The sequence below is a fragment of the Saimiri boliviensis genome, chromosome 8 (genome assembly GCF_048565385.1).
Source record: "Saimiri boliviensis isolate mSaiBol1 chromosome 8, mSaiBol1.pri, whole genome shotgun sequence".
Classification (NCBI taxonomy): Eukaryota; Metazoa; Chordata; class Mammalia; order Primates; family Cebidae; genus Saimiri; species Saimiri boliviensis.
The window spans coordinates 53,319,096-53,380,043 of record NC_133456.1 but is presented as its reverse complement, the minus strand read 5'-3'; the positions used below and the strand labels follow the sequence as shown (position 1 = coordinate 53,380,043).

General features: G+C 39.1%; 1 long non-coding RNA gene and 2 pseudogenes across 1 annotated transcript; 2 read left to right on the top strand and 1 right to left on the bottom strand.

Annotated features, from left to right (window-relative positions):
- Window positions 1-4,784: 4,784 nt before the first annotated feature.
- Window positions 4,785-25,138, bottom strand: LOC141585255 (uncharacterized). The gene is made up of 7 exons (XR_012518651.1): window positions 25,019-25,138; window positions 17,817-17,977; window positions 15,944-15,975; window positions 10,761-11,005; window positions 7,550-7,613; window positions 6,436-6,550; window positions 4,785-5,761 (listed from the first exon to the last, which is right to left on the bottom strand). It is a non-coding gene; the product is annotated as an uncharacterized LOC141585255 (long non-coding RNA).
- On the top strand, window positions 16,046-16,993 carry LOC101035740 (protein SET pseudogene; annotated as a pseudogene).
- A 10,291-nt stretch (window positions 25,139-35,429) lies between the features above and the next one.
- LOC101039762 (keratin, type II cytoskeletal 8-like) lies at window positions 35,430-36,955 on the top strand (annotated as a pseudogene).
- The last annotated feature ends 23,993 nt before the right edge of the window (window positions 36,956-60,948 follow it).

Sequence of the window (60,948 nt, the reverse complement as noted above, 5' to 3'; positions counted from 1 at the left end):
TCTGTCACCCAGGCTGGAGTGGCCTCTGCTTCCTGAGTTCAAGTGATTCTTCTGCCTCAGCCTTCTGAGTAGCAGGGACTATGGCACGTGCCACCATGCCTGGCTAATTTTTTATTTTTAGTAGTGACAGGGTTTCACCATATTCACCAGGCTGGTCTAGAACTCCTGACCTCAAGTGATCTGCCCATCTCTGCCTCCCAAAGTGCTGGAATTACAGGGATGAGCCACCATGCCCAGCTAGATTTTACCAAAATTTACTTCAAAGAGGTCTTCCTGACCCCTGACTCCCTGTGGATCACAGTAGCCTAGAAGAGATGCTGGAGATGCATCCATCAAGCACCATTCCTTCAGTTCTTTAACAGCTCACTCCCAGGCTGCCCAGAAAAGCATAAGTAAATACTCCATCTCCCAATGAGTGATTGTTTTACCTCCCAAGACAATTCAACATATATTTCTTGTGGATTATTTTGATTAGAGAGTGTATTAGTTTTCTGTAGCTGCTATCACAAATCATTACAAAGTTGGTGACTAAAAATGACTCAAACTTATTATACTACATTTCTGGAGTTCAGAAGGCTGCAACAGGTCTCAGTGAGCTAAAATTAAGGTGTCACCAGAGCTTTGTTTCTTCTGTAGCCTGTAGAGGAGATTCCACTTCTTAGCCTTTTCCAGTTCTAGAGACTGCCTGTGTTCCTTGGCTCTGACCCCTTCCTCCACCATCAAAGCCAACAATGGCCAGTCACATCTTTTCATGCCACATCACTCTGACACTGACTTTTTCACCTGCCTCTTTTATGTTAAAGGACCCTTGTCAGCTAATTACCAACTTTAACTCTGTCTGCAACTTTAATTCTCCTTTGCCAAGTCACCTAACATAATCACAGGTTTTAGGGATAAGGACATGGAGATTTGTGAGGGATAATATTCTTCCTACCATACAGAGTTATTTGTAAGTTTGCAGTCTATGTTTGGAATCCTTCAAAAGTGTGCATAATTAAAAATACATAAATAAAAACAACGGCTATAGAGGTATTGATTTCAAAGAGATATGCTTTTTAAAGTTGATCATTAGCAGAATCCATTGTATTCAGAAACATTACAGCATTTAAAACATCACTGCATGTTCACTCATTAATCTGCACTACAAAACTCTAAGGGGCTCATTATCCAATCTGTTTTAAGAATGAAGGGAACCAAGGCTGAGAGGTGACACAGCAGTTAGTGACAGAGCTGGGTGCAAACCTAAGACTTCTGGCTCTGTGATCTGCACCCTGTCTATCACCTACAGCTACTGTAAAGTTCCCACTTCACAAGGTTCATGTACTGACAAAGGCCACCACCTGCTGGGACATAAAGTGCTGATTAACTAAAGCATGTCTTCTAGGTTCAGGAAATATGGGAACAGATGTTCAGGGTATCTTCATCCCTGGAGCATCCCCAGGTTCAATCTTTTAAGCTCATCCTGTAGATGAGCTATTAAGGCAGCCAGGCTTGTCCTGGTTTCTTGCCTTTCCCAAATCCTAAAAGGAGATCTGTTCTCTTGTGATTAGGTGGGAAGCAGTCTCTGGGCCCTACTTCTCTTTTTAAAATATCTACCAACAACGGACAAATGTCGTGGTCCTTCCATTTGCCACTACCTGTGGGAGGTACAGTGAACAGCCTACCTTTCAGTTTTAAAACTGGGAAAGTCCTGGGAAAATCGAGATAAGCTGGTTATCCTAACAGAAAGGAAATATTTTAAAAACCCATTCTGAACTATATCCTGATATTCCTTTCGAAATAACCATGTACTCTATTAGTTGAATCATGACTGGAATTCAAGGAAATGTATGTGGACTCTTGTCAGATATGTCTGGGTCAAAACCCAAGTTTGCCACTTACTACTGTAACGATAACCTTGGAGCAGCTGCCTAACTATTTTGACCCTCGGTTTCTTTATCTATGAAATGAACATGGTAGTATTTCCATTTTAAAGTCAACGTGAGGATTGAATGTAACAATGCCTATAAATTTAGCAGAAGACCAGGGTCTGAGTAATTGGTAGTCATCTCTACTCTTACCTAAATAATTGGATCAGCATGTTTTTGAAAATTCCCCAGTAAATATGGGAAAGGCAGCACAGTGATGAGTGTGGCCGCCTAACCACACAAGGCTTGGTTCTATTTCCAACTTACCTATTCCTTAGAAGGATAATTGATGACAAGTTTCTCACCCTCTCTGAACCTCATGTCTAAAAAAGAATAATAGTATCTCTCTTAAAATTGTATTATTTTAAGAAATAAATAAAATGATATTAAGGTCTTAGCATGTGTCCAATTATGTAATAAATACTCAATAAGAGGTAGATATTATTACTTATAGTAGTATATTAGAATTTTTGATTGCCACTAAAATAATCAAAGTAGGAACGTTATTGGCTTGTGGCCTAAAAACTCTGGCAATAGAGCATGCCTGCCTCATGTTAGATTTTCTAGCTGTGATGAGCGATACCACCAAGATACACACACTCTTTCTCTGTCTCTCTCTTGGTCTTTTTCTGTCTTTCTCTCTCCCTTTCTTCATTTCTTGGTGCCATTTGTTTTCTGTGCTGACATAATTCTCAGGAAAGCCCTCCTGATATGATAGAAGGAACACAAGAAACCCTACAGAAAGAAAACTGCTCCCAACAGTTTCAACAAAATTTGGACTCTGATTGAACTCGTGTGGTTTCTATGCCTGTCCCAGTATTAACCCCTATGGCCAGGGTAATGGAATATATGCTCTTTGGTCAGGCCTGGGTCACATGTCTGAGGAACTGAACGAAGTGGATTCAAATTATCAGTTCGATATGGCCTAAGAGAAGTGAATGGAGATTCCCCAAGGTAAAATTAGAAGAAAGAGGAATGGATCGCAAAAAGGCAAGAACGGCACGTGTCATCTACCCTTGCATTATTTTTATGGCAATTTCTGAATTTTTTAAGAAGTCAAGAAATAAAGAGACCCGTAAACTGCTATCTAATGTGACACCTGCATAAACTTCTTATGCAATAAAATTTTTCTAGCCTGGTTCACTCTTCTGGCTTGAATTTCCTGGGCGGGGGGGTGGGGAGCACTTCCCACCCTTAATATGAAAATTTTAAGCCACCCGAAGAGCAGAGCTGTGATCGCTTTGACATAGTTCAGAAAATTTTTGATATTATTCCTTTCAAGATTTGGAACTTTATTCTATTCTTCTTGAATATGTGTTGGACTTAGCAAATCATTACTAATGAATAGAATACAGAGGAAGTGCTGATGTGTGATTCTGAGCCAGGTCATAAAGGGCACTGCAGCTTTCTTCTCTCTCTTCCTCTTGAATTGCTCATTTTTGGAGAGATCAATTGCCATATTGAGCAGTCCTATGGAGATTTCTCTGGACAGGGACAAATAAAGTCCTTCAGTCAACAACCAGGAGAGTGTGCCATGTTGGAACAGGATCCTTCAGTTCTAGGCAAACATTCACAGCTGCAGCCCCAGACAATATCCTGCTTATAACTTCATGAGACACCTGAAGTCAGAACCACCCAGGTAAGCCTCTCCCTGTTCCCCCAGAAGATGTGTGAAATTTGCAAATACTGGTTATTGTAAGCAACTAGGTTTTATGGTAATTTGTTATATAGTAACAGATTACAATACAAGAACATCAGGCTAAAAGGAATCCATGTAGTAGTATAGGAAAAGCACTAGAAGAGATGTGAGGAAATCCAAGTCTGTGTCCTGGATCTTATATTAAGGGGCAATATTTTCACACTAATAAATTGATTTCTCTGAGCCTTGGTTTCTCCAAATGTAAATTGAGGAAACAGTACATCCTTGCATATTTCACAGGGGACTAAAGATAATCCAACTATGCAATGTAGGTGTACCTTAAGATAATAAAACTAATCTTGCAATTACCTTATTCATGTCATATCATGATGTCATAATTAATATGGAAAAAAATCAATTCTATAAAAAATTTGGAATCTTAAAACTGGAAGGCACTTCAACATTTAGTTCATTTCCTTGCTTGTTTGGCATCTTTTGGTCACAAGGTCCAAAAAGTTAAATAAATATCTCAAGGTCACACAGAAGCAAGGTGGATCCTACAATGCAGCTTGTCTGAGCCTCAGTTTCTTTACCTATAAAATGAGAATAATAACATGTGATGTGAAGGTTGTTATAATTGTAATCCTTTTACAGTCATGGCTCATATAGCCTGGGTTAAGAATAGTGTCATGTCCCAAGAACATAGTCCAGCAATTGAAAAGTAATTTTAAAACAAGAGATAGCCTGGGGAGAAATGCCAGATATAGGTGACGGGGAGGAAGGCAGCAAATCACACTGCCATGTGTGTACCTATGCAACAATCTTGCATGTTCTTCACATGTACCCCAAAACCTAAAATGCAACAAAAAAAAAATAAAAAACATTGATTAAAATACTAAAAAATATTAAAAAGAAGACAAGTCATCTGCTTGTTAAGTCACTATAACAATACAATACATGCTTCCTGTACCCTCCAGATATTCTTCAATCACCTAGCACTAGGCCTGGAGTGTCCCAAATGCTTTCACCCCCTCTTCTCCCAAATGCTTCTTTTTTGTGTCTGTGGTAGTGGTGGGACCATCTCCAGAGAGTGGAGAAAGAGAAGAAACTGAGTGGGCAAGTCCAAGATTCTTTTTAGTGATGGGGAAAAGTAAGGCAGAGAAAAGTGATGTCCTTTGTTTTTATGTATTATCACTGTCAAATGTTAGGTTCTCCTTGAAGCAGACATTGAGACAGAGTTTAACCTGTAACACGTTTATTAAGGCAAGTGCTTGGAACAGACACCTGTGGAAGGGAAGGGAAGGAAGAAAGTACTGGGTAGAAGGAGAAGTTGAGCTGCACGTAGGTCCAAGGCTCAACAAAACTGTCCTAAATTGGACTGAAATGATATTGCCTTTAAAGATTCTCCTGGATCAGCCATTGGTTGTGAGCCCCCAGGGAAGGACGTGATCTTGGAGAAGGCAGCTCTCTGCAACTGAGGCAATTCCTGAAGGGGCTGATGAGAGAAGGCTGTCTGCCAACAGGACTTCCAGCAGCTGCAGCAACAGCTTGAAGGGGACCCGGGTGGCTCACTGCAATCACATATGGTCTAATATGTGAGCCTGGCACCTGCCAGGCAATCAATAAATAATAACCACTACCTAGCTCTGACTTCAGGCCTCTTTCCTTAGCATTCTTAGGATCTCTCTCCCTGTAACCATGAGAGAACTTCACTCTTTGCATCCTCGAAGTTCAGAGAATTCAGACTGAAACCAGTGGACACAGACTGAGTGAGCCTCAGGAAACCCAGATGATCAGATGAGTCCCTGCTCTTTTAATGTTCTAATGTTTTCTTGGAAGTGAGTTTTGCCCTTAATGGGCTATTTTCAGGAGCCCTAGATCATGCAGAGATACTGCTGCAGTGCCTGGGATCTGGCCCAGGGCAGGAAGCAGCTACGGAACGATGTGCTGCCTGGCACTCTGCTTCCTCACCCAGCTGTTCTTCCTTGTTCACAGCTACTGCAGAGCTCTGGTACTGGCTGCATCTGACTTTGCCAATGACAAGGCAACTCTCTGCACTCTGAGTCAATAAACTGGGTTAGTGTTCATGCTGGAAGTAGGGCTCTTTATAAGGAAAGTCTCAGCCATCCCCTCAATGCAGGCAAGGGCAAGTCTGCTACTGGTCAATTGCAACACTGTGCAGGAGAAATCAGGTCAGATGAGTATCACAGGCAGCCTTGAAGAAAAAGAGAAATGACCAGAGCTGAGCCTCAGGGACACACAAAGGAAGAAAGAACAGCTTGCTTTTTTTCCCCTAGGAATGAAGAGTTTACGGGCTGATGATGCTTATAAGCTCATTATTTCTCTATTTTCTCTGCCTTTCTCAGGCGCTGCTAGGAATGTATGGATAAAGTTGGAGCCATCATCACTTCACGACAACCAACAGGCAGATTTCGTTCGGTACACCCCATTGCAATAACATTCATTCATTTATTCATTCATGCACCAAATATTTGTTACAGTGTCAGATGCTCTCACCATTGTTCTTGGCCTGGGTATACAACAGTAAAGAAACAAGAGCCCCTATTCTTAGTTGCCAGACTACAATTTTATTGGTCATATGTCTAGAAGTTGGAATTTGGACCCCAAGTTAAGAGCATTCACCTAAAGTCTGTGACCTTAACAGGACTTAAGGTATGATGGCATGATGATACCACATCATCTATCCCTCCCTATCTCCATCATACATCTGTCCTCTCATCATTGTATTTATTTTTTATTGTTTGTAACATTTAAAGCCCCAAGGTTTAATGACTATATAATTCACTGTAGGAAGAGAGGTGACTTTAAAATCTCGAAGAAATTAAAATGGCTTCATTTGATATTTGTTGGAATAATGGAATTATAGACCTTTAGCACTGACACACCATGTGCTTGTCTTCCTTCTCTCCTTCCACCCTATTTTATGCTTCATTTCTTGAATGAATGATCTTTTCAAGGGTCATTCAGCTTCTACTTACACAACCTTGGCCATCAGACGCCAAATCAATTTTGGGGCAGATGTGTATGACAGAATTGTATTATTCACACTCAGCTAAAATTGATTTGCTCTAGCATGTCCTACCTCCATGGTCTGGCTCCTGCTTCATTCCAACCTCTTCTGTAAGTGTTCCCCATGCTGCTTAATCTACATACTGCTTCCTTCCAGGTCTTGGAATGTGCCCAGTTCTTTCCCATCTTTCCTGTTTTCTCTGCTTGGAATGCTTGTCTTCTCTTTTCATCTGGCTAAAGACAGAAGCCAGCCTTCAGGTCTCAGTTTAAACGTCACTTCCACAGGAAAGCCTTTCATGAACCCCCAAATCATATTAAACTATTGATTATTCTAATTGCTTACTTTTATTTTAGAATTCGTTGAGTAGATAGGTAGATAGGTAGGTGGATGGCATGGGTAAAATGATTTCTACTCATTGCTTTTGATTCTACTTTTCAGGCTTCACCAAACAGGTTTAGTTCTACTTTTCATGAGATCCCGTTCATTATTTGTGTAATGAATTTATACCACATCTGATTCTTTTGTAATCCCCACAGTCTCGGTTCTTTTTGTGTTCCATGAGCATGACCTCTGTATTGTCCAAAAGGCACCTCTTAGAGTTATATTTGATTCAAGTTGATTCTGAATGGAATAGAAACTAATGCATAGAAGGAAGAGAAGCCCTGACAGAGGCCAGCTGTGAATGGAAGGAGCAATGAATGAAAACAATGACGGGAAATCAATACAGTAATGTTGCCAGAAGCAGCTAAATACAGAAAAGACCCACATTCATGTTACTTGTACCATTCTTGCAAATACCTATGACATGTTACCAGCCAGCCCATTTCCCAGGAGGGCCAAAGTTCATCTTGATATGGAGGTGAATCTACACGTCACGTTAACTTATTCCCCAAAAAAGTGGCTTAGAGCCATTTTCATCTTCTTTACTATCTGTATTTGTAAAAGTGTTTAAATTCTAATGCCCTGCCCTACCTTTCTTAGGTCTTGAATCTTGCTTGGATGAGTCATTTTCTCTCTCCAAGAGTCAGCTTCTTGTCTATTAAAAATAGGATGATGATAATAGCACCTGTCTTACTTGCCCTTCAGAATCAAATGATATATAGCAAGAGTGTTTGACAAGCTGTGAAGCACTATACAAATACAAGGTGTGTTTAGCGAGATGACTTTACTTAGGGAATAAGATGGAGTGTGTTTTAAATGACATGAAATATATCTCTGGGATGAGTTTATTGTAAACTCAAAGCAGGTCATATTTTACCAATGGGATATTAAGAGAGATTTCAAGGAATATTGAGATTCATTTTCTTGTCGTAAAAAAGGACTCTATGGTTCATTTTTCAGGAGACAACCTGTCTGAGGGTAAGATCAGCAAGAAAGAACTGTAGATGGTGAATTTCAGTTTATGGAGGTAGGCATTTATACTGGAAATACGGCTTTTCCCAATGCATACAGAACCAGATTTGGCAGAGGAATGCTTTTAAAGGTTATTCTTTGTCCATGTTGACATGAAAAGCTCTCTTTTCTATAGTTCAATAAGAAACAGAGGTGAAAAATTATCTTTGGGCAAGGTTCAAAACAAGCTTGTTATCAAATAAGGGTTTGAATCTGCAATTTGTATAAATGGAAGAATCTTAGGCATGTTTTCAATTACATAAGCCTAATTTTTCTTATCCAGAAAAGGATATCCTCTCTCTCTCTCTCTCTCTCTCTCTCTCTCTCTCTCTCTCTCAGATATCTATGTATCTATATCTATCCATGGCTATCTCACATAGTGCCTGGTATATAGTAGAAGCTCACTAAATCACAGTGGTTTTAGTGCATTTGAAGCATAGAGTTAAGAAAATTTAATCAGCAGTTACAAATATTGAAATGTAAAGTGGTATTTAAATAACTGAAATTTTTTAAATTAAAAATATAACAATGGGAAGCATTTTAAATCTGTAATATGAACTCATAAGTCTTATTTATTAAAACTGCCCTCAAAGACATCTGAAAAAGGTGCCTTATTAGATCTTAACACTAGAGCAACCCTAGCTGTTGCTCTTGAAGCCACCGAATTCTACTAAAAAAATATTAGAACTATTTCATGTCCTCTCCTTCTCTCTGGGCTGCCTGCCCAATACCAGATCTCAGGACTCAGCCTGCTAACTGGTCTCTCCACTTCTCCTCTTCTTTCCCCCCAGGTCCATCCCAAATACAGTAGCCAAGTGGTATCAGGAAACCATAGTTGAGCTTATGTCACCTCCACCCTCTCGAGTGTCATCATACTGCTTATTATCCTGCCATGCCTTTTCCTTTCATTTCAAATAGAATTCAGGCTCCTTGCCATGGCCCACAGGATCTCCACGACCTTTCCACCTCTCCAAAATTATTCTATGCTTGGGTTCCTCTCACTCCATGTGTGCCAGCATAGCAGGTACTTAGAAAACACTGAAGACACCTAGAAAAAAGTTAGAAAAATCTGAGGACTTCCCTCCACCTGGGATACTTCTTTTTCTCCTTCCTATCTTACTCCAATCCCTAAAATTCAGGTCTCTATTTAAATACCCTGCATTTTAATGAGGCATTCCCTGACAACCCTACCTAAAATAGTACCCGATCCCATTACTCTCTATCATAGTACTTTGTGTCCTTCTTAAACATTTGTGACAAGCTGTTATGATTCTATTTATTTATACATTCACTGGCTTTTGGTCTATCACACCTCGTTAAAATTCAAGCTCCATGAGAACAAGAACCAGGTTTTGTATCCTGAAAACTGGGCATTGCATAGTGCCTGGCTCACAGAAAAGCACTTAAACAAAATCGTTGTAAAACTAACAAAATGAGTAAACCCAAATTTCACCTGTTTTTCTAAATGGTAGGTCCCTGAAGACAACAGGCTGGCAGATTGATGACAGCCTTGGTGGTGTTTATTCACTCAGTGTTTATTCACTTGAGAGAAAACACTCTCACATCACAGCCAAGCTTACCCAGTGAATTTTAAAAGGAAAGAAAATGGTGTGCATGTATCCCATGAATCGTTACTGAAAATTCTCAAAGTTAATCCTGGTGGTGGTCAGATTAATACCTTCTCTCCCCATCACAGCCATGAATTCAAAAGAATGAATGGATCCAGTTTTGGGGTATGAACTTAATATATGAATGAGGGGTGTGGTGGCCACAGAGGTGTGCCACTCAGATCTCTTCTTGAGAGAAACTGGCATGGGATCTGGGGTGGATTAACAACCTCCAGTGACAGCACCTCACCCCCCCTCCACCCACCACCCACCACCCACCCCCTACTCCCCACCCCCCACACTGAGCAGTGGTGCTTCCTCTGGTTATTTTAGCCACTGACTGAGCACAGGGAAGGTTTCAAAGCTATATCATTTGGTCTTTTTTTTTTTTTTTTTTTTTTTGAGACAGGGTGTCATTCTGTCAACCAGACTAGAGTTCAGTTGCATGACCTTAGCTCACTACAGCCTCAGCCTCCCTGGGCCTAAGTTACCCTCCCATCTCAACCTCCAGGGTAGCTGGGACCACAGGTGCATGCCATCATGCCTGGCTACTTTTAAAAAAATTTTTGTAGAAACAAGATTTCACCATATTGTTCAGGCTGGCCTTAAACTCCTAGACTCAAGCAATCCTCCTGCCTTGGCCTCCCAAAGTGCCGGGATTACAGGTGTGAGCCAAAACATCTGGCTTATCACTTGTTCTTCATACAGCACTCCTATGGTGACTACCCTTGTTCAGGGACTCCCCTTTGGCCAGGCCAAGACCTTCTAAAAACTTCTCTGGCATCTGAGGCTCTTTCTACCCAACACTGACTCCTATTCCTTCTTTCTTTCTTTTCACAGAAGGCAGACTGGCACCATTATCTAAATGCTCTGCTTACTCCTGCTGTCTCTCTCCTTCATTCTTCCTTCAATGAACCTGTTAAATCTCTAATTTCATCTTGCTGTCTACTTCTCAGAGAACCCCAACTGACACAAGGAGCCTGGTTTGAGAAAAATAAATCACAATCCTGGCTATGAATTTAAATCTTGGTCCTTGTAAGTAACCCATGCAATATGAGGATCCCTGAGGCTGAAGCTTCATTAGCATCACAGTAAATCTACCTCTGGCAGAAATACTACTTCCTTGGATTCCCACCTTTGGCTGCACATGGGGAGATTTACAAAGTACTCATGCTTGTTTCCACCTGAGTCTGGAGTGTGACTTGCACATCAGGACTTTTGAAAGCTCCCAGGATGGTTCTGATGTTAGCCAGGATTGAGAACCATAGCTCTTCATGGATAGCTGGAGAGGGAGCTGACCTTCAGGAGAATTTCTGACTCCTGTTCTTCACTTGTTTTGAAGATATTACAAGTTCTGCTTCAGTGTTTCTGCCAGCAACCAGCTATGTGATGCCCATCAAGCACTATCTCCAAGGTTTTCTAACCAGGTCTGGAAAACAGGGGTTTCATGACCTATCTGAAACTGTTTGAGATTGCTTTTGGGTTATTAACAACGGTTATGCAATGCGAACCTTGTCAGATACAAAAGTTTTTACAAGCATGGTGTGGAAGTAAGGATCTTTATTAGAGCTATGTAAAACTTCCTGATCACTTAAGTCATTGAGAATATAACCTCTTAGAAGGCAGGGACCATCTTACCTTGTCTGTATGTTTGGCACTATTGGCTAGTAACAGGCAATGACTTACATTATAGGAAGGCAATTCATTTTTGCCCAAATGAGCTAAACTCTTATTTCTCTATTCTCATGGATATTTCAACTGCATCATACTCTCTTGGAGGTACTGATTAAAAATGCAGTTGTCTTAGTTCCAAGTAAGCCCAGTAAAGATGAGGTAAGGTAAGGGATAGGCAAAGTGTCTGCATTTTAAAAATAATGATTCCAGACAATTATGCAAACCAAGGTGCCTCCTCATCTCTGGTGTGCTACACAGAGCACAGTTTGTCTCTGAGCACAGTTTGGAGCAACAATTTGTCCACAGTTAAAATTGTAATGCTCCACTTCCTTGTGAAGACTTTCTTTCATCATAAACCTGTCTTAGTACTGAATCCAGCCCACTTGAAACTACCACTTGATTGCAAATTATTTGATCAAGAGTAGATTTTGCAGGTCAAAATGAAAATAATTTTAAAGGGCTTTAACAATGCAGTAGATATAAAAGTAAACACTCAGGAAACAGATTGTGCTACTAAAGAAGATAATTTTTAAAGTTCTCCATTATTCTGCAGCACAAATCCAGACAGAAGCAGGAAAGAAGGAACACTTCCTACTGTTCCCTAGCACTACACCCTCAAGTTGACATAGTGAGTCTAATTCCTGCCTTTATCAGTTCTCATGAGGATCTTGAAATATCTTTCTAACTGGTCTTTTGCCTTAATGCTTCCTCACATCCTATGCCTCATACAGCCATCCCACTACATTGGGGAATAATTCTGCAATACCATGTTATTCCCTGCTTAATAGCCTGCAGTGCCCCACTGCTTAAAGCCTTGTTACTCAATGTGTGGTGGTCTCAGTACCAGCAGCCTTGGCACTACGACTGAGCTTGTTAGAAATGGAAAGTGCAAGTTCTATTCTGGACCTACTGAATCAGAATCAGTGTGTTAGCAAGTCCCCAAGATGCTTCAAATATCATGTCAACTAAAGAATTGCCAGATTCATAAATTTGGAAAGGAGAGCTTTATTTCTCCTAAAGGGTTGCGGCATGCAGGCTTGGAAATGTACTCTTCAACAAAAGTCAAGAGCAAGCATTTCTAGGAAAGGAAAAATAAAACAGGAATTTATGCTGAATGGGTGGCCAGGTATACATATTTAGTAAGTGATAGGAGTAATGAATATTTATGGAAAGAGAAGCATGCACATGTGCAATTGAGCTTTATGCCTCTTCATGGGTGGCATGTTCAAGAAGAACAACATCAGCATGATCCGAGGGTGAAGTTCTTGACTGTCTGACATCAAAAAGTGAAGCAGAGGACCTGAAAACTGCCACTGTACATCTTTCAGGAGTTGGCCAAAACTGGCCCAGAGATGGAGGCCAGTATTTAGGAAGGGATGCATTGTGAAGCTGGTGAGCTGTCACCTGGAAACTGTGAAGATGGAGGGAGAATCTGGTCAGACCCTAAGATGATTGGCTAATCATGACAAAGGAATAAGTCATCTGTCTCTTGTTTTCTAGAGCTGGTTTCTGTGCACTCCTTAGGAAAGAATTCTGGTTAAAGGTTAATAAGGTTAATAAAGGTTAATAAGGAGGAGAGATATGGTTTTGTTCTGTATCTCCACCCAAATCTTACCTTGTAGCTCCCATAATTCCCACATGTTGTGGGAGGGATTGAAACATGGGGGCAGGTCTTTCCCATGCTGTTCCCATGGTGGTGAATAAGCCTCAAATGATCTGATGGTTTTAAAAATGGGAGTTCCTCTGCACAAGTTCTCTTCTCTCTTTGACGGCCACCTTCCACGTAAGACATGACTTACTCCTCCTTGCCCTCTGCCATGATTCTGAGGCCCCCCAGCCATGTGGAACTGTAAGTCCATTAAACCTATTTTTCTGCCAATTCTCGGGTATGTCTTTATCAGCAGTGTGAAAATGGACTAACACAAGGGGCATACTAAGGTGTGTCCTACCTCCTATCCAGTCGTTACTGGGAACTCAATTTTTAACGTTTCTCTGAGGTCCCCTTGACCAAAAGGGGGTTTGTTCAGCTGGATGTGGAGCTTAGGATTTTGTTTTTGTCACTCAGTTGTAACAATGTAAAAAGTTTTAGTTTACTGCATAATGTACAAGCCCTTTAGCCTGATATGCAAACCTTCTTGTGATTTGGCCCCTGTTCCTTCATTCATTACTCTCTTTCCACCTTCTACAACTGCAAACCATCTGCAGTTCTGCAAACATACTATACTATTCCACTTACTCACACTTTTTTTTTTTTTTTTGTTATGGGGTCTCACTCTATCACCCAGATTGGAGTACAGTGGCATGATCTTGGCTCATTGCAACCTTCACCTCCCGGGTTCAAGTGATTATCCTGCCTCAGTCTCCCTAGTAGCTGGGACTACAGGTGCGTGCCACCACATGACTAATTTCTTTGTATTTTCAGTAGAAATGGGGTTTTATTCACTCTGTTGGCCAGGCTGGTCTTGAACTCCTGATTTCAGGTGCTCCACCTGCCTCAGCCTTCCACACTTACTCATACTTTTATACATGCTGCTCCTACTACTTGGAATTTGCTTAGGCATTTCTTCTCTGTGAAGCCTCCCCTGACACTTCCTGAGGAAGTTATTCTTTATGTTCCCCTCTGAAATTCTTCTTTATCATCTATATCACATTATGTTTTAATTGTGTTTTGTTGGTCTGCTTTCCTAGACTGTGACCATGTGGAGAGTAGGGACTGTTTTTATTTTTAATCTTTGTATTCTATAATCTAGTACAATCTCTGGAATAGAATTGGTTAAGTAGAATAGGTTCTCAATCAATATTTGATGAATTGAGTTAAATACTCAGGAAATATATTGCTCAAAAACTCAATGACCATAAAATTCAGGACACTGCATATGGTTATATAATGCAATCAATAATGTGACTGGCACTCCCCAGTGTTATGCAGTGTACAACTGTACATGACAACTCTGGTAAAGATTGTTTGGTTTATGTGTCACTTAAGTGTCAGTGATGACAAGTAACAAAAGCCAATTCAGGCTAGCTTATGCCAAGAATGGGAATTTATTATAAGAATAAAGGAATGGCTTGGGGAATGACTTGTAACCAGAATTTATGAAACCAGACTAGAACCAGAAATCCAAATATTTGTATGACTTTCTCTTCATTTCTCATGGCTGTTTCCCTTTACACAGCAGTATTTGTCTTTCTAGATACAGACAAGCTTTCTTTGCTCTTTGGCATATACACACTAATGGCTATCCCATTGCCCCCAAGTTTAGGTATTACTGGTTTGACCACTTGCAAGAACAGAGGTAGAACATCTGAGAATCCCAGGAAAATAATCTAGTTGGCTTGGCTTGGGTAGTCTTAACCTATTGACTACCAGCCTTGGCCCACTGGGCTATGCAATTCAAACGTGACTTCTGGGGCATATTTCTGTGGATATGAAGACAACAGTGTCCTCCAAAAGACACAGTTTATCAGCTGGTGACTGGAATCACACCCCAGATAAATGGCGATCATTATAGTTAGGTATCAGGCTGGCTTTGCCTACTTAATACTAACATTAATGATGAGATAGAGGCCATAGGTTTTATCCCTATGTTGGTCAGGAAAACTTGCTTGGTATTTTGCCAAATAGCAAAGTAACTGAGTTCTAAATAGTTACATCAATAATTCTTTAGATAATAATCTTTTTCCATTGCTCTCCTAGTCCAACTTCCATAAACTATAGTGAAGAAACAAAGAATAGAGTCATCGACTCAAAGAAAATAAAGACTAACATAGCCTAATAGACTGTGACTTCGTTGAGGGCAGAAAATGCATCTTTTTATTTTTGTCTTCTTTTCCCTCTCTAGAAACTAAAACATTTCATGAGCCATATAAATCTTCTAGTGGATTGAATTAAAATGGACTGGATGATTTTTAATTCCAGGCACAGAGGCTGATTAGAACAGTGTCAGAGGCAATGTATAAACAAGATGTTGTGAGTTGCTGAAAATGAAACAATTACATTATAAACTTTTAGTGGCTTCCAGATGATTGGCATCTTACTTGCCATCATGTGATGAAGGTAATGGTGTTACAGAGCTATATGTCTCTAAGGTAAATTATTTAACCCACCTTCGTTTTTCCTATTGGCAAAAGGGAAATGATGATAATGTCTACCTTACAGAATACTTGTATGGCTTAAATAGGAAAATGTATATTAAATATTTGGCACACTGCTTAGCATATAGTGAGCACTCAGTAAGTGTTAACTATTATTATTATTTATGGATTTATTTCAAACACTGGCCAACTAGCTAACGGGGGACTTTGCCAAGACTCTAGGCACCCACATGTGGGAGTTAATATTTCTGGGTTACATCATAATCCCAAAACATACATGGTAGTTTGGATGCCATAACAACTTCTTAGACCTAGCTAATTTGCCACTAGGGAGCTTAGAAAGATAATGGTTAATGAGAAAATGTACAACCAATCTGTATATGTTTTTTCTAGAGCCTGTCCAATTCCCAGGGAATGAAAAACTCAACTCAATATTAAAGTGTTTTGGGGAGATTAAAAATTGCCAAGTAAAAGCTAATGGCAGAATAACCCATTTTCTGCCTTCAATATGGCCCAAGAATCCACCTCTCTTACTAAGCTCCTCTAAATCACCGTGACTAAAACGTTGCCACCGTTTGGGTCAATAGGAAATAAAGGCCATTTTTGTTGTTGTAATTAGAAACTCAGGAACTGGAGTGTTCTGCCTGCTTCCGGACGAGCTAGAAGACTTGTGCTCCGGCTCTCGGACTTCCCCAGCAGCATGACCCCCAAACGCCAGTCTCCACTCCCGCCTCAAAAGTAGAAACCAAGACCACCTCCTGCTCAGGGACTGGAGGAGACATCGGCCTCTGCAGGCTTGCCGAAGAAGGGAGAAAAAGAACAGCAAGAAGCAATTGAACACGTTGATGAAGTACAAAATGAAATAGACTTAATGAACAAGCCAGTGAGGAGATTTTGAAAGTAGAACAGAAATATAACAAACCTCGCCAACCATTTTTTCAGAAGAGGTCAGAATTGATTGCCAAAATCCCAAATTTTTGGGTAACAACATTTGTCAACCATCCACAAGTGTCTGCACTGCGTGGGGAGGAGGACGAAGAGGCACTGCATTATTTGACCAGCGTTGAAGTGACTGAATTTGAAGATATTAAATCAGGTTACAGAATAGATTTTTATTTTGATGAAAATCCTTACTTTGAAAGTAAAGTTCTCTCCAAAGAATTTCATCTGAATGAGAGTGGGGATCCATTTTCAAAGTCCACCGAAATCAAATGGAAATCTGGAAAGGATTTGATGAAACGTTCAAGTCAAACGCAGAATAAAGCCAGCAGGAAGAGGCAGCATGAGGAACCAGAGAGCTTCTTTACCTGGTTTACTGACCATTCTGATGCAGGTGCTAATGAATTAGGAGAGGTCATCAAAGATGATATTTGGCCAAACCCATTACATTACTACTTGGTTCCTGATATGGATGATGAAGAAGGAGAAGGAGAAGAAGATGATGATGATGATGAAGAGGAGGAAGGATTAGAAGATATTGATGAAGAAGGGGATGAGGATGAAGGTGAAGAAGATGAAGATGATGATGAAGGGGAGGAAGGAGAGGAAGATGAAGGAGAAGATGACTAATAGAACACTGATGGATTCCAACCTTCCTTTTTTAAAATTTTCTCCAGTCCCTGGGAGCAAGTTGCAAAGTTGCAGTCTTTTTTTTTTTTTCCTTCCCTCTTGTGCTCAGTCACCCTGTTTTGGAGGTCTCTTTTCTCTACACCATGGTTCTCAACTTATTTTGGGGGAAATATCTTGAGCAGGATACAATGGGAAAAGAGTCTCTACCCCTTTCTGTTTGAAATTCATTTTATCCCTTCCTGTCTTAACAAAAACTGTATGGAATCAACACCACTGAGCTCTGTGGGAAAAAAGAAAAACCTGCTCCCTTCGCTCTGCTGGAAGCTGGAGGGTGTAGGCCCCTGTGTAGCAGTGCATAGAACTCTAGCTTTTTTTCCTTTCTCTGTATATTGGGCTCAGAGAGTACACTGTGTCTCTATGTGAATATGGACAGTTAGCATTTGCCAACATATATCTGTCTACTTTCTCTTGTTTAAAAAAAGAAAAAAAAACTTAAAAAAATGGGGTTATAGAAGTTCAGCAAAGGGTGGGTTTGAGATGTTTGGGTGGGGTAAGTGGGCATTTTGGCAACATGGCTTCTCCTTTGGCATGTTTAATTGTGACATTTGACAGACATCCTTGCAGTTTAAGATGACACTTTTAAAATAAATTCTCTCCTAATGATGACTTGAGCCCTGCCACTCAATGGCAGAATCAGCAGAACCTGTAGGATCTTATTTGGAATTGACATTCTCCATTGTAATTTTGTTCCTGTTGATTTTTAAATTTTCTTTTTGTTTCACTGGAAAGAAAAGATGATGCTCAGTTTTAAACATTAAAAGTGTACAAGTTGCTTTGTTACAATAAAACTAAATATGTACACACACACACACACACACACACACACAAAGAAACTCAGGAACTGCAGAAACCTTGACCAAACTATCTTGGCTTCTTTTTCAGCATCTATTAGCCAGAAGGTCCTCAGTGCATTCTTCAGTCTTTTCAATTACATCTCCAAAATAGATGTCCCAGTTGCCAGTGGGGATGTCTAAAACCAGCAAGCTACAGTCTGAATAATTTTCTTAATAAAGAATGAGGAGGCAAAAGAGAAAATTCATTGAACTGAAAGAAATCCCAGTGACAACTGGCTGTCCAATATTCTACAAGCAAATTCTGTCAAAAGATCCAGAGTAAAATTGCTTGGGTCGATTTACTGAAGGTATACAAAATACCAGCTGGTCAACCACAACGTTGATACACTAGAGAGCTTCCAGTTCATTCACTCATCCACCTTAATTCATTTGCCTGTGACTTGTCAGTTTCTTTCAAAGGAATGTAAGCTCCACAGGGCTGAAACCACAGGTGTATCACCTTACTGTAGTAACCCCACTACCTAGTACAGTGTCTGGCATAGAGTAAACACTCAAAAATGTAATGAATAAGCATGGATTATTTTATGTAATAGGAACATAAATCTCTGTTTTGTTTTTTGTTTTTTTTTTTTAAATTGCATTTTAGGTTTTGGGGTACATGTGATGAACATGCAAGATTGTTGCATAGGTACACACATGGCAGTGTGCTTTGCTGCCTTCCGTCCCCTCACCTGTATCTGTCATTTCTCCCCATGCTATCTCTTCCCACCTCCCCATCCCCCCGCCCCTCCCCCATTTCCCCCCAACGGACCCCAGTGTGTAGTGCTCCCCTCCCTGTGTCCATGTGTTCTCATTGTTCAACACCCGCCTATGAGCGAGAATATACGGTGTTTGATTTTCTGCTCTTGTGTCAGTTTGCTGAGAATGATGGTTTCCAGGTTCATCCATGTCCCTACAAAGGACGTGAACTCATCGTTTTTGATGGCTGCATAATATTCCATGGTGTATATGTACCACATTTTCCCTATCCAGTCTATCATCTGTTACAGACTATGTGCTCCAGAAGCAGATGCTGAGTAAGATTTGAGGTGCAGACCCTACACAGCCTTGGATAACCTGACGGGGAATCCTTAGAGCAAGTTTCAACTTTCAAAAGTCAAAATGTTTTATTAAACCAAAATAGTTGTCCTTTTATGTCTCCACTTTTCTCAGTACAATACAATGTATACAGGCTTTTTCAGGAAAGGCATGACTTTGGGCAGGGAGGCTCTGTGGCTGCTGCCAACCTTAAAGGAGCTGACACTTAAAGCCTGTCTGCTGAGCTTGTTCTCACACAGCTGGGCAGCACATCCTTTCTTGAAAGGGTAACAGAGTGGTGTATTTTAGGGAATTACATTACTTTGCTCCCTGGTAGAGATGAGGCAAAGGGTAAGACCTAGAGAAGAAGGCTCTCTGTTGGCTGAGCACAGTGATGAATCTCTGAATGTGCAAAGAGACCCCCCAACTGAGTTTAGAGATGATCGAGAGAGAGATGAACTGCCTTCATAATACAATAGGAGAGGTTCTTTTGCTTGTTTTTAATTTGATAGAGGACAGTGGTGAGGGCCAAGAAATTGAGTGACAGACTGATACCTGAGGCCTAATTACCACACATTATAAGACTTTTTAAGCCCTGAGAGACAAATATTTAATTTATATTTTTACCCCCACTTCTAGTATGCCCAGGGGATATTAACCAATGTAATAGTCTCACCTGAACCAAATCAGCTAACCAAGATGCATACCTAACAGTGATGGAATACACGTAAGTACACATACCTTGTTTTTACCCTTTATTAACCAATTCTCAGCCTTTTGGCTAAGATCAAATGTCTACCCTTTATTGACTATTCCTGTTGGGTTATTCTCCATGCCTGTGGTGCCCCCAAAAATGATTTCATGGAAATCAGAAAATGAGAATGGGATGTCATGTGGGTTACACAGAACATAGAGAAAGACACACATCAAAGTTAAACTCCATTGAGAATGGGAACTTTGAGCCCAAGCCCATAAGAAACAATGCCCAGAAAGTTCTGGGGCTAACATGGAATGTGGGTTCTGAGATGGCATTTTGTGATGATATTCTTCAAAGCAAGAATCCAGAGTCTATTCACTTAAAGAGCAATATCTCCAGGATAATCTCCTTGAATATGGACACTCATTTCTAAGAGAAACCTTTTGAATTTATTAATCTTAGTATATATACCAGTGCTTCAAGAAGTACAGGATCCATTAAGTATTTATAATGCTGTGTCCAAAAACACAGGTCAAGCCAGTTGAAACTCTAGAGCAGTTGTTGTTAACTATGGGTGATTTTTTTTCTCCCAGGGGACATTTGGCAAAATCGAAGACACTTTTGGTTGCCACAGGTAAGGGGCTGGGCTGATTGACATCTAGAAGGTAGAGGCCTGGGATGTGGTTGGGGCCTACAAGACAGGATAATCCTCTACAACAAAAAAATTATCTGGCCCCAAATATCAACAGTCCTTAAGCTGAAAAACAGCTCTCTAGAGTGAATTTATTGGGATGTGTATCTGACAAGTTCTGAGGCAGGTGAGCTTGATCCAGCAGCTCCAAGGAAGCCACCAGGCCCTGAGTTCTGCCTGCCTTTTTTTCTGGCTTGCTGTGGTCAGATCCTTAGTCCTTAGGATCTTGCCTCTCACCTGCCAGCTTCAGACACCCCCGCTGTGGTAGCAAAACAGCTGCAGAACTTCCATCTTCACACCACACTACAGAGGAGAAGAGAATTCTGTTCTGCCAGCTCCCACACAAATCCTGAATTACTGTTTGGCATTTGTACGATAGGTTAAGGACCAACACCATGGTCAGTGGAATAGCTACTCTCAATCCAGTGGTTCTCAACTTTAGTTCTCATCAGAATCACCAGGAGTGCTTATTAAAATACAGATTGCTAGTGTATACTTCAGTAGGTGGGACTTTTTTTCTGTGAAGGACCAGACGGTATGATTTTAGGCATTGCAGGCCAAATAAGGTCTGTTTTTCCTTCTAGTCTTCCTCTTTCTTTTCTTCTCTTTTGTGTCCCCCTCCTCTTCCTCCTCCTCTTCCTCCTTCTCCTCATTCTTTAAGCAATCCTTTACAGATATAAAAACACAGTCTTAGAATGTAGGCTGCACAAAAACAAGCCACTGGCTGCATCTGTTCCTAGCCTGTGTCTTTGAGGACTCTAAGCTTCCCCTGCTTAACTTACTGTGTTGTTTACAGGAAAAGTTTGCAGAATTCTATGGAAAAAAAATAATTATAAGAGAACTCTAAATAGTTCTCTCTCCCACAGAGCTGAGGGAGAATATGCAAAACAGTACAAACTTGGAAGGGGGCTACCTTACCAAGGCTGGGATTCAGACCTCACTGGAGAAGGCTGCAACTCACTAGGTGGTAGAGAAATTTGCTGTTTTGCTAGGTCAGAGCTGGTCTACAGTTGCTGGACAAGCAGGAAGTAAACCTTGGGGCTTAAGTGTGATATGGCTGATAACTGGACATGCAGGCTTGCAGAGGCTGCTGGAGAGGTGTGGGCAGAAAGCTTCAATGTGGAGTGCCCTGTTGAAAAGACTATGGACAGGTGAGACTAACTGGGGCTGCTGAGTCATGGAGGGACTTATGCTCTGGGTTCATGATAAAAGCAGAGCCCTACCACATGTCTTCCCACCCACACCAATGACTGTCAATGCAACTCCAGGAACGCACAAGAGAGCCCCTTTTCTCCTCTGATGTACCTCCAGTGCCTGCTACTAAGAAAGCTTAACATTGTGTTTACAGTAAAGGAGAAATGCTTAAAGGATGTCCACCCATTATCACAGAGCAGGTATCGAAGGGTAAATTTGGAGATGAAAAGCAAAAAAATGATAACTGCTACACATATAATTTTTATAATCCTTATAATAACCCTATGAGGAAGGAATTAAAGTTACTCACATTTTATAGCTGAGGAAGCTGAGATTCAGATAGGCTAAATGATTTTTCCTAAGTTCCATACATAGCAATTGGGAGAGCCAGAATTAAATCCCAAGGAGACTGATTGCAAAATGCTGCAAGTGCCGTGTTCACCCAGCCAACCAGGTTAGCACTGGGTTCTGTTACCCAATGACTCCTCTCCCTTCCTTAGGTGTTTGATATAGTCAGAAATAGTGAAATTTCAGGAAACAGTGAGAGACCAGAATGGAAGATCACATCGTCATTCCTTTTTCTTCTTTGCTATTCAAGAAGATTTAATGGTTTCTTTCATCAAAAACATTGAGATGCTTAACATAAAATGTATAAGCTTTTTGAAAAGATTTATCCTACTAGAGTTTCGAGGGGAAATAATGAAAGAATGCATTACAAATTCCTGCCACAAACACATCTATATTTTTATTCAATTTTTGTCACTGTCACAAATATTAAAAGTATTGCAGAACACTAAACGGTTTTTCTGTAGTTTTCAGTATCTCTGAGCTTTGGTAAAAAATCTCACTTATTATCACTTGGACATTTGTATCCTGTGTTGCAAACCTCACAAAAGGATCATATCCTTGCTTACTAAGTGGCTTTTCCTCATGAATCTTGCTTTATAAATACCGATAGAACCTGAAAGAGGTCCTTGGGAAATACCATTTACGTGGGATAACGTGACTGTCAAGGTCCCACAATTCCCACGGCCACTTTTTTTGTTCTGATACTTGTATTAGATGGATATTTGCAGAAGGTTTCTGTTTCTGAATTTGGTGGGTTTGGGTCCTCTTGTTTATGTTTACTTTAACAAAATCAATGTTTTAAATAAAAACTAAATATGTTAAGATATATTAATAAATGTAATGTATGCACATTGCAGAAAATTTATACAATACAGAAAAGCCCCAAAAGTAAATCCAGCCACATTTCCACCACCCAGGGACAGTCATGGTTTGGAAAGTTTCCTTTCAGCCTTGATCTTTCTACACGTCAAAGGATAGCACATTTGCAATAAGTTTGTCAGTACAGTCCATATACTGCTTTCCTACAAATGACTTGTTTTTTAAACACATCTGAATCTTTTGTACTGGCTATAACAATATACACAGAAAAGTGCTCAGTTCATACATATACACGCTCATAAATTTCCACAAACTGAACATGCCCATGCAGCTAGCCTCCAGGTCAGAAACAACATCACCAGCTCCCGGGAGTGCACCTCCTCAACCACACCCCTGTGCCTTACAGTCACTATCCTGCCCCAACAGCAACCAAGATCTGGTCTTATCGTCCATCCCCATAGATCTTGATTGCTTAAAAATTTATATACATGGAAGCTTGAAGTATGTACTCTTTGGTGCTTGGTTTTTCTCACGCAACACTGGATGGGTGAGATTCATCTCTGTGTTTAGTAGTAGTTTGTTCATTTTCCTTGCTGACTACGAAACTTAAAAACTATATGGGATTAGAAGAGTGAAGTTCATATATATCCTAGTTCAGGAAACTGATCTCCGCCATCTTCTAGTGAGGCAATGTTATTCAGAATCACTCCTCTGATGAGCACTGCAGTGATTTTTTAAAATCTCGGTGGTGGGTTAGGGGAAAAAAGTATTTAAGTGACTTCTATAATGGCCTCCAAAATTATGTATGTATCCACTACAGAAAGTCCCTCTAAATGTAAGTGTCCCAAGTTAGAAAGGGTTTTCTTTCTTAGGAAGTTGTGTTAAAAACAGAACGAGCAAAATATTGGGATTAGACAAGGCAAGTAAATGAGCTCACAGGAACTTCTTTTGTTCTGATTATTTATAGGGTATAGCTACAATTCAAAGGGATTTCTTAATTCATGAGTAAGTTAACTTCTTGATTTTTTACAGCAGTGCTATTCAAAGTAGCAAGGACCAAGTAGCTTTGAAATCAGAAAGGCAAACAAAAAGTAGCAGTACTACTCAAAGTAGCAAGGACCAAAACAGTATTAGCTTCACAAAGGAGCTTGTTAGAAATGCAAATTCTCCAGCCTCATCCCTAGGCCTACAGAATCAGTATTTTGGAATATAGGGTTCAGATAAGTTGGTTTCAATGAGCTCTACAAGTGATTCCGATGCTGACTGAAATTTGAGAAACCTTGTTTTAGTGCAAGAGATGGTGATGGTAAAAAGCTTGCTGGGGAAGGTGCAGGAGCTAAGAGCAGTGGCTCACACCTGTAATCCCAGTGCTTTGGGAGGCCAAAGTGAGAGGATCACTTGAGGCCAGGAGTTCAAGACCAGCCTGAGCAATACAGCAAGATACCATCTCTACAGAAAATTAAAATAGTGAAGCCAAAACTTGTTGTGTGACAAGCACCTGTAGTCGTAGCTACTCAGGAGGTTGAGGCTGGAAGATCATTTGAGCATAAGAGTTTGAGACTGCAGTGAGCTATGATTGCACCACTGCACTCCAGCCTGAGTCACAGAGTGAGACCCTGTCTCTAAAAAAAAAAAAAATGGATTTTTTAGAAATATTGTCCACTGTATGATCCTGGACAAATTACTTAACTGTTTTGAGACTTTTGCTTTGTTACATATAAAATGAGACTGTAATAGCAACCTCATAGGATTTCTGTAAACTTTAGACAAAGGCAATGCCCATAAAGGGCTCACCACAATGCTAAGTAGAGAATTCTTTTTTCTTGGGGATCCGTGTTTGGCCTTTCGGATTTCCGCGAAATTCCTGATTGAACCATAGATAGATAAAATGGGCCCAACTGGGCTAATCAGAGACTTTCCTAGAAGCTTGAAGAAAAAGATATGAGGGTTTTAGTCTTCACCCACAGCTTGACAGGTGAATGTCAAGGGCATGTGAATAAGGAAGCCAGGGGCAGCTGTCTTCTGCCATATGGGCAGAGAAGGAGATTCAGCAGGAGTGTCGAAAAAAGAGAAGAATGAAGCGGAGGTGCAAAAATAAATGAAAATGAGAGACCATATGGCCTCAGAGAGAGAGAGAGAGAGAGAGAGAGAGAGAGAGAGAGAGAGAAGGAGATATAGAGAATAGATACTCAGTTTTTCAATCCAGACTCTTCAGAGGTCAGACTATAATTAACACCCTGCAAAATGCTCCTGTATCCTTATACTATAGCCCCTTAATATTTCAGCTTATTTGAGGAGACACATGATAATTGCAACAAAAAATAAACTATGACTAAGACACAGTACAGTTTCAACATTGTCGCACCAAAAGTCTCATAGCTACCACCATCTAAACCAGGACCCTGGCAGCCAGGACAATCTTGCTCAATGCACCGTTTCTGATGCTTTTATCTTCCTGCATCTGCATCTTTAAAATAGAGCATCTTTGGCCAGCTGCACTAATACTCACAGCAGGGAGAATATTTACATGTTCAACATAACCACCTGGAGGAAAGAAAATGAAGATAAGATTGTCTTCTAGGTCATGGAGAAAAAGCCCATAATTCCTTCTTTATCATAATGAGAAACATTTACTCCCTGGAGTCTAATAACAGCAAAGTGGCAGAAAAGTCTCATCAGCAGGTTATCTTTTGATGAATTCATTTTGGTAGTGTCAGGAAAAACCTTTCTTAAGGTTGCAGATCATGTATAAGAGCTACAAGTATTCTTCATGAATCTATCTCCTATGTCTTTTTCATGCCTTCCCTACTCTGATTAAGAGCTGGGTGAACGGAACACTTGAGCTCCTGGCTGGGCTTTGAAGAAGCTGGTTTTTAACCAACCTTACAGGTAGATATTCATTGCACTATTTATCATGCATTGAAGGGATAATTAAGAGGACTCCCTCTCCATACCCCACCACCTATGGGTTCCTTGAGAACAAGGCTTAAAGCTCTATCCTTAGAATTCAGAAGAATGTCTGGGTTATTCAAAAAGACCCGCTGACACCCAATGCCATTTCCTATCTCTTTGCAGTGATGGAAATAAAATATAACTAATAAACTCTATGGGGGCCACCAAAGAAGTTTAATTTTACATATAAAAAGAAAGAATATATATGATATTTGCAGAATCTCTCCAATCATGTTCTTTGTTTATGCTTATATGCTGTTTAACATTTATATTCAGAGGGGAGCTTGCCCAAGTGCCTCAAATGAGATCCAAGAGTTATGATTGAATACCAACATTGTCTAACATTTCTGCTCCTAAGAAAGTCATTAAAAAGAGGCGGGGTGGGTCATTAACCCTCTGTGCCCACCAGTTTATCCAAGTTACTCGTAACTTGGGGAAGTAGTAGTGAGGAGAGGGTGCATCTCAAACAACCACTTCAGCAGAGGGCAGAAGGTAGTGGACATAATATCTTACTGATGATTTACATTGTCAGGGAGCCAGGATAGATATGCAATTTAAATAATTTTTTAAAACTTTGATTGCTGTCTATCTTGTCTGTTTCTATACGTCTCAAATTGTTTTTAAAAAGATGAAAGTAAGGCTCATCTATAAAGTGATATTTAGTTTTATTAAGTTTTAAGGCATTTATTTATCTTCACATTCACTTGTTATACTATTTCAATGAAAAGTGTGTAATTCAGTGCATGTTAAACACAAGTTGGTTTTGTTAATTCCTAAACCTATTAATTCAAGTTTACTCCTTACTTTAATAAAAGTAATCTAGTTAAACAAACAAACAAAAAAGTGTGTAATTCAACATCTTCATTAATAATATAGATTAACAAATTGAGGTCAAGGAAAGTAAAGCAGCCTTGTCCAAACTAGCAAATGACAGAGTACAGACCCAAACTCAGTCCTCTTTGTCCTCAGGCTAACATACTTTCTCCCTGGGTCAGAGTTTTACTTCAGAAAGCCCTGGTTTTATCCAAGATATGAGTAACACTGTTTTTAAAAATCCTGCAAATAGGATTTTTCAAGGGATTGAAGTGCTCAGCAAAGGCTAAGATACTATATACCAGGTGCTTTCTTCATTATGTGTGAGTCATTCTCTAGATACAGGTTAAGCCCTGGAATAGTGAGTTTCCTTACTTCCAACACAGAAATGGGGCCATGCAACAGGAAATAAAGCTGGAGGTATCCCCAAGGACCTTGATCATTAGCCATCAGTCTGAAGCTACTTTCATTAAAGGAATCATTTTATGTCAAGCAGGTGCCTATTGCTAAACTTTTTAGACAGCTAAATTGCATATATTTTAAAGTTAAATTTTTGCCCTTGGGAAAGGATTTGTCCTGCTTTAAACATGCAGTGTACATTCTTTTCATAACACTTTTTGTTTGCCTTTCTGGTTTCTTGGCATCCTTTGATAGTTTGACCCTGACTCTGACCCTATGTGTTCTAGAGGGATGTCATTCATGGTGTCCAGAGTCCCTGACCACAGCTTAGGTAGAAGACTGAAGATTTGACTTGATGACAATCAGAATCTTCTTCCAGGATTTTGAATCTTGGGCAGTCACATACATGAGGTGGCTGAGGATGGAAGACCTGATGGCAGAATCATGGATAGACTACCTGTGATTTCCTGCCATCAAGACCCCTGAGGATGCTTATTCAGGTCTTTCACAAAAATCTAAACCTTCAGCTCTCCCTTCAATTCCACGGGCTGTCTAGTATCTTCTTACTTGTCTGTCAGTTTATCTGCCTATTGCCTAAGTTACTGCAATGGATAGCTGTTGCTTACAATCAAAGAACTCTAGCATTGCTCAACTACTTAGTAAGGATGTGATCCTGAGCAAGTTCCTGCCTCTCTCTGAACCTCAATATTCCCATCTACATAATAAGCATGATAAATTGGATTGGATGTCTCTACATGAATAGACGAGGGAGTATAAGTGAGATGATCAACAATTTTTTTTTGAAAAGGATCAGTATGTTAAGTTTTGTGCTAAGCCTAGGAGACCACAAAGATAAATGAGACAGCATGTTATGAGTCCACTCTGTTGTTCTGGGCATCTAATTTTTTATGTAATTAGCATGGTAGCCAGTATTTGAAAACTTTCTCTATTGAAATAACATATTTTACTCTATAGTTGGACAGAAATGGTGGGAGACCACAAAAGGGCTCATAAAGGGAGATGTCTTGAGTTGTGAGTATTTGCTGCAGCAAGCCCCTAAGTACCTATGAGCGCTTCTGACATCCCCGATGAAAGAATGGGAACATTGTTCCTGGCTTGCTGCCTCTATAGCCAGTTATTCTTTTACCCCAGAACAGCGCCTAGAACTTCTCTCAAAACCTTGAATCCTCACTGATCAATGCTTGGCTAAGCCAGGGCAGTCATTGGTGGTTTGGCACAGTTTTATTCTTGGTACTGACACCAATGATACCTTGCAGATTTCGAAGCTCTTACCCACAGTAGGTACTTAGCCTGAGTTTAGAAAATAAAGAAAGAAAGGCCTCCTCATCATCTTTTCTATTCTTCTTTGCAGACCCCAGGTAATAACCACTGTGAGTGTATAGTTGAAAGCAGGAAAACGAATGAAGCCTTCTGTGAAAATGTGGTTTATGGCCCAGAATCACCTCACCTGACATCCAGTTCTTCATGCACTGTCAGCCTTAAGAAGGGGAATATGTAAGACTGAGCTTCTTTTCTGAATTAAAAAAGAAATGTTAGGCTATATTGAGCATCATGTTTTACATACCTTATCTTCTTTTAACTCACAAGAACCCAGTAACGTAAGCATTGTTACTAGAGTGTTTCAGTTGGGGAAGCTGAGGTCTAGCGTCTATAAAGAGGTAATACAAAGATTCAAACCCAGACGACCCGATTCCAATCTGTTGGCTTATCTTAACCACTATACACTTCTGCCTCTTGCCTCCCTTCTTGGTAATGGGAAGGGGGTCAGGAAATAGCTAAATAATCAGATACAATATTAATAACGATTCTTTTGGGCTCTGTTTGGCATCTTTACGCGGGACCTGTAACTCATGATCCTGACAACGTTCTTAAGAATTTAGGCATAGAAATAATGGCCACCTTGGCCTTCCGTTTCCTATACCTTCCTATGTTTAGCTGTCAGTGACCTACAACAACATTTTGAATTCCACATGGTCTCACTCTAACATTCAGGGAATTTCAGAGCTGAATTTCTCTCTTCCTCTTTTCACACTAGGGTAGAAATTGTATTTAATATTGAACTGTGCAGGACCTAAATAGAATATCAAACAAGATACTCAGGCTAAATCTTATCATGCATTATAAAGTTGAACATATTTTGAGCAACTCATTCTCTGCTAGTTAATTGTACTGGCAGAAGATGTCCAATAGCACCTCCAGGCTAGAATAAATAAGTGTACAACTGAAGAAAGTCGATGAGAGTTATTACTATACTAGCTACTGGGTTTTCTTGAAGGCTTCTAATTTCCTCCTATTATAATAATTACCACTTACTAAGAACCACCTGTGTGCTAGGCACTGTGTAAAATTCTATACAAATACCATTTTGCATAGTCAGAAGAACAAGAGATAAATAATAGATAACTCTGTTACCCTGAGAAAATTAGAGCATAGAAATTTGCCCAAATAAAAGGTGCAATCAGGACTTAAACCCAGGTAAGTGACTCCAAAGCCTATATTTCTTTTTTTTAAATTACATTTTAGGTTTTGGGGTACATGTGAAGAACATGCAAGATTGTTGCATACGTATACATGTGGCAGTGTGATTTGCTGCCTTCGTCCCCCTCACCTATATCTGGCATTTCTCCCCATGCCATCCCCCCCGCAACTCCCTATCCCCTACTGTCCCTCCCCCATTTCCTCCCAACAGACCCCAGCGTGTAGTGCTCCCCTCTCTGTGTCCATGTGTTCTCATTGTTCAACACCCGCCTATGAGTGAGAACATGCAGTGTTTGATTTTCTGCTCCTGTGTCAGTTTGCTGAGAATGATGGCTTCCAGGTTCATCCATGTCCCTACAAAGGACAGGAACTCATCGTTTTTGATGGCTGTGTAATATTCCATGGTGTATATGTGCCACATTTTCCCTGTCCAGTCTATTATCGATGGGCATTTGGGTTGATTCCAGGTCTTTGCTATTGTAAATTGTGCTGCAATGAACATTCATGTGCATGTGTACTTATAGTAGAACGATTTATAATCCTTTCGATATATACCCAGTAATGGGATTGCTGGGTCAAATGGAATTTCTATTTCTAGGTCCTTGAGAAATCGCCACACTGTCTTTCACAATGGTTGAACTAATCTACACTCCCACCAACAGTGTAAAAGTGTTCCTATTTCTCCACATCCTCTCCAGCATCCGTTGTCTCCAGATTTTTGATTGATCGCCATTCTAACTGGTGTGAGATGGTATCTCAATGTAGTTTTGATTTGCATTTCTCTAATGACCAGTGATGATGAGCATTTTTTCATATGTTTGTTGGCTTCATGTATGTCTTCTTTTTTAAAGTGTCTGTTCATATTCTTTGCCCACTTTTGAATGGGCTTGGTTGTTTTTTTCTTGTATATATGTTTTAGTTCTTTGTAAATTCTGGATATCAGCCCTTTGTCAGATGGGTAAATTTTTTTCCCATTCTGTTGGTTGCCGATTCTCTCTAATGACTGTTTATTTTGCTGTGCAGAAGCTGTAGAGTTTGATTAGGTCCCAATTGTCTATTTTGACTTTTGTTGCCAATGCTTTTGGTGTTTTGTTCATAAAGTCCTTGCCTACGCCTATGTCCTGAATGGTTTTGCCTAGATTTTCTTCTAGGGTTTTTATGGTGTTAGGTCTTATGTTTAAGTCTTTAATCTGGAGTTAATTTTAGAGTAAGGTGTCAGGAAGGGGTCCAGTTTCTGCTTTTTGCCCATGGCTAGCCAGTTTTCCCAACACCATTTATTAAACAGGGAATCCTTTCCCTATTGCTTGTTTTTGTCAGGTTTGTCAAAGATCAGATGGTTGTAGATATGTTGTGTTGCCTCCAAGGCCTCTGTTCTGTTCCATTGGTCTATATCTCTGTTTTGGTACCAGTACCATGCTGTTTTGATTACTGTAGCCTTATAGTATAGTTTGAAGTCCAGTAGTGTGATGCCTCCTGCCCAAAGCCTGTATGTCTAAGCACTGATCTAGATGACTTCTACTCTCCCAAGAAAGGAAGCATTACTAGTTTCACAAATCATTCCACCTATGAGCTCAGTGTCTTGTACTTTACAAATATTCAGATAAATTCCACCTCCCTCACTCCTACTTATCAGGCAATAGAGGAAACATATAAAAATATTCAGCCACATTTGTCAAACATGATCTGTTTTTCATGAACACAGTAGAGATTCAGTAGATTTCCACTGATACCAGCTGAGAAAAAAATCAATTCTGCTGCAAACTCACCTTGCTCTAAATGTCATTCATTTGTACTTGTAGATGATTTAATAGACTTTCTGGGGACTGAATTGTTCATACTATAAAAGGCCAACATTAAGAAATGTGAGAAAGTGCTAGAAAGTTTAGACTTCTAAAAAGTAAGTTGAATCTCTTTATGCCTGTGTGAAGTAGATGATTTAATTAATACAGTGGGAATATTGGGAGCTTAAGTAAGACCTAGGATCCTCAGTAGCACGAATTCTTGAGTCAGCAAGAGAGAGTCAGTGCCTCAATGCTGAGAGATCAGTCAAAGCTCTGTCTTCCACTTTTCTGGGATATAAGGTGTTTTGCTCTCTTTTCCCTATGCAACAATGCAGCAGCAGATCCAAAATAACTGTATCTCTAGTGTAGAGACCCAGCAGCAATGCTAACTCCACTCATGACCTAACTGCTTAATATTTGGTCAAAATTCCCTCTTTTTCATGGAATGCAGCTTAGATTTTCCTCCTATACATCTGCTAAAAGCCAAAGTAACCATCTTAACAACTGTCATATAAAGAAGACATTTTATTTTCCTCAAACAAAATAATACTTATAATAGAAATAATAATCATAACAAAATAAAGCAGCCAAAACCCAACAAAGACAAAACTATGACTCAGCCATGCTGGGTCTTGACTAGGATTGCCTTAAGCAAGTGTTGGTATCTCACCTTACATCACCCTCTTTTTCCTAGTAGTTGCTATGTTGTTGAGTATATTATTCAACTATCAAAAAACCAAAAAGAGATGTTATGATACTGTTTCTGATTACACAAATATATCATGCACACATTGTTTCTAACAGTTTATTCAGATTACCAATGACTTTAGAATTTAGAAGCTATCATTCAAAACGACCTGAATGGACTTCTTTGGATTAGGGCCTAGAAGACCATGATTTCTACCCTAAGAAGGATACATTGGATAAGCTATAGAAGGCTGAGGGTGCAAGGAAACCTAAAAAGCTAAATTCCAGAAAGTGGTAAGACCTTCCTAACAGAGGAAAAAAGTTACTTCAACCCTGGTAAGAATTGGGGGAGGAAGAAAAATCTAGCAAAATGCGAATAAAGATAAACTTGCCTAACTTTTAATAAATTTTTAATACCTGTATAAAGCAGCATGAGAGATTATAATCCTAAAAAGCCTCAAACACAGAGACACTTGGCACCCATTCTCCAGTTCTTTCCCAGAGGCTTTTTTGGGTGCTTGAGGGTGTTATTCCGATGAATAAAAGCAGTGCAGGAGAGCTAGGAGAACATCGTCCAAGTGATCTCAGGCTTTCAACAAGTTGGCTCTCCAACCTTCAACGGTGCTTAAAGGGTAAATGTGGGGCAGGAGGACCCAGAGAAATTCCATAAGATTTACGCTTTAATAAAACATAAACATTTCTTTTTATTTTTCAACTCTCTCTCTCTTTATATATGTATATATATATATATATATATATATATATCTACCTACATACAGAGAGATAGAAATATATAAATATATATAGATATAAATAGTCTATATATATATATGTACATATGGCTATATATTACATATGGGTTATTATATACAACTTAAAAACCCAGCTGATAAGGATGATGTTTTGGAGACATGTAAATATTATAGGAAATTAATAAAAATTTCTAAACAGTACCCAAATTCAAAATGCTACAAAAGCCTCTGAGACAGAAAGACATCCCAGAAGTCTTACCTGTACTCACATCTCAAGTCCTTGTCAAGTTAAAATTTTTCAGATAAACTGAATCTAATTCTTCATCGAAACTAAAACTAGATTAGATTGACTCAGCTTCCAACACATTGGCCTCACAGAATAAGAAACATGTCATTTTCTGGAGGCAAAGATTGCTTACTTATGTCTCTGCTGATCTTTTGCATGTAGTATGTAAGACGCAGTAAAGAGAAAGAGAGAGAGAAAGAAAGAGAGACTGATGAAGAAAGAACATGTGACCCATGGTCAATATAAGAAATAATCAATAGAGAGATACTCAGAGATAAGCCAAATGTTAGCAGTATAACATAGAGATCTTAAAGAATGATAAAATATAGTTTAAAAATCTGGAATAAATGATGAACAAGATGTGTGAACAGATGGGGAATTTCAGTAAAGTAATAGAAACAATAAAAAAAAGAACCAAATTCAATTTCATCATCTTTCAAATGAAGAGGCCCAAACTTATTAAGTAATTTGCCTGAGGTCACATAACTAATCCGAAATATAACCAAAACTTTTAAGAACCCATTTTCCGAGGTGATCTGTCCCCTCTCACACCTCAGCCTCCTGTTTTTCCATCTGTATTTTCTGTGATATTTTAAATTCTTCCTTTAAACACCTTGTTTGTTCCTGTAACAGGTGCAAAACCCATCCAACCATCTTTTGGAGGGATTAGGAAACTGGGCTTTCCTAAAGTTGTCCAACCTAGGTTACCTGTTCACTTCAGCTGAGGAGGTGTCACATTACTAAGTTCTGAAATGGAGATCTTGCTGTAGGTCTTAAACTAAGGTTTACATAGGTAAAGTTTAATTTCCTTTATCTCTACTAATTTCATTAATGATAAGGCTACTGGTAACCTAGAATAGAAAGCACAAGTCTTTACTCCCTTTCCAGGCTCAAAATCCAGCATAGCAGGTCCAAGCTGTGATGAAAACAATCTGTGGGTTCATGACTCATGTGCTCTTCTGAGGGGAGCCCTCAATTTTCCTCTGAAAAATCTCCCTTATCCTACTTAGGGCCCAAAATGTTTATGCAATACTGGTTTCATCTCGACTTCAGCTTCTATGGGGGACAAGTTATTAATCTGGCTTATGTGAGCATTTCATTGCCTCCTTAATCACCTAACTACTGTGGCTGGATCAAGAATGGGTCCGTACCCAGCATGAGCCTTTGAGACCCAATCTGAGTTTTATTGCTAGGACTTGTGTATTTTGTTGAAAAATAGAGGCATAGTTCCTCTTCTTGCTAAACCTGAACATGTAGAAATATAAGGTCTCAGTTTTCAGGAACTGTATGTAGAAGAATTTTACTTGAGAGTAATACTAGTAGAAGGGAAAGATAAGGCTAGAGGAAAAGAAAGTTACTTAGTAACACTGCTGAATCAAGCATAAACATTTCCTTTTATTTTTAAACTCTCTCTATATAATATATAAAACATTAGACTATATGTTACATATTATCTTTTACACAAAATTTGTGTTATATACAACTTAAAAAGTCCCAGCTGAGCAAGCCACATGTAGAAGAATGAAACTGGATCCCCATTTCTCACCTTATACAAAAATCAACTCAAGATGGATAAAAGTCTTAAATCTAAGACCAGAAACCTTAAAAATTCCAGAAGATAACATTGGAAAAACTCTTCTAGGCAATGACTGAGGCAAAGAATTCGTGATTAAGACTGCAAAAGCAAATGCAACAAAAACAAAAATAAATAGATGGGACCTAATTAAACTAAAAAGTTTCTGCACAGCAAAAGAAATAATCAGCAGAGTAAACAGACAACCCCAGAGTGGGAGAAAATATTCACAAACTATGCATCTGACAAAGACTAATATCCAGGATCCACAGGTAACTTAAACAAATCAGCAAGAAAAAGACAAATAATTGTATCAAAAAGTGGGCAAAGGGATGAATAGACAATTTTCAAAATAAGATATGTAAACAGCCAACAAACATATGAAAAAATACTCAACACCGCTAGTGATAGGGAAATGCAAATTAAAACCATGATGAGATACAACCTTACTCCTGTAAGAATGGCCATAATGAAAAAGTGAAAAAACAATAGATGCTGGTGTGGATTTGTTGAAAAGGGAACACTTTTACACTGCTGGCGGGAATATGAATTAGTACAGCCACTGTGGAAAACAGTACGGAGATTCCTTAAAGAACTAAAAGTAGAACTACCATTCAATTCAGCAATCCCACTCCTGTCATTATATGAAAAAGACGCATGCACACACAGGTTTATAGCAGCACAATTCACAATTGCAAAAATGTGAAACCAACCTAAGTGCCCATTGGCCAAGTGGATAAAGAAAATGTTGTACAGACCACGGATATAAGAAACGTATATATACCATGAAATACTACTTAGCCATAAAAAGACATAAAATAATGTCTTCTTCAGCAACTTGGATGGAGCTGGAGGTCATTATTCTAAGTGAAGTAACTCGAGAATAAAAAACTAAATATATGTTCTAAGTCAGAGGTAAGCTATAAGGATGTAAAGGCTTAAGAATGATACAATGGAATTCTGAGACTTAAGGGGGAAGGGTGGGAGGTGGGCGAGGGATAAAAGGCTACACATTGGACCGGGAAGCAGCTTCCCCGCCCCTTCTGGAATCTCTGCCTGGTTCAGCCCACCTGCATCCACTCCTGCCTCCACCATGTCCATCAGGGTGATCCAGAAGTCCTACAAGGTGTCCATCTCTGGCTGCCGGAGCTTCAGTAGCTGCTCCTGCAGGAGTGGGCCCAGTGGCCACATCAGCTCCTTGAACTTCTCCTGAGTGGGTAGCAGCAGCTTCTGGGGTGGCCTGCGTGGAGGCTGTGATGGGGACAGAGGCATGGGAGGCATCACTGCCATCGTGGTCAATGAGAGTCTCCTGAGCCCCCTTCAGTTGCAGGTGGACCCCAACATCCAGGTTGTGTGCACCCAGGAGAAGGAGCAGATCAAGACTGTCACAACAAGTTTGCCTCCTTCATCGACAAGGTGTGGTTCCTGGAGCAGCAGAACAAGATGCTGGAGACCAAGTGGAGCCTCCTGCAACAGCAGAAGACACCTTGAAGCAACTTGAACAACATGTTCCAGATCTACATCAACACTCTTAGGTGGCAGCTGGAGACTCTGGGCCAGGAGAAGCTGAAGCTGGAGGCGGAGCTTGGTAACATGCAGGTGCTGGTGGAGGACTTCAAGAACAAGTATGAGGATGAGATCAATAAGCATACAGAGATGTAGAATGAATTTGTCCTCATCAAAAAGGATGTGTGGGGGTCTCACACAGGAATGTTCCCCACAATTCCGGCAGATGTGCCGTCCCAGACCGGTCCCCGACAGATGTGGATGAAGCTGACATGAACAAGGTGGAGCTGGAGTCTCGCCTGGAAGGGCTGACTGATGAGATCCACTTCCTCAGGCAGCTGTATGAAGAGGAGATCCGGGAGCTGCAGTCCCAGATCTCAGACACGTCTGTGGTGCTGTCCATGGACAACAGCTGCTCCCTGGACATAGACAGCATCCTTGCTGAGGTCAAGTCACAGTATGAGGAGATCGCCAACCGAAGCCGGGCTGAGGCTGAGAGCATGTACCAGATCAAGTATGAGGAGCTGCAGATGCCGGCTGGGAAGCACGGGGATGACCTGCAGCGTACAAAGACCAAGATCTCCGAGATGAACCGGAACATCAGCCGGCTCCAGGCTCAGACTGAGGGCCTCAAAGGCCAGAGGGCTTCCCTAGGGGCTGGCATCGCAGATGCCAAGCAGTGCGGGGAGCTGGCTGTTAAGAATGCCAATGCCAAGCTGTCTCATCTGGAGGCCGCGCTGCAGTGGGCCAAGCAGAACATGGCCAGGCAGCTGCGTTGAGTACCAGGAGCTGATGAACACCAACCTAGCTCTGCACACCGAAAGCGCCACCCACAGGAACCTGCTGGAAGGTGAGGAGAGCAGGCTGGAGTCTGGGATGAAGAACATCAGTATCCATAGGAGGACCACCAATGCCTAAGGAGGTGTGCTGACCCCCGCCTGCGGGGGCCTCACAAGCCCCGGCCTCAGGTATGGCCTGGACTCCAGCTTTGGCTCTGGTGCCGGCTCCAGCTCTCTCAGCCGCACCAGCTCTACCAGGGCCGTGGTTGTGAAGAAGATGGAGACCGGCAATGAGAAGCTTGTGTCCGAGTCCTCTGACATTCTGCTCAAGTGAAGAGCCACGCCTACCCCTCCTGCCGCTGCCCCAGAGCCGGTGAGTGAACACGGGGAACGGGAGACCTACCTGTGACTCAGCCCTAGCCCTCAGCCCACCCGCGGGGGAGTTCACTGCCTGCGGTACCCACCTTGTACATGCCTCCAGCTACGAAACATTTTTTCCCCCAAAATAAAACCTCAGCTAGCTCTGCCAAAAACAAACAAACTACATATTGGATATAGTGTACACTGCTTGGGTGATGGGTGCAATAAAGTCTCACTAAAGAATTCATCCATGTAACCAAAGACCACCTATGCCCTAAAAACTATTGAAATAAAAAAAAAAAATCCCAGTGGTTAAGGTTAATGTTTTACAGACATGTAAATGTTATGGAAAATTAATTTTTAAAATTCTAAATAAAACCCAAACTCCAGAGAGGCATTGAATCAGATCTAGTCTTAGTCCTATCTAAACTCCAGCAGAGTGGACCAGGGTTAGGCACTGGATGTAGAGGCAGTCAATACATATACAGGCTACCCAGTAACACAGGCTGGCCCCCAAAAGGGAGTTGGACTAACTGGATTTTTGCTCTAGATAATTTGAATTTTAAAACTCATAAGAAATGAGATGATTGGCAACAGGAACAATTAAATAGATTTAATTGTTTAAATCTGTTTAATACTTAAAGTATTAAATAGATTTTTGAAAAACATGAGAATATGAGATAGATTTAATCCTCTCTGATAGAATTAAGATGCGGTTGGTCATGGCAGTCCCAAGCTATGATGCAGCAGAGTCCATAAGGAAGAAGAAGTCATAGTCTGAATAGAAAACATTCAGGGAAGAGAAAAGGAATAGGCATGTCAAGAGTGAGAAAAGAGAATTAAATTAGTAAAAGCAAAAGAAGACCATGTGTGTGGTCCATGAGAGAGAAAGACCAAAAAAGAAATAGCGTCTGAGATGCTACTAAGTGCCTCATCAGATGTAGCTTGTCTCCAGCAGCTCATGTTTTTGGATTCTGGTAGTGACTAAGGGTACTGGGTTTTATTTCTGTAGTTCTATAATCTCAGTTCCTTTACCTGCTAGCCTTGTAATCTTGAACTAGTCGTTTAATTAGCTAAAATTGCCATTTTTTCTCACCTGTATAATGGGATAACAAATGTACTAGCTTCACTGGACTATTAGGAGGATAAACTAATCTATGTAAGGTTCTTGGCATTATGACTGGCACATGGAATGCAGACAATATATGGTAGCTATTTTTATTCATACCATTATTTTTATTATTTATCTAATAAAAATATATGTTTTATTTATTTAAATATATGTTAAAATTTTCATTCATGATGGTAAATGGAAACAAAACATCTGCATCATGTAAACAAAACAAAGCATCTTATCCATGGAGATTACATGTAACCTTTCCTATTGCATTTATTACCTTCACAAAAATCCTTATGACAGCTTCCTATTGACTTTATTTGAATTGTCTTACTTAAGACTATTTCTCATATTCAAAAATGCATAGCCAAAGCTAGCAGCTCAGTAGAGAATATAAAGAATTCAGAGACACGCCTTTGAATCTAAAATGTCTTCTTCTGACATACATGCAACCAATAAGCATATTTTTAAAAACTCAACATCACTGAAATGCAAATCAAAACCACAGTGACATACTGTCTTACACAAGTCAAAATGGCTATTACTAAAAAGTCAAAAAATAAGAGATGCAGGTGAGGTTGCAGGCAAAAAAGAATGCTTATATGCTGTTGGCAGGAGTGTAAATTAGGTCACCCCTTGTGGAAAACATTGTGGTGATTCCTCAAAGACTTAAAAACAGAAATACCATTTGACCCAGTAATCCCATTACTGGGTGTACACCCAAAGGAATATAAATCATTCTATCAAAGATACATGCATGTGTATGTTCATGGCCACACTATTCACAATAGCAAAGACATGAAATCAATCTAGATACCCATCAATGGTGGATTGAATAAAGAAAATGTGGTAAAGATAGCCATGGAATACTATGCAGCCATACAAAAGAACAAGATAATGTCTTTTGTGGGAATACGGATGAAGCTGGAGGCTTTTTTCCTTAGCAAACTAATGTAGGAACAGAAAGGCAAATACGGCATGATCTCACTTATAAGTGGAAGCTAAATGATGAGAGCACGTGGACACATGGGGGGTGGGAAAAACACACACTAAGGCCTACTGGAGGGTGGGGGGTGGAAGGAGGGAGATGATCAGGAAAAATAACTAATGGGTGCTAGGCTTAATACCTGGGTAAGAAAGTAATCTATACAACAAACCCAAATAACATGAGGTTACCTATATAACAAACATGCGTATTTATCCCCTGAACTTAAAATAAAAGTTAAATGAATTAACTAAATATCTTCTTTTGAAACATTTCTCAAACTTTCCATGCCCCAATTTGCTTACCTGGGAAATGAGCAAAGTACATGAAAAGTAACATAGATTACAGAAATCTTTTTTGAGATCATTAGAAGAAAAATACTAAATTGAGTCCTCAAGGCATTATATTTATTTGTTCATAACACTATTAACATTATTTCTATCATCCATGATTAAAAATTCTAAATCATATAAAGAAAATATGTATGCCATAATGGTAAAGCTGAGAATTTTAAAATATTACTTTTACTAATAACCTCAGTTAAGAAGTCAGACACCCAGGCATTGACCCATCAGCAGAAAATATTCCAAGTTAGGTATTTAGACAAAGAAAGCTGATGCTCCATGTGCTCAAAATTTATTTTCCCCTTGTTCTTATTTTTGATGAGCTGATCGAAATAAAAGGTTATGCCTCTTCTATTTTTCAGTCATTGAAAAATTGTGACTTAAAGATTTTAAGATTCAAAGAGAATTGTGCATATGGTGATCTTTCAGCCTCCTATTCTGCTTCATTAATTTATGTCTGAAAAAATGAATGAGAATTCAACAGTAAAGTCTAGACTGAATTCCAACAGCAGTCATAATTGTGAAAAATAATGGGCTGGGCTGTTACTGTTTTATAACCATGCGTCAATGAAGCTCAGTAAAAAAGCATGTCAGTCATGAAGTTCACTAGACAGAAGAGCCTCTGAGACTTAAAGGGAGCAGCCGATGCCCACATACTCAACAGACTACAAGTCATCATTTCCCAGTGGAGATAAACATCAGACTTGGGATCAGAAGAACTCAGTTTCATTTTTGGTGCTACCCTTTCTCTTCCCAGTTATATACGAGTCACATCACCCACTGAACCTTCACCTTTTCATATAGGGTGAAGATAGGGATAATACCTTCCTTGTTGCGAGGTTCAAAATCAAAATGAGAATGTAAACATAGCTGAAAAACAGTAATTATGTAATGAGTATACGTCACATGAACTAGGCTGTAAATGAATTGGAAAATACTATTAAAAAGAAATATTTGAGAGAACTGAGTAATTTCCCTAAGAGATTTCAAAAATAGAGCTAAAACATCTATATTTAAGTCATGGTATTAATTATCTATTGCGATTGATACAAATTCCCTAACTGCTGTGCCTCTATTTCCCATATGAAAAACAGGTAAAAATGTCAGGTTTTGGTTATCTCTCTCTCTCTCTCTCTCTCTCTCTCTCTCTCTCTCTCTCTCTGTCTCTCTCTCTGTCTCTCTCTCTGTCTCTGTCTGTCTCTCTCTCTCCCTCCCTTCCTCTCTTTCTCTCTCCCTCCCTCCCTCGCTCCCTCTCTCTCTCTCCCTCCCTCCCTGTCTCACCAAATTAGTGCTAAATTTTATTTAAAATTCCTATATTCAGTCATTCAATCAGCCAGTCAATGAATATTTCTCTATCTTCTGCTACATAGTTATCTTTTACTACGGGCACTGTTTTAGTCACAAAGGGTGAAAACCCAGTATTTGTTTCTTTTAGAGTTTACATTGCAGTATATTTGAACACATAATTTGAAGACTACATGATAAGTGATGAGTAGGGAGGTTCATGAGTTGTGTGCACAAAGAACCCTCACCCTACTACTTATATTAACACAAGAATCCCATGAAACTAAACATTTCAGTGCTTTGGTTTTTCCAGGTAAGAGTTAAAACCATCATCAGAGCCTAGCGGTCTCCTTGAGCTCAGTTGTCTGCGATGAATGAGAGTCAGAAGTGACATCTGTCACCACAGATGACACTGGCTGTCAGAAACAATTGCATCTTTAAGAAAGGATGAAGAAAATTCTCTTGCATGCTCCCAAGTGAGTGTGCCAGGTGTAATTTTTATGCAAGAGGGGACTTTTCAAATCAGCAGCTAAAGCAGAGCTCAGAACAGCCTGGAAAGCAGCAGATCCATTGTCAGGTGGCTGGCAAGCCTCCCTTCTGGAAGAATGCATATTCTTCCCTAGTGAGGAAATGTACCTTATTTATATCCAGCAGTGCATAGATCTTTTAAAAAATGTATGTATAAAATTCTATTGTTTTTGCCTGCCTACAATTTAACAACCCCATCTTAAGTAAAAGTACTCTAATTGTCTCTAGGAAATCATTTTCCCCATACTAGCATGACATGATTTTGTAAGGAATGAGGCACAGTCCTGGCTTCTCAAACACCCCATCCTCTTTACTCCAGTGATTGGTTGAGAAATAGGAATATAATGGAGACCAAGACAATTATCAAAGTTAACCCTAGTGATGTACCGTGACAACTAAAAAATAAGGCATTCCAATTCTGAACTTAAGACTGAATGTAAGACTGAACTCATTTGCAACCATCCTGATACCCCATTAGGACAATCATTTAAGAATGGAGCTAACAAAGAACAAAAGGTAGCCAAGAGATAAAGGCAGTTTGCTGGATCCTGATGAAAAAATGTGCAGCTTGGAGCTAGCTCACGATGCTTAAAGCTGAACCAACCTTTTTTTTTTTAGTTCAAATGAGTTTGAATTGGATTTTCTGTTACATGCATTTGTGAAAATTTTGATAGATACATATGGCACATATCTATTCATGGCTAGGGCAAGTGCTTTGGCTTATTGGATAGCTTGAACTGCTTTATTCATCTTCTTTCTGTATCAATCACCATTTATGAGACAGCAGAATTAATACCCAGAGTGGTATGATTCCGCAGCCCAGATATGTGACCATTCTGTTAAATTTGCCTTCCCATCAACTAACTTCATTAGTCATCCCGTCCAAGGACATTTGAAATTTAAAAGTTGACATTTAGTTAGGAATTAAACATCCCAATGCATTCTTTAACAGTATTTGTCAGATTATTGAAATGTCCTCCTTTTCTCTCTTCTTATTGTTTATTGCTAAATTGAAATATATTTGAGCAATCTTAAGAGAAACATTATAAAATTGTTTTCCAAATTGTATTACAGCCAGAACTTCTCTTCTCCCCTTGTACTTCAGGCCAAATATTTACAAAAAAGGCTAGATTTTTGGCAAACAGTTTAAGAATTATATTAGTAAATGACCATTCACTTCTACTTTAATGTGAATGCATTTTCATAAAAGCAAGTATTGCTAAAATACCTAGGGGGTTGTAGAAGTTTCTGACTCTACTTGGGCCCGGCTGGAGTCCTCTGTCTCTATGCCACAGTGAAGAAATTGATCAGTGAGAGCTTTCTGACTGCCTATAATAACTATAGCATGACATATGGTTTGAACACATAAACTTTGAGATTAGAAAGTCCTGAGCTCAAATACCTGTTCAGAAAAGTAATAATAGCAGAACCTGGACAAATTACTCAACTCTCAAAAGCCTCAATATCCTCATCAGTAAAATAGATATAATCATGGTGGCTATCACATAGGATGTTGGAAAGATTAAATGAGAAATTATAGGTAAAGAGCTTATGAACAAAGAAAGGACTCAATGAAACTTTAACCAACATTAAAATACACAAGGGCCTGCCCTCTTAGTGTAGCCAGCAGTTTGTCAGTCTCATAAAACATACAATCTATGCTTACAGCCTTTAAGAAGTCTCACTTTACCACAGTCACACATTTCATCGCATTTGATTATTTTGAAAAGATAAGAATGCTCTAAGTCTTGAGTTCAATGGCCCATTTGCTGTCAATCTGAGACTAGAACCTTCTCTGAACTCGGAGTTCACCATCTTTCTCTGCACTGTAGCAGCTTCTCAACAGGACTCCTTTATAGTCAGAGTAAGCTCAGGCTCCTCCAATGTTTGGAGATTCTTCTTATGTAAAATATAAGAAATGCCAATGTATGATTTTAAGTAGTCACGTGCATATGAATATGTATAATTTTTACATTAACAATTCACAGTGTACGTCAGGCTATGTGGTTCAGTGCTGGGACACTAGCACAAAATTGAAAGATGAGCCTCCCTTTTGATCTTGACACAGTACGCCTGTGACTGTAATATCACTTTAGTTGCACATAATCTTAAATGACTAAGTTTCTGATCCCTGATGAATGTGAACTCCAGGTAGAGTGACTTTTCCACAATTTTAGTTCCCGTACCACCCCATGCTAGTTCCATATCACCAGAAACGGAACTTCTGTATAAAAGAAAAGTATTGTAGTATCACAAATCAACTGTTTATTAACCAAATATGCAGAGCCCTATATTTTTCTCTTTTCTTCCTTTAAAAACTGTTGTGTCATGTAACATTTAAAATAGAGCAAAAGGTATAAAATAAAATACAAAGAAAACTGTACACTTATCCTGTGGCCTAAGAAATAAAACATCACTAATACACTTGAAGTTTCCTTTCACTACATTTTCTTCAAGTGGGTCTACCTGAGTTGTGGAGAAACAGAAGACATATTATGGTGGGCATTTCATTCATTCCCTCATAATTATATAATCCACAGAGAAAATATCTCAATATGAAGAGAGATAAAAGTTTTGTCTAATACTGCTGGGCTGCAAGGTTTCCTGGCTCTGCAAATCACACTCATCTTCTCCAGATCTCCCTCTTTTCTCTAGGGCTGAGCAAACACCCCGGACACCTTCCACCCCCACTCTAGAGAATGCAGCCTGAAACACTGCAGTATGAGGTATTGATTCTATGGCAATCATCTCTCAAGCTGAGACAGAGCCTAGTGGGACTGCCTGAAAATGGCAAACCATCAAATAATAGGACTGGAACTAGAGTTAAGGGGCCGTCTAGGTCCAAGCTTCTATCTATAAATCCCTTATGCTTCTTTCAGGTTTTTCAGAAATCCCAGTGTGTTAGCTACTTCTACAAAACAACTTCAGCTTGGGAGATTAACCTGAAAAAGCATATCTTCAGGCTGGATTTGTCATGATCCCCATCTCCGGCTATCAGGAATGACTATAGGTCATTAGATATTGAAGTCGTCTGACAAGTCCTTAGTCACACTCTTAAGCTTTTGTCTCAGCTGGAAGAGGAGAAATGAGTAAAAACCTAGGGTTCAGGGTTAGGGTTCAGGGTTAGTGCTTAAATCAGTGTAATCATAGGCTTTTTTTTTTTTTTTTTTTTTTGAGAGATACCATTCTGTGGTTTCTAGGTCCTGGTGGGTGGACAACCTTATTTACTGAGAACTCACTAAGAACACTTTGCTCAGTGCTATCTGACATACCAAAAGACATAGAGAGCTTTGTTAATCTTTTAAAAATTTCTAGCCACAGAGTTTCAAGCCTCTTCAGTCGGCCTTGGAAACTGTGCAATAACATTTGTGAAATAACTTTATGGACTCAATGTGTCTATGCAAATGCAAGGGATTTTCATTGTTATCAAAGGCCATTTTTGTTGACTTCTGTTAACAAATCATCTCTGATCATTCAAACATCCTGTGGCCAACAAAAAGCAGACAGGTGGTCAGATTTGTGAGCCCTGGGGAAGCCAGTGAAGCAAAAATTTGTCTCCTGGGATGTAAGTTTCCAAAAAGGCCACCTCAAATACAATTATTAAGTGTGCCTGTGCCTTGCTGAAAGTATCTAAGCGCAGTATATATTGCAAAAAAGGAATAGTAAACTCCTTTTGTGATGATTTGCCTATGAATTAATTTCTTTTTAGTAAAAAACTGGTTCTTTGTAAAGATGCTTAAGACTACACACTTCATTCACATCTGGCCCCTTCAATTTGACACTTGTTTAACACCTACTACGTGCCTGTCATGATGCTAGGCACTACAGGTGATGCAGCTATGAAGCACACATTTTTTAAAGTCAAAGAAACAAGTTACACCCTAATAGTTACATCCTCAAACAAGAATACAAATGCCTGTAATTAAAAAAGGAATATCCCAAATGCGATTAGGGGTTCAAAAGATAAAGAGATAGATCGTGCAGTTGATGCCTTGAGGGGAAAATTTTAAAAAGCTTAATGAAGGATGTTTATGCAATACAGATGGATTTGAAGGATGAATAGAATAATGACAGATGAGGAAGAGAGAGACATTCTAATCAGAGCAAACATCATGAGCAAGATGCAGAGATTTGACGTGTGGAATACTTCCAGGAAAAAGCAAATAATCCATTTTAATTAAATCACAGGATATTCACTGGGAAGAAATGGAAAATAATGACAGCATTAAGAAAACAACAATAATAGAATAATAATGACAGTAACTACAGTAGCTTACATTTATTGAGCAAGGCATGGTTTTAAGTTCCTTTTATTCGGTAACACACAATAATAGAATATATGAGAAAATAAGTGCATTTATACACTTATAAATGCACTTATAAGTGTAGATATGTCCTTTCTTGGTGTCAATTTGTCAGTATGAATTAATACACAAAAAAATTCCCACATATATACATTTAGACCCACCAGTCCCACATGAAGAAATTTACTCTTATAGTCATGCAAGTGTAGAGAGATATATGTACAAGAATGTTCATTATGATATTGTGTATAAAATAAAAAAAATTGTAATGCTAGTTGCCCAACAATAGACAATGGTGACACTGAACTTCAAAACACTTGCAAAATACATGGTTGAGTCAAACAGAAGATTTATTCATGCTTGTTTAATGTAATCTCAAGTTATAAAACACATATTTTCTATTTGTATATCAAATAGAAAAAAATTCTGGAGAAAAATAAGCAATAGTTCTAAAACAACTATATATGGGTATTTTATATCAGTTGGATATTTTGTTCATCTTTATTTTCTCATTTTTCTTCAGTAATTGTGTATTACTTTTCTAACACAAAATAAGATTAAAAGTATGTAAATAAAATAACTAGATAAAGTACAAACGTAGGCTTTTGAGCAGCTAGATCTCACTCTATATGTTTCCCTGGAATCACTGGTAACTCATCCAAATGATCTCATGGCTTCAGTGGATGTGGACCTGGATGGCAAGGGACAAGCAGCCCTTAGGCTTTTAACTTAGTAGCAGGGAACCTGAACCAACACATCAGGTGAATGTCATCCTTTGGCAGTCTTCTAACTCTGTGAGTTCCATGAGTAGGTGATGCAAAGATTAGATGGGAGGGCAGGGGGATGGTCACCAAACAATTCTGATGAAATCTGAACACTGAGGAGAATTTTGGAAGGATGGTAGATTAACAAAAAGACTTTGATATTAGTGAGAAAATGATTATCTACAGAAGAAAAAACATGTAAGGACCTGGGGGGTGCTCATTGTTTGGCTTGGATTGTTTTCATTTATTTCTTACCCAAACTGAATGAACTAGATACTATTATCCCAATCTTAGAGTGAGAAAACTGATTTTGATTATACCACGTTCCCAAGTTACTCAATAGTAAGCAGTGGCGTTTGCACAAGATTCTGGCAAGTAGAAATGACAGAGAAACAGACTGCAGTTCTGTATAGGGAAGAGCAAGTACGAAATGGGCCTCTGCTGTGTGTATAGCAAGCTCCACACCATTGGAGGCAAGCAAGCACAGCTTAGGTGCCTAGCAGGCGGTGATTCAGAGCAGACCATGTCACTGCTGGTGGTTGCATCATTTGAACATAAAGTGCCATACAACCCTAAAAATCCTATCTAGCCTTCTAGCCAGCAATAAAACTAGGTCTTCTCATCTTAACATTCAGGCAAAAAGAATTCAGAACCTCCCTAAGGGGCCTGAGAGTCTTAGAGTTGACAAAGAAACATTTTCCACAAATTTCTCCTTTATCCCCACTACTGTAATGTTCTTTCATTTTCTTTTTATTCTCCCTTATTGTCCTTTGTCCAAATTGCTGTATTTCATATCTGATTATCTTCCTCCCCTCCCACTGCTCTGTCTCATGTTCTATAAGAGACATGCTCTAGGATGATTTTATTTTTCTCTTCTCACTACTCTTTTGACACATTTTTAACCAAAACATATTAGCAAGGATACAGAAAACAGTATGCAATGGAAGGAATAATGTCATAAAACACTGTTAGAATCTGTTCAGAGCTTTTTTGTTCATGGAACTCAAAGGCAAGTTCTGTTATTTTCTCCCAGCCAACGTCCTGGAAGCCATTTTTGCAACTTTATAGCAGAAATGGTCATCAGAGGCCTAATGTGAGCTTACAGATTTAAAAAAAAAAAAAAAAAAGACTAACGGGTAACTGGGACCCATAAAGAAATGCAGCAATACACAATCTTCTCTCAGATCTTCTCCACAGAAACAAGAGTTCAGGATGGTCCTACTCCAGTCATTCATTTATTCATTAAGCATCATATGACCACCTATCATGTATGTGGCAGATTCTCTGCCAAAGAAACAAAAGTAAGTAAGACTTGGAAGAGCAAAACTGAACACAGAGGTTGTAGGAATAGAATGGCCTCCAGCAATAAATTTGTAAATTAATAAATCTCACAAAAGAAGTAGAAAACTTGGTGTTAGTGGCAAATTTTGAACACAGTCTACTGAACACAGTCGTAACAAGAATGTGTTCAGTCCTTCTAGTGCTCCAAGGAAAATATTAATCCCCATTTACAGATGAATTGAGATTCCAAGAGGTAAAATACACCCACAAGGCCACACAACCCAGAGGCAGAAGGGTCTAAATTAGAATTGATTCCCAAATTTTAGGCTGTTTGCACTACAGGTAAGATGAAATGAAAGAAAATTACCTTCTTACTTTAGAGAAATTTTTTTCCATCACTTCAGAAAGGTATATTTTATTAGTAAGGTCCCATTTGATGCCTTGAGTAAGCAGAAAAGCAAGATGAGAAATAAAGGACCATACACAGTGGTTCACACCTTTAATCTCACCAGTTTGGGAGGTTGAGATGGGAGAACTGCTTGAGGCTAGGTGCTTGAGAACAGCCTGGGCAACATCGTGAGGCTCCATCTCTATAACATTAACAACAACAACAACAAAAATTAAATATTAGCAATGAGCAGTGACTGGGAGTAGCCTGTAGTTCCAGCTACTTGGGAGGCTGAGGCAGGAGGATCACTTGAGTCCAGGAGTTTGAGGCTACAGTGAGCCATGATCACACCACTGCACCCCAGCCTAGGTGACAGAGTGAGACCCTACCTCTGAAAAAAAAAAAAAGAACTAAATAAAAGAAAAAAAGAGTGAACTAAAAGACACGATGGAGATTCAAACAAAAAGTGAAGAGAGCATGAATCACTCCTGCTTTTCTTTTCCCACACCCTTCCAGTGTTTGCAGAGCTGGATGATGGCACCCATGCTCATGGTCTCTCTGCTCATGTTGTCTTTTTTCTCTTCCTAGAATATTCTTCCTGTGCATTTTCATCTTGTTAATGGAGGAAAATCCTGATTAAAACTCTCATTTTAGTCAAGTCGTTATTTAGACTATACCTGATTGTTTCAGATGGGTCCCTGAGTGGATGTTCTTTTTGTTCCTGATGAAGTTATTTATTTCTGGTTCTTAGTTTTCCTTCTAACAGTCAGGCCCCCGGCTGTAGGACTGCTGGAGGTCCAGTCCAGACCCTGCTTACCTGGGGATCACCTGCAGTGGCTGCAGAACAGTAAGGGTTGCTGCCAGTTCCTTCTGTTATTTTTGTCTCAGAAGGATACCCGCCAGATGTCAGTCTGAGCTCTCCTTTATGAGGTGTCTCTTTGGTTATATGGGGGTCAGGGAGCTTCTTGAGGAGACAATCTGTCCCTTACAAGAGCTCAGCTACTGAGCTGTGAGCTCTGTTGTTCTGTTCAGAGATGCTGGGCAGGTACATTTAAGTCTGCTGTAGCGGAACTTATAACCTCCTTTTTTTCCCAGATGCTCTGTTCCAGGAAGGTGGGTTTTATTTATAAGTTCCTATTATTCTGCTGCCTTTTTTTCAGAGATGCCCTGCCCAGCGAGGAGGCAGCCTAGTCACAGTCTGCCAGCAGAGGTGTTGCTGAGCTGCCATGGACTCTGCCCAGCTACTGTGTGAACTTCCTTGCAGTTTTGTTTATAGGGGTATAGTTAGAACTGCCTGGGTAATGGCAGTCTGCCTCAGTAATGGTGGACTATCTCTGTAATGGTGGACTGCCTCAGTAATGGTGGACTGCCTCGGTATTTGCGGACTGCCTCTGTAGTGGTGGACTGCCTTGGTAATGGTGGATGCTTCTTCCCCTACAGAGCTGGACCGTCCCAGGTCCAGCTGTGCTTGCTATGAAACTCTCAATCCAGAGCATTTCAGATTGCTGGTCTTTGTGGGGGTGGGACCAGCCTAGCCAGATCTCTCAGCTCCCTGTTTCAGCCCCGTTTTTTCCGTTGAGTGGGTGACACTATTTCCCAGGCATTCCAGTCACCAGTTGAAACGGTGCCCAGATTTGTGTGAGTTTTTGTGCAGAGACCCGCTGCACTGGCTGAAACAGCCACACTGGAGACTCATGGTGTTTTTCTGCCTGGGAATCTCCTGGTCTGTGGGCAGTAAAAATTCATTTGGAAATGCAGTGATCACTCACCCTCTGCATTTTTGCTGGGAACTGCACTCCAGAGCTGTTCCTATTCAGCCATCTTGGATCCTCCCTCCCCCTGAGCTTTTTAAGGATCAATTTTGTAATGATTTTTTCTGCCTAGGGAAGCCTAAAGTCTAGCTAGATTGTAAGAAAACATCTCTAGTTAGCAAACCTTGCTGCTTCTTCTTCATAAATATAAATATCTCTTAAATACTGTGAATAAAATTAAATGCCTAGGAATTAATCAAATAAGGAAAGATTTGTATATTGAAAACTATAGAACACTGATGAAAGAAACTGAAAAGGACACTAACAAATGGAAAAATATTCCATGTTCATGGATTGGAAAAATCAATATTGCTAAAATGTCCATATTACCAAAGCAATCTACAGATTCAGCAAAACCCCTATCAAAATACCATTGACATTCTTCAAAGAATTAGAAAAGACCAATCCCAAAATTTATGTGGAATCATAAAATACTCAGAATAGCCAAAGCTATCCTGAACAAAAAGAACAAACTGGAAGAATCATATTACCTGACTTCAAATTATACCAGAGAACTACAGTAACCAAACAGCATGTTACTGGCATAAAAACAGATACACAGACCAATGGGACAGAACAGAGAACCTAGAAACAAATTCTAACATCTACAGTGAACTCATTTCTTACAAAGGTGCCAAGAACATAAACGAAGGAAAAGACAGTGCCTTCAATAAATGGTTCTAGGAAAACTGGATATTCATAGGCAGGAGAATGAAACTAGACCCCTACCTATCATCATATACAAAAATAAAATCAAAATGTACTAAAGACTTTAATATCTTAAACTATAAACTACTACAAGAAAATATTGGGTAAAATCTTGAGGACATTGGTCTAGGCAAAGATTCTTGAGCAAAACACCACAAGCACAGGCAACCAAAGCAAAAATGGACAAATGGGATCACATCAAGTTAAAAAGCTTCTGCACAACAAAGGATGCAATCAACAAAGTGAGGAGACAACCCAGAGGGACAACAAGTGAAGAGACAACCTCATGGGAAAAAATATTTGCAAATTACCCCTCTGGCAAGAGGTTAATAATCAGAATATATAAGGAACTCAGACAACTCTATAGGGGAAAAAAAAATCTAATAATCCAATCAAAAAATGGGCAAAAGATTTGAATAGATATTTCTCAAAAGGAGATATACAAATGGCAAACAGACATAAGAAAAGGCGCTGAATATCATTGATCATCAGAGAAATGCAATTCAAAACTACAATGAGATATCATTTCACCCCAGCTAAAATGGCTTGTATTCATAAGACAGGCGGTAACAAATATTGTCAAGGATGTGGAGAAAAGGGAACCCTTGTACACCGTTTGTGGGAATGTGTATTAGTACAAACGACGAGGAAGAACAGTTTGGAGATTCCACAGAAAAACTAAAAATAAAGCTACCATATGATCCAGCAATTCCAATGCTGGATATATACCCAAAAGAAAGGAAATCAGTATATCAGAGAGATAGCTGTACTCCCATATTTATTGAAGCCCTATTCACAATAGCCAAAAATTGGAAGCAACCTAAGTGTTCATCAGCAGATGAATGGATAAAGAAAATTTGGTACTTATGCACAGCAGAGTATTATTCAGCCATAAAAAATGAGATTCAGTCATTTACAACAACATGGATAGAACTGGAGGCCATTATGCTAAGTGAAATAAGCCAGACACAGAAAGACAAATATTGTATGCTCTGACTTATTTGTGGGATTTAAAAATCAAAACAATCAAACTCATGGAGATAAAGAATAGAAAGATGATTGCCAGAGGCTGGAGAAGTTAGTAGGGGGATGAGAAGAGGTGGGGATAGTTAATGGGTACAAAAAATAGGAAGAACAAGTAAGGCTTAGTATTTGACGGCACAACAGGATGAATATAGTCAATAATAATTTAATTGTACATTTTAAAATAACTAAAAGTAAAATTGGATTGTTCATAACAAAAAGGATAAATACTTGAGGGGATAGATACCCCATCTTCCATGATGTAATTATCACATATTGCATGCTTGCATCTAAACATCTCATGTACCACATAAATATATACACCTACTATTACTATATAGCCACAAAAATTAAAAATAATTTTTTAAAACAGATTGATCTTAATGAACTGAAGAGTTATAAAGTTGTATGTGTTAAATATGTTTCAGATTGTTCATCATTCAGACTGAGCTTTTTCATTACCTCTTTTAAATTGTCCACACAATAAACATACAAATATGTCTTTAGCTTTGTAGAGATAGTTTACTATAATTGTGAGCACAGACTGCCTGAGGTTAAATCCTAGCTCTGCCCCTAGCTGGCTGTGTTGATCTTGAGCAAGTTCTCTAACCGCTCATGCCTCATTTTCCCCACAGGGTTGTTGTGAGGATTAAGTGAGTCAATACATGTAAAGTCTTTAGAATAGTAAAGAGTGCCCTGTTAGTGTTTCTGTTATATCACTAACCCTCCAAGTAGCCATAGCCCCCAAAATGCACATCCTCAGAGGAAAGAAAAAGGCTATTAAAAAAGATAAATCAACTGATGATTTTTAAAAATTGTAGCAATGCATATCATCATCTGTACTAGCTAGACCTTGCTAGGATAAAAGTGACTGAAATTTAGCATTTCCATAGTCCATATTATGTGTTACCTAAGTTCTCAGTTTCTCTCCAAAATAACAAGATACTCTTCAATTTATCCAGTGAGATGAACTTTGGGTAATTTTTTATCACTCTGAAACCAAGTGATAATTTCAAGAGGCAACTAGCACCATCTTTCAAAAGACTTCTCAGAAATGGAAGAAATTACACCATTTCCACTTCAAATCCTTCTCCAGTGAAGTGAAGCCAATTCTAAAAATAAAACCAGGGTCACGAGGAGAAAAATTCTAAAAGCCATATATGTGACACTTCCATGATCATCCTAAAGATAATTGATCCAATTCTCCCACATTCCTCCAAACCCACAGGGTTTTGATAATTCAGTTTCTAAAGTAAAATTGCAATATGGCTTACCCTAAACAATACTTTTGGCTGCACACAGGTTTTATACTTTATATAAATGGAATCATACTGGACATATTTCTGCTACTAGTTTGCTTGCCCAAAATTGTGTTTTTGAGATTCACCTTGTTGATTTATGTAATTGTAATTTATTTCATTTGTGTCTAGTTTTCCATTGTATAAATTGACTACGACTTATTATTTTCTTTTTGGTAGACATTTATATTATATCCAGCTTTTTCTTATTACAAGCTATACTAGTAAAATATTTTCTGTACACACGTGTGTTAAAATTGTTTTTAGTTTTAAAGCAAGAGAATGAAAGCACAAAATTCAGAATAGTGTTTTCTCTTGGAGGTGAGGGAGGGAAACTGGCGTCAGGGAGAAGGATGCAGATCCATCAGAGGTGTAATAATATCTGCTTTCTTAAGGTGACTGTGTAAATGGGGTTTACTTTATATGTGTGTATTGTCTGTATACATATATACATAGACATGTACAGAACACAAATGTACTTTCACTTTTTACTTTTAGATAATTTAAAATCATTCATAGGCAGTTGTAAAAAATAATCCAGAGAGATCCTATATATCATTCCCCAATTTTACTCCAATGGTAATATCTTATGTTTCTATGTAGTACAATGACACAACCAGGAAATTGATATTGATATAATCAATACATCTGACTGTGATTTCACCAATTTTATATATACTCATTTATGTATGTGGATGTATATTTTCTTCTCGGCGATGTTATCCTCTATGTAGATTCATGTGACTGCTGCTACAGTCAAGATACAGAAGAGTTTTATTGTAAAGATCCCTCACACTACCTCTTACATAGCCATAGCCACCTCCCTCCCTTCCCATCTTCCTAACGCCTGGCAACCACTAATATATTCTCCATTTCCATAATTTTGCCATTTTAAGAGTGCTAAATATATGAAATCATACAATATGTAACTTTTTGAGACTGACTTTTAAAACTCAGCATAATTTTCTTGAGATTGATCCAAGCTGTGTGCATTAGCAGTCAGTTCCTTTTTTATTGCCAACTAGTATTCCATATACATACTTTTTTTTTTTAAATTGTACTCTGAGCTCTGGAGTACATGTGCACATCCTGCATCCTGCAGGATTGTTGCATAGGTACATACATGCCATGACGGTTTGCTGCATCCATCCCTGCCGCCCTCGCCTACATCAGGCATTTCTCCCAGTGTTATCCCTCCCCATCTGCCCCGCCCCCTCTCTCCCTCCCCTTCCTTCCACCCCTCCATTTAGCCAGTGAATTTTATTCCCTTCCCTGTGCCCAAGTGTTCTCATTGTTCATCACCTGCCTATGCAGTGTTTGGTTTTCTGTTCTTGTGTCACCTTGCTGAGAATGATGGTTTCCAGATTCATCTGTGTCTCTATAATGGACACAAACTCAATAGTTTTTTATGACTGCATAGTATTCCATGGTGTACATGTGCCACATTTTCGTTGTCTAGTCTATCATTGAAGGGCATTTGGGTTGGTTCCAGGTCTTTGCCATCATAAACAGTGCAGCAAGGAACATACAGGTTTATGTGTCTTTATAATAGAATGATTTATAATCCTTTGGGTATATACCCAGTAATGGGAGTGCTGGATCAAATGGAATTTCTATTTCCAGATCCTTGAGGAATCACCACACTGTCTTCCATAATGGTTGAACTAATTTACACTCCCACCAACAGTGTAAAAGTGTTCCTTTTTCTCCACATCCTCTCCATCACCTATTGTGTCCAGATTTTTTTAATGATCTCCATTCTAACTAGCATGAGATGGTATCTCAATGTGGTTTTCATTTGTGTTTCTCTAATGGCCAATGATGATGAGCATGATTTTCATATGTTTGTTGGTCACATAAATGTCTTCTTTTGAAAAGTGTCTGTTCATATCCTTCCCGCACTTTTGAACGGGTTTGTTTTTTTCTTGTAAATCTGCTTTAGTTCTTTGTAGATTCTGGACATTAGCACTTTGTCACATGGGTAGATTGCAAAAATAGTTTCCCATTCTGTTGGTTGGTGGTTCACTCTAATGATTGTTTCTTTTGCTGTGCAGAGGCTCTTAAGTTTAATTAGATCCCATTTGTCTATTTTGGTTTTTGTTGCCATTGGTTTTGGTGTTTTAGTCATGAAGTTCTTGCCTGTGCCTATGTCCTGAATGGTACTGCCTAGGTTTTCTTCTAGGGGTTTTAAGGTGTTAGTTCTTGTGTTTAAATCTTTAATCCATCTGGAGTTAATTTTTGTATAAGGTGTAAGGAAGGGGTCCAGTTTCAGCTTCCTGTATCCATATACATATTTTTAAATGTACTGTTATAAAAAAGGAAAATGTGATGGTTGCATCAGAGGGTAGAGTTAAAAGAGTGAGATATACCAATGACAGTGAAGCTTCTCAAACACACTTGTTTTTTAAATCACCTATTTTGAAGCAAGAAAAAAAAAGTGTGAAATTGGTTGCCTGGGAATGTGTGAACTGAGAAGAACTTTATGTAGCTCAGGAGTCTAAGATTTTGATGTCAGTTAATATATGATCAGGTCACTATTACTAAGAATTGTCCACCACTGTGATCTGGGAAAAAAATCACAGATTTTTTAAAGAAACTAAAGAATAGTGTTCATTATCTGGAAAAATTCTCTAGGAAAGTGAATTAGTAAAGTAGGTAGGCTAGTAACTATAATACAATTTGGAAATTTTGAGGAGATGCTTTAGCCAAGGAGGGAGAATGTTCTCTAAGGCTTCTCTAAAAATCATCCCATCATTGTTATTCATTCATTCATACAGGAATTTGTTCATTCATTCATTTTGTAAACATGTCTGAAGTGCCAGCTGTTTACCAGCATACCATCTAGTTCTTGCCACCAAGTAGCTAGGGGCCTAATAAAAGAAAAAGACTAAAACAGTTTCAATTATCTTACCAAGCCATATGCTCTTTGCCAACAGAAATATTTCTCTCTAGTTTACAGATGAGAAAACCAAGGTGCAAAGAAAGGAAGCTATTCATCCAGGGTTGCACAGATGGAAATTATAGGTCACTTAAATTACCAATGCAATATAATATCTGCAATGATAACATTTTCATAGAGAAGTGGTTCTAGAGATGTGGGACTCAGACCCAAGCCTCAGAAACCTTTAGGCACTTGTTAAAATGGAATTTCTGGTAAAGCTGAGACTTCCCTAGTTTATGAGGCTTCTTAGGAGATTCTCATGCACATAAGTTTGGGCACTGCTTCTGGAGAGTTTCTACTGCTATTCTGTAGTTGGAAATGAATTTCCTTTAGCAGTGTATGGGAACATTAGCTCAAGTTATGTTTTTATATTTTTTAAAAAAGAAATGAAAAAGCCAATGTGAACCTACATAGCCCTTCCCTAACTCCATTTTTCCCCTTTTTATTTCATCCCTTTCTCAAGAATAAGATGAAAATGACTTCCATTCATTTCTTTCTTTGGCATTGCATCCATACCGTCCAATTTCTCACTCCATGAACATCTTGAGAAGGAAAAATAGAGGGCAACGAACAAATAATAAAAGGAAGAAACCTTAACCCGGTTGCCTAGGACAACACCTCAGTATTTTAGAGATTGGGGTGTGGATCTCAGTCATCTACTCCTATTTAAGATCTGTATAGGAATATTTATCCAGGATAATAACTATTGACTCACTCTGAACAGCATAGTCTACCCAGACTGCCTACAGAGGAGGTTTTGTGTTTGTTTTTACAAACAAAATCTCCTCTGAATCTCTTGGGTGGTGCAGTATCAACCGTCGTGGTGCCCACATCAAACCCATGAAGGCAGAGCTAAAAGAATCAGACCACCTACCACCTGCTTTGTAATTCAGTCACTTGCAGAGTACCAAACCACAGAATAAGAAGGCTCATCTCTCTTGGGCTTTCTTGGTCAGAATTCTCTCTGTCTTAGTCATATACTTTTTTTTTTTAACCAACACCAATATTTTTTCCAATTACAGATGAAAATATCAAAGCACAAAAAGGATAAGCAATTTATTGAGGGTCACTATCAGATGGAAGTGATTAATCATTTAAAATACATCAAGTTTAGCACCAGGCAGACAATAAAAGCAGCATCTAATCCAGCACCTTTATGCTAAAGACAAGGAAACTGCAGCCCAGAAAAAGTAAGAATACTGCCCAAGATCATTTAGATGGGGTCCTGAACAGACAGTACTTTTCCCACAGTACCAGTGTGGAGAAATTACTAGGAGGAGCTTAAAATTTTTTTAAAAAACCATAAAGATATTGATTATCATGGCCCAACACCGGGGATTCTAGTAAGCTCTTCTGGAATGAGTTCTGGACATGTGTTTTTCAAAAGCTACCCAGGCGATTCTAATGTAAAGTCAACATTGAAAAACACTAAACTACACCAATGGTGCTCAAACTTTAGCATGTTTCAGAATTGCTCAGATTTGGATCCTGCTATCCAAATTTCTAATTCAATATATTTGAGGCAAGACTCAAGGATTTCATTTCCAATAACAAACCAGGAGATGCTGACATTACTGGTCTCAGGACAATTTGAGACCCTACTTCACTGGTTGAGAATATAAAAGTACATAATGTTTAAAACTGCCTAAATTAAAATCTTAATTCTTTTGCTTTCTAGCTGAGAGAAGATGGAGAAACTACTTATCCTTTATAACAGTGGTTCTCTAATGGGGTGAGGAAGTGAGGTTTACTCATCCCCTTTCCCATGCTGTCAGGAAACATTTGGTAATATCTAGACACATTTTTTATTTTCATAACTGACAGCCTGTCACAATATAGCATATTGTGAGTAGAGGCCAGAGACACTGCTAAACATCCTATAATGCACAAGACAGCCTCCACAGAAAAGAACTATCCAGTCTAAAATGTCGATAGTGCCAAGGTTGGAAAAATCCTGCTTCATAGCTTCGGTTTCCTCATCTGTAAAATGAGGATTATGAGTTATCTGCCTGATAAAATTTATGTGAAGATTAAATGAAAAGTAGCAAGTAAAGAAATTGATTCTGTGCCTGGCACATAGCAAATGTTTAGTGAATGTTAGTTATTAAAGCAAATTCCTTTTATGCATAGTCACCAACCTATAAATGCCAAATACTTTGATAATAAATATGAAGAAAACAATGTCGTTAAATGGAGAAATGGTCCTGATGTCCCTAGTGTTGGGGGCTGGGGAGAACAGGAGCAGACTGCCCAGTTGCTGGCACTAAGAGGGTGCATTACCTGTCAGCAATTTGAAAACAATAATAAACTGGACTGAAATCAGCCTGCTATGTATTATCATCAAGCATCAGAAATTCTAGACAGTGTTATTGATCAAATATTTCTCCCCACTCCCAGGCCATATCATATCCACAGCCTCTCCTACCCCTATCCGCCTGCATATAATACCTTGTTAAGAACCAGGCACTGGCCTGGCCGGGCGCGGTGGCTCATGCCTGTAATCCCAGCACTTTGGGAGGCCAAGGCGAGTGGATCACGAGGTCAAGAGATCGAGACCATCCTGGTCAACATGGTGAAACCCCGTCTCTACTAAAAATACAAAAAAAAAAAAAACAAAAAAAAAAAAAAAAAAAAAAAAAAAAACTAGCTGGGCGTGGTAGCACATGCCTGTAATCCCAGCTACTCAGGAGGCTGAGGCAGGAGAATTGCCTGAACCCAGGAGGTTGCGGTGAGCCGAGATCGCGCCATTGCACTCCAGCCTGGGTAACAAGAACAAAACTCCGTCTCAAAAAAAAAAAAAAAAAAAAAAGAACCAGGCACTTGCATAAGTGCTTTACGTATATTAACTCATTTACTCATTTTAGCAACAAACTATGAGGAAGGTATTAATGTTATTTACATTTGATAGTTGAGAAAACTGAGAACCAAAGAAGTTTATAAACAAACATACACTCACACAGCTCATAGGTGGTAGAGCTGAGACCAGAACACAGGAGTCATGCTCCAGGTTCTGTGGTCATAGCCACAAAACCAGATGGCCTTCAGTAATATGCCACTGGCCATTCCAAATTACAGCTAAGAAAACCTTTTGAGGAACCATATCTCAATTTTTCTGAGGCACTAGACTTCTTTCAATCAGAAAATAGACCAACTCCAATGTTGAGTAGATTTCTTCTTAATGCTAACATTGGGAAACTTTTACAACGTGGTAAGTAACTGGCACCCCAGTCTCATAGGCCTATAGGTCAGAGACATGATTCAGTTGACCAGATGTCTATCTTCAGCCTCAGACACAGAGCAGATAGCTGAACAAATATTTGTTGACTGAATTAGTGTTTGCTGATTTCAAGCAGAGAAATGCTTAAAGGTCTGGCTCTTGCAGATGTGTTTGCTTATTTGCAGGCAGAAAGCAACATCTGTCAGCCAGATCCCTGGCTTTTTCAAGATATTCTGGGGGACTCTTATCTGGGGTTAGTTTACCTCAATGTGAGCAAATATGTGCTCTGGCTTCTTATGTGGTAAATAATGGCTTCATGGAGTCTAATTTTACAGGTAAAAAGCAATACCGATCATTCTATTTTAGAATTTGGTATAGAGATATTGGAGCAGGAATTGGTAAAATGTAGCTCCAGGGAAAAATAATTCAGTTTCCCATGGAAATATTCTGCTTCTAAATTTGCTTCTGAAGACAACATAGGGAAGTCAAATGAATGAGTCAGGCAAGATTTAAACCATTAAGTCTAAACCATCTAAATGACAAGGCTATAAAGAAAAGGGTTAAATCTGGGACACTCACTCTTCAAAAGAGAACTTCAGATGTCCTCCCTCCACCCACTTCACACACACACAAACACAGAGCTGTGCAGGTGGAATTTAATAGCAATTTCTCACAAGGTGGAATAGAATGAGACAGGCTTGAAAGGGCTTACCTCTTTACCCAACGAGAGGTGGTGAATGAAAATACCATTTGTCAAATATTTCCAGGAGACAAGCAACACCATTGGAGTGTATTTCTCAGATAACAGAAAAGCCAAAATTCTAGCTTATTCTTTTTGAAAATTCTTTGAAATATCTTACTAATTTTTCTGCCGTCTTTGAGAAAAGCACACAACATTTCATTTTGGTGCTAATTTGGGGCTTAAATACTGATAACTAGATATAAAACTGTGTGTAATAAAATAATCCTCTCCAATGTTTTGTCCCTGGTGCATTTTGTTCCTACACTTACACTAAATGGTGCCAACCTTCTATTTTTTAATCTCTTCTGTCTTTGCTGTCTCCATAACAGTTGCCTTTCTGATGTATATGGGTTTCTCTCTGGTGGTCTTGCCTTTTATGCTATTCTTCTTGCCTCTTCTATTAGGTTGAAGTCTGGAAATCCTGATAACCAAGCTAGTTAGAATTGTTTAGAACATAAGCATAAACAGGGCCTAAATGAAACATAAGGGGGTTGCCTGTGAGTAAGAGAAAAAGTCGCATAGTCTTGATTACTGCTATTTTCACTCTTCAGAGTTTTGAGGCCTCAGGCTAATGTGAACAAGTCAACTTCAAATTAGTTCAGCTTAACTGTATTTTATAAATAAAATTAATTTTATCATCTGCCATTAAAAATAAAGCATCTAGGTCAAATTATTATGCTTCTGAGTTTTCTGTTCAGCATCACACTAAAAGCAGAATATTCTTGAACTGGTGAGGCAGATAATCTTATTGCATATTTTTAAATAACAAAATGATAGCTCCAAGGGTCAACTGATTTGCTTAGGCAGGCAAAAAGATAGAGCTATAACAGAAGTACTCAAAACTTGACTGCATATTATAATAGTAAAGTTAATTATATCAGAATCTCTAGAACACATGGCATATGCATTGGCATTTTTAGAAAGCGCCCCAGGTACCATTCAGTAGCATCAAATGTATCAAATACCAAAGAATAAATCTATCAAAAGGTGCACAAGACTGTTTATCACTAAAAACTATAAAACACTATACAAGAAAACCTAAGTAAATATGCCACGTGCATGAATACAAAGAAGACAATATTCCAAGTTGTCAGTTCTCCCAAACTGATCTATATATTCAGTGTAATCCCAATTAAAAATCTCAGTATGTTATTTTGGCATAAACTTACAAGATGATAGAATCGGAGTAAAATGCAAAGATTTAAGCATAACCAAGACAGTCTTGAAGAAGA